Source organism: Eretmochelys imbricata, chromosome 2 (genome assembly GCF_965152235.1).
Source record: "Eretmochelys imbricata isolate rEreImb1 chromosome 2, rEreImb1.hap1, whole genome shotgun sequence".
Taxonomy (NCBI): Eukaryota; Metazoa; Chordata; order Testudines; family Cheloniidae; genus Eretmochelys; species Eretmochelys imbricata.
The window spans coordinates 38,177,014-38,249,102 of record NC_135573.1 but is presented as its reverse complement, the minus strand read 5'-3'; the positions used below and the strand labels follow the sequence as shown (position 1 = coordinate 38,249,102).

At 43.5% G+C, this 72,089-nt stretch overlaps 1 protein-coding gene across 2 annotated transcripts; it reads right to left on the bottom strand.

The window, feature by feature from the left end:
- Positions 1-16,872: 16,872 nt before the first annotated feature.
- YWHAZ (tyrosine 3-monooxygenase/tryptophan 5-monooxygenase activation protein zeta) lies at positions 16,873-51,754 on the bottom strand. Of its 2 annotated transcripts, none has more exons than XM_077809904.1 (6): positions 51,620-51,754; positions 48,633-48,936; positions 21,629-21,752; positions 19,916-20,079; positions 19,705-19,800; positions 16,873-17,935 (listed from the first exon to the last, which is right to left on the bottom strand). In XM_077809904.1, exons 2-6 carry the CDS (start codon positions 48,924-48,926, stop codon positions 17,876-17,878), a joined length of 738 nt encoding a protein of 245 aa, XP_077666030.1. In that variant the 5' UTR covers positions 48,927-48,936; positions 51,620-51,754; the 3' UTR covers positions 16,873-17,875. The 2 variants fall into 2 exon arrangements, with proteins under 2 accessions (XP_077666030.1, XP_077666031.1); XM_077809905.1 differs by lacking the exon at positions 51,620-51,754 and adding an exon at positions 50,782-50,977.
- Between the last annotated feature and the right edge of the window lie 20,335 nt (positions 51,755-72,089).

Below are 72,089 nucleotides of genomic sequence, written 5' to 3'. Positions count from 1 at the left end.
CTCATAACATGGACACAGACTGCGCAGATCAGCCTGTTTCTTTATATAGCTTAGGCCTTTGATCTCCAACCCTTGGATGATGGTTCTCTCCTCAGAGCATAGCTGCAAAAGGTGGGGTTTTTGAATAACTGAGGACAAGGAATTTGCCTTCACCTTCCCCTAGATATTCCCCCAGGAAATCCACTCCCACGCATTGATCCAAAAGATCATTCTTGCCTGCCACATTGTTCAATATAGTCTTAATACAGTGGACTCCAAAGATACTTAAACTTAATTCAGGAAGGTTTTTTTCCAGGGTATTGCGGGAAATTGCCACAAGCCAGCTACTGGAGATGTGGATACAAGCCCAGTGGGAGCTGAACTGAGACCATCCAGCTCCTTTCATACAGGCAACCAAATAGTAAACATTCACAGTCACTACCAACCTGGACTGGACGTGAACCTGCAACCTAGGAGTAAAAGGCTCTCTCCTATCACCAATCCTCCAAATCCCTCCCATTCCCCTTAATGCATTTTTGCTTTCAGTCATATAACGTTCCCTTACAAAAACAAAATGTAGGTGTGTGGGGCAGAGAGGACCACCACACCAGCAGAGAAGGAGTTAAGGAGAGCATATGGGCCCAGCTGACCCTGCCCTGCTATATCTCCACAATGCCAAGCTGGAGATGGAACAAGAGGAGAGAGCCTAGCTCAGTTGAGGGGTGATTAGCCAGGAAGGAGGATGGAGCTGTGCCTCTCTGCCTGAAGGGAGCTCCGGTTGCAGAGTTGCAGAGGGATGGGCTGCCTAGCCACTGTAGCCATTAAAGCCCAGAAGGGAGCAATGCTCAAGTAAGAGACTATTTTGGAGACAAATCTGAAAGGAAGGATGGGGAGCCCCACTGGAAGGCTGGGGGACAGCCCAGTATTCAGTTGTGTTTTCTTCGTGTTTTGGAACTTTTGGGGGCTGAGCCCCTCTGCCTCCCTGAGAGGGGCATAAGAGTTGAAGGGACAGTTATCTGGTGGGCCAGAGCCACACTACAGTGGGCCCTGGAGGTGGAACGCCCTCCCCACCCTAGGCAGGGAAGCCTGGGAGGACCACAAGGCCACTTACTACAGATTTGGTGGGTAACAACTTAGTCCCTGTGGAAAGGAACCAGTCAATCCTTAAAATAAAGGGGGGAAAAAAGAGGAACCCTACAGGAAATAGTCTACTCCCCATCCCCCACCCCGCTGTCAGATGGGTATGGATCAACTGCTGAAGTAGATGACAGAGCAGAATGCTCCACATCAACAACATCTCTTCTAGCAAGTGGCCTAACAGTGGCAGCAGTTAATCTGTGATCTAGTGGCCCAAAAGCAGCAGCTGATATAACAGGTGGTCACAGTACTATGACCACTTGCTATAGCAGGACCAGCAGGCCCATCTGGCAGCGGCCCCAACCCCAACCCCGTCAGGCTTACAAAGATGAAGCCCGACAAGAACCCCAAGGTCTTCCTCAAAACCTTCAAGGAGGTGGCCACAGCAGCCTGGTAGCCTCTCAAACAATGGGCAGTGATGCTGGCCCTGTATTTAAGCAGGACGGTGCACACAGCTTATCATGCTTTGGACTTGGTTATTTCCTGAAATGATGGCAGGTCAAAGCAGCTATGCTTGATGCTCTAGACATCTCCAAAGAGATGTTCCAGCAATGTTTTCAGGAGGAGCAGTATCCTCTGGGAGTGCAGCCTTGCCTGGTCACCCAAAAGCTACAACATTCATGTTGGAGATGTCAGACCTGAGACAAAGACAGAAGCCCAGGAGACAGAGATAACTTTACTTGAACAGTTAACCCAGATACTTCTCCTTGGTGGAAAGGACTGGTCCTATGGCATCAACCCAAGACAATGGCCAATGTCACTTGCCTCATGGAGAACTATCTGGTGGCCAAGATTGCCGTGATGATACTCCATGAGGGGCCCACTGGGGCCAAAGGACCAGTGCAGGAAAATGAGAAAGCTGGCCATGGGGGCTCACATCTTGTGGGGCTCCACTCTGCTCCCCCCTCACCAGCACTCAGGAGGTCCCATAAGTCACAGGGACCTTCAATAGCTTGGACCAAGGTCTGGAGCCATTGACTCAGACCCCAGTTCAAGAAACCACTAACCTACCTGGTCTTAAGAAGGTAACAACCATGAAAACCAAGTAGGGAGCCCCCATGCAATGGGACCTCCCAGGGACCCGGGGAAGCTCCCAAGACAATGGCAAAGCCTGAGATTTTTGCTTTTCATGTGGCTGTCCTGGGCATGGGTTTTTGAGTTCCCATTCATGGAACGCAGTTTTGAGCAAATTGGGATGGTCGAACCCAAGCTCAAAGATCACAGCCTGCTAAGTTGACCACTCCCATAAAGGTGAGTGGGGCAGAAGTGGTAGGTCTTGTGGACTCAGGATGTGCCCAAACCCTGGTGCAGAATTTGATGGTCCCAAATCCTGCATCACCTTGGAGCACCATCCTTCTACGATGTGTACATGGGGATGTGAAACCCTATCCTCATGTCCAAGTTAATCTAACTGTGGGGGGAGCATATTAAGTCCCTGATGGTCAGCTTGGTCCCGTCCCTTGCCTATCCCTTTATTATTGGCCATGTCAGGGAATACATTGGGAATCTATTGAAGGAGTTCTCAGGACCTTTCCCAAACAATGAGGCTGACCTGCTGGAATCCCTGCCCCCAATTTGAACTGTATCAAACAACAGCATTCAGTAATCTCTAGAATCCACCTGTCTTATGTTATTAGTTCCCATTGATGGTAAAAATGGGACAGGTGGTCCCCAAACAGAGAGACAACAGAATCTAACAAGACAGGTTTGAAGCTCTGTGTCCTTATGTCAAATATGTAATCTTGGACGAGTAGCAGCAGAAGATGAAATTGAAGATTTTCCAATTATTGTGAGGTTTAAACGACCTCTTCTTTTGCTGCTGCTGTTGTTGTTAAGAGGAATGATTTTTTTGGTAATATTATTGGTAATAATAATTCCTTCTCTAATAGGAGTATGGTGCTGATGACAAAAAAGATGGGTATGGTCTCTGGTATCGGAAAAATAGAACAGAGGATGATCTTATTGTATTAAACATCCCTAAAGATTTAGCTGTAGAGTGACATTCTTCATTTTCTCTAGCACATTGTCTGCCTGTATACTAAATGAACCATTTCCCTCAAAGGGAAGATCCTCAGTTCTCATCCTTATCTCCTGAGGAAGACCCACTGATTTCAGCCAAGCATGTCTTCTTAATACAATAGGTGAAGCTACTGCTCTAGTTGATACATATGAAGACTCAAATGCTGCTCTCAACTGGTATTTAGCAACAATTTTCCCTTCCACTGGAAGAGCAGGTTTATGCTTCTCCAGGAGAGCATTCAGGAACATTACAATTTACCCTCCTAAATAATATTGCTATCTAGCCACGACAGCTTTGTAATTTGCTATTTGCGTACCTAAAGAATCTGAAGAAAATATTTTCCTCCCAAACACATCCAGTCTTCTTCTTTCTTTAACAGAAGGAGGAGAGTGAACTTGTATACCCTTTGACCTGTGTAGTGCAACCTCTACTACTAACAGTTTAGACGAGGGATGAATATGGAACATAGCATGACCTTCCTGAAGGAATTGGCACGATTTGTCAGTGTTTTTGGACATAGGCTGAACAGATGAGGTGCATTCCAGATTGTTTTAGGCAGTTAAGACAATCCTTCCACTAAAGGGAGCCTGACCCTCTGTCTAGGAGCTGCCCTCAAAATATCGAAAACAGGGTGAGAAGATTCTACAACAGAAACAGAGGGACTTACCAATGTTTTTACCATGAGATCCATGAGCTCATGAGATAATACCACATTCTCTGATGGCCACAAGGCTGGTGTGAATCCCACATTCTCCACCAGTCATTCCTTAAGAGTCTGGATCCCATTCTTGTATGTCTGCTAATTCTTCCTCTTCTGACAGTATATCTCTTACCACTGGAGGAGATCTATCCTGACTTCGGGACATTGTCGGATCTATGTCTTTCAGATCAGGCACTTGAACGTCCTCTTGGTACCACATCAGTGAATGTCCATTCCAATACATAGGGACATCTTGATGCGGAGCTGGAGATGGCAAAATGAGATCATTGTACCCAAGGAGGGACTTTCTGTTAAGGCCAAAAGCCCATACTCTGCTGGGAATAAGGCACTGCAGCTGCACCTGCTCAGTCTCCTGGTGGCCTTGACCCACAAATGGGTCACATCAGCGAGGCCGCCTGAGGGATTGCCCTGCCTTATTGACTGAGGAAGCTAGCAGACCTGTTCTTAATCCCAGCTGCAGTAAGTAGCTCACTGGCTGCTCAATGCACATGCCCACAGATTCTCTGTCTCTCTGTGTTTGCCTTGCTTCTGCTCCAGCTTAGACCCTTCTTGGCATCCAGACTTGTCCAAGTCCTGTCCCAGCATTGCTCCTGCCTTGAAACCACCCCTGCTCCTTCCTTTTCTGACTCCATGTAATCCAGTTCTGACCTTTGGTTCCAATTCCTGACGCTGATTCTTATTCTGACCTTTCCCCCTCCCCCCTCACTACACCTGACTCCTGCTCCAACCACTAGGCCAAACCACTCAGGAGCCAGTCTCTTGACAGCTGGAAATATCTTTGTCCGTATGGATCTAAAGGAAATGCATGTAATTGCTGTAATGGTCTTTTTTCCAAATGCAACCTCTAATCTGTACCCATTCTGCCATCTGAGCCCATTCTTAGTTTGGATGGAAATGGAGATATCATTCTTCTAGGTTGAATAAAGGAGAGTGGAGAAAAACTTTTTCTGGAGATCCAGAAGGAGGTTTAGGTAATGGAAGTAATGGAGAAATCCTGACATCCTCAACTCTACTTCTCTTCACGGGGGAAGCATCCAGTTGAACCAGTGCCAAGAAAATGTCTGATTCCTGCTGAGTCGCAACACATGGGTTAATCTCTGATGGAATCGGAGAAGCATCTGATTTATATTCTGCACTATAACTATTTTTTGCAGTGCTGTGTCAGTACTGGTTAGCAGATCCTTATATTTCCCTCAAACCATTGGTTCCTGAGTTTTAATTTTTGGAATTGGCTCAGCTGGATTCGACAGGACTGGATCCAAAGAAGCAAGTCTCCTGGTTCTACCATGAGAATCTGTACTCTTGGTAGATTCCTTGAAGATCCTCTGGTCGGGTGCCTCCTCTCACGGATTGGGTTTTTTCAAAGAGGTTGCAACTGGCAAGGATAGAGCATTTGTACTCACCAATGGATTGGCTCTAGAAACAGAAGCTGCCGTCATGGTGAGAGAGGCTTTTGTCTTTGGATCCTTCCTGCTTCTGGATCCTTTAGCGCTGAGTACTGAGGAGGAGGCTTTAGCTTTCTTCCTTACTGGTTCACTCAGAGCCAAAGCCAGTCTCTAAGATGTGTTTGAACCTTGCACTCACTCAGTTCCAGATAGTTTTGCTGACAAGAACTTATCGTAAAATCGCTTGAAGCACTGTCTGCCTCTTTTGTTTTGCTCACATTGTAAAGGTTGAGCAACTTGAGCATTTTGACAGTGAGTGTGCCTCACCCAAACATCCCAGGAACCTGGCACATGTGTCAGATGCTGGGAACACAGCCAGGCATGAAATGCACCTTTTAAATCTGGGCTTTTCAGTCTTCAGTTCCACCATCTTTGCAGCAAAGAACTTATAAGTAACTTGATCAAAATCTAAAACTATGAATGAACTACCAAAATATTAACTAAGATCAAACTAGCTGTGGATCTGGGAATACCCCAGAGTGGTTCCTAATCCATTCAGCTGGTTATGGCTGGAAGGAACAGAGATAGCTGGGACACCATGCCTGTTATACCCTCACCCTGGAACAGCTGATGTTCACTGAAGGGAGGGGAGAAGGAGGTGCACGAGTGCTCCAACAGCTACTACTAGCTAGGGTTTTTTGACACCTTGCTCAGGTCACCGCAAACTGAGTTACCGTGTACTGCTCTGCCTCAGCACAAGTGAGCTTTGCTGCTGCTAAGTTGTGTGTCACTGCCCTGACACACCAGCTCATCTGCCTTGCCAGCAAACTCTACAGCCCAGGTTCTCAACCTTTTTCTTTCTGAGGACCCCCCAAAGTGCTATGAAAACTCCACGGCCTGCCTGTGCCACAACAACTGTTTTTCTGCATATAAAAGCCAGAGCACACGTTAGTGGGTAGGAAGCAGGGCAGTTGTCCAGTGTCCCATGCCACAGGGGGATCCACACAGCTAAGTTGCTTAGGTTTTGGCTTCAGCCCTGGATGGCGGGGCTCAGGGCCCTGGGCTTCAGCCCCATGTGGTGGGGCTTCAGCTTTCTGCCCTGGGCCCCAGGAAGTCTAATTACGGCCCTTCTTGGCAGACCCCCTGAAACCTGCTCGCAGCCCCATGGGGGGCCCCAGACCCCTGGTTGAGAACCACTGCTCTACAGGACTCTGCCATTCCAAACCTTGTCTTGCACGTAACAATCAGTGAACCCCAGTTCCTGAGTTCACCAGAGATGTCTCTCTGCAGTGTCCAGTCCCTCCCACTGGACACTTAGGCCAGGTCTACACTACAGACCTCCACTGGTATAACTACGTTGCTCGGGGATGTGAAAAATCCATACCCCTGAGTGGCATAGTTATACCGACCTAACTGCCTGTTTAGACAGTGCTATGACTATGGGAGAACTTCTCCCATTGACATAATCCACCTCCCTGAGAGGCGGGAGCTAACTACACTGATGGAAGAAGCTCTCCCATCGGGGTAGTAGCGTCTTCACTAAAACACTCCAGCAGTGCAACTGCACCACTATAGTGCTGTACGTGAAAGCAAGCCCTTGCTGAAGTTATTAAGTTTGCTGCCTCCAAAGAGGCAGAGTACATACCAGCCTGTTAGGTTAGCTGAAGACACACTTCAAACCAATATGACAGCACTGAGATGGTTTTGTAATAAAACAAGAATACATTTATTAACATAGAACATTGGATTAAGGGATTTCAAGTAAGAAATATGAAATGTTACAAACAAAACACACTTTCTAGTGACTAACACTTAACTTCCAGCAAGTTACAATCCTTGTCTAAGCAGGTTTCTCACCTATAGTCAGTTCTGAGAGACTTCAACTCCTTGGTTGAAGGATCCATCTATAAAGTTGCCTGCAGTGACTCAAGAGCCTGAGTACCACCCTCAGGGCAGACGGTTAAGAACCAGGGCACAAATCCCAAACTGGCTGTGAGTTCTGTACTTAGATTTCACCAACCGCCAAGTGTAAACTCGTCAGGCACTCTAACAGACTAAATGTGGCCTCACAGACAGTCCTTCTGTGTTCTTCGCTATATCTTGCCATCCAGGTGACAATACCTTTGTGACAGTCACTTACACCAAGAATCACAGCAATATTTAGCTTACTCCATGTCCCAAAGGACTAGTCACTTTCCCCAGGTCAATTGCACGTTAGATCTTATAACAAGGACAATGATTGGAGCTAATCCTATAATAAACTATATACAGATTTATTAGTAGGAAATGAAACAAGAGAGTTATTTACAAGGCTAAAGCAGGTAAATATATACACAGAAATTAGTTATAATCTTATAGAGCTTGCTTATTCTGAAATGTATGTCCTTTAGGGCTATCCCTGGCTAAGTACTGGGGATCTCTTGTTTATGCCTAGTTAACCTTGCCCTCCAGAATCCAAGCAGCACAGAGATCCAGTTCCTTCTTATTAGGGGTTTTTATTCCACTCCTCTCTTTGTGCTCTGTGCTGCAAACTCAGCTGATGGGAGGAATCCACTTGCATGACTCATATTCATGTGGGGGAGGGCAGAAAAACAAAGTATTTTGCCCTCTTTAATGTCCCACAATAGTCTGACTGGTGTGGATGGACCTTTCTTTTTGGGCAGGACACAACACCTTTTGTTGAAGATCAGCACTTCACAGTAGTTAATGTCTTTCTCCTGTCTGGTGATTTACAAAGTCACAGAGGCTCACAATACAACCATTCACATATTACCTTGCAGTATGGGATACAGAAGTTATAACTGAGATTAATGCATGCAACAACACACAAGCATTCAATAAAGACTAAACACTAAACACATTCATATAATTCTAATACTATTTTAGCAATATCAACACATAGGTGAGCCAGATTGCTTCCAGCTACGGATTTGTCAGTGTTCAGTTGAGATTGGGCATGCACTGATCCCTGGTCTGCCAGCATCACACCACCCTTCTCGGATTTCAAGACCTCTGGCCTCTTGTGTCCCTCAAGTGACAGATACCAAAATGGTTTTCTGTTTCTGCATAAGTCCATTGTCTGTTTCAAGAGCCAGGGAGGTTTTCTGCAAGTGCAGCCTCCATCTCCCGGCATGATTACTAAGTGGTCATCTCCGACCCTTGATAGTTTGATGGCTTTGTTTACCATCTATGTAAATATACTTCAATTGGAGACACAGTCAAGCAGCTGAAACAACATTCCTTTGTCTAGGACAGGCTAGACTTATGCACCGCTTGTCAAACACATACCTTTTAAGAAGATATTTCCATCACACATCTATAATTGTTTATACTCCACTCATACATGCATCACACAATAATATTAATGACCAGCATGTTACCAGTTTGTATATGATATCTTATATGACACCTTTAGATATGGATTATGACAACAGTGAGGTGGGACAATGAGTGTGTCAGGCCTGATGTGGGTTATGGCATAGTGTGCCCTCAGATGAGCAGCTCCCTGGGTCACAAATTCTACCGTTCAGGCATCACCAGCTGGAGCAACCCAAGAATGGACAAGGCCACCTTTAAAGATCCCACACCACTCTTTGTAATGAAAAAGTGGAAATTGAGCAGGAAACTTGCATTCTTCCTGATTAAAATCCCCATGAAGTTTCAAATAGATATATTCTTTTTTCATTTCATTTCATAGCCCCCATCATATAGTGTTGCTTAGGCACTTTTTAGCAGCTGCTAAACCCCAGAGGTGGATGCATTTCAATGGGGGATGAACCTATTCCCACTTTGGTATAGTTTGTGAAGTACTTTTGGGCTCTCCAAGATAACAGGGGCTTGGATAAATATATTATTACAGTTACCCTAATTAAAATGTTCAGAATGGTTGTTTTAGAAGGAGGATGGTGTAATCTACTGTGTGCTTTGAGGTTTCACACTGGCTGCCTAACTTCCCTATCATTCTCAGCATGTTTGCTTAATTCCTTCTTGTTATATTCTTGGTTGTAACCCTTCCCTTGCTCACCTCTTCCGCTATATCACGGAGTATGTGTTTTAGTGTATTTATTGTCAAAGAATGCATCTTCCAGCATGCATAGTTCTACACACTCATTCTCTAACCCTTAAAAATAAACTTTGTTTCCACATCATACACACTTAAATCATGTTGTAATCGCTTGACCCACTGCTAAATCTTCCATTCTGTCTAGAATGCAATTCCAAGTCTGTCAAGCTAGCACAGCAAAAAATTGATCTTACACAAAATTCTTTACACAAAAATAATATTTTTCTGGCTTGAAGTTCATTGGAGGCCATAGTGCACCAAAACCTTTCACTTAGGGTAGATCAGGACTCAAGTGCCAGCAATGCTAGAATTATAGACTTGCCACCAGACAGTTAGATCACTCATTGCCAATATTAGCTGCTGTAGATAATACTCCCACCCTTTTGTCCTCCTATAATGAACATGGGGACCACTGTCTTTCTCTCAAGTGTGAGATCCTCTCACCCTCTAGTGGCTGTAACCTAGAGGACATATAGCTCTAATATGGTTTTCTGTGAATTTTTTAGAGTGCTCAGATGCATCTCTCTTAAGTAAAGTCACACTCAAACTATAACAAGAGTTGAATCCTTAGTGCTCAAGTGCTCACATTAGTACAAATGCACTTTACATTATCTTTTAGTGCTGGTGAAATTTTGCCTCCAGACACCAAGGGGTTAAGTTTTCTTTTCATTCAGAAACGGGGTAGGCCAACCACAGACTGTACAACTGAATTTTAACACATTTCAACAATTACAGGAGCACTCTTCGGTCTGAAACAGAGTTTCTATAAGTATCTTCCAAGTTTTAGTTCTCCTTCCCTTAGCTCTGCTGGTTGGTATGTATGGGTTTGTGAAGATACCTGCACTCAGTTACCTTTCGACAGTACCATAATGAAAGCAGGGGAATTATTAAAAGAATCATCTGTGAAATATATTGAATCGGGAGTTTTCCATTTTTTCCCCTCCTTTCTCACCAATTCTATTTGCATTTTACTATTGAAGAAAAGTCTGTTTCTCCCTCATTGTGAATGTCATTTTATAAGCCTGCCTCTCCCAATGTGTGAAATCTGAAGTCATACACTGAGAAGGGTCCCGGCTGTTTGAAAAGCTGACTCAGCATCAGGTACACGAAGCAGAATACACTGAGAAACAGAAAATGAAAATGGCCAATAAAGGAAACAAAAAGAAGAGAGGTTTCAGAGTAACAGCCGTGTTAGTCTGTATTCGCAAAAAGAAAAGGAGTACTTGTGGCACCTTAGAGACTAACCAATTTATTTGAGCATAAGCTTTCGTAAGCAACAGCTCACTTCATGCATCCGATGAAGTGAGCTGTAGCTCATGAAAGCTTATGCTCAAATAAAAAGAAGAGAGCACAAGGTGAGATGACATGGGGAGGAGGAAGGGGTAGTAGAATGGGAAAGAAAGAGGCAGAGAGAAGCAGCAGAAGGGCAATGGGACAAGGATATATAGTACAGCTTAACTGCAATCTGGGCCAATGATGCGTCAAAGCCTTTAAGTGGAACAAGTCTCATTTATGAAAAGGGGCTGCTGGAACTTTATGGGCAATGCTACCTATCTACTTAGACAAGATTCTCCAGTTCCTGTTGGCAGTGGGAGCTGGAATTAAACATGTAAGGCTAAATGGTTTAGCATTAGTAGCAAGGCAGCTTAACTACCCAGTCCCAGAAGGTTAAACTTTAATGAGTCTCTTAAAAAATAGTGACAGTTGAGTTTTGCTGTGAGGTTAGGCCAGGGGGCAGTTCCTCCTTTTCTCTCTCAAGGGTCTCATTGGGGGTATCTCCAATACAGCCAGAAACCATGACTCCAGCTCAGAACATGTTTAAATAGTAAAACTGACATTCAGAGGAGAACTTAACCAAGTGGAATTTGACACTAAACTATGAATAGTATCATTTCAATGTGATAATTATTTATGTTTACATATTGCACCCCCACCCAAGGATCCCAAAGCACTTGGCAAACTTGGAACCTGATTTTGCAACTTCTTGTATGCAAACAGCTGCAGTTGCACTGAAGTTATGCAGGGCTCTCCAGTCTGCCTATGAGCACGAAGTTGCAGGACTGGGGCCCTGGTGTTGGAAGGGGTGGACTAATGACTCTCAGAGGTCTGTTCCAGTTTGGATTTCTGTGATTTTATGTAACCGGTGCCTGGATTCTACAGCATACCTCCCAACATTTAAAGTAGCTAAAGCAGGAAGGGTCCTGCCTCTGTGCAGGAATGGGGGGAAGTCTGGGGAGGATGTTGCAGAGTGAACCTACCCCATACTTTCCTTGCAGAGGCAGCTCTTATGGCTCCTGTCCCGTGGGGCTGGCTGAGAGTGGCTGCCTGCTCTAGGTGTTGCAACCTGGGGTCACAGCGCTGCTCAGGATTGGCCCATCCACCTGTGGCCACAATGGGAAGCCAAGCCCAGCCAGACCCACATGACAGAGTTTTTTGTGGATCAAAGCAGGACAGTCGTGTGAAACTCTTGGGAGTTCTGCTATACTGATAGATGCCTTATAAACAAATGCTTTCAATGTACAGAAATCACTTTGTCCACCACTAAAACATAGCCCCTTCTGGGGCAAAATGCTGCAACTTTTGCAGAGCTGTGTAGGGTTACAGGACATGAAACAGATTAGAAGGGGGAAGAATGGAGCAGGGAAACAGTGGAAAAAGAGGAAAACCAAGATGAAAACAGAACGAGGCATGAAGAATGAATGAAAGTCCCTCCCACAGAAACATCATTTCCTCCCAGGAAGCATTGTGTAGATTGTTAGGCTGTTTCAGGGGGACATGACTCCACGTAGGCAGGAAATACATAAAAGAAAAGGTGATCATAGACACAGAAGGGGCAATAGAAGGGAAGACACCTTCCCTGGTATTAAAACGCTTCCAGTGGGACTAGTTTTCAAACATTTTTTGGCAGGGCTGTAAGGGATTCCTCCCTCGGACAGGGGATTCAGAGTGTAGCATATTCAACTCTGCTCTTGGAATCTCTGTATCTCCCTCCCTTTCTTCTGTGACTCACAGAGAGCAATAGGGTCTGTGACAGACTACAGCAGCTCTCCATCACTGTTCTAACAGAGGACTTCAGTATGGGTCCTCAGTGGTTGCCAGCTCCCACTCTCTCCAGGAAAGGCTACTTTCACCCACTACAGGACTGCAATAACTGTAGGTTTCCCTGACAAGCTTGGCTGCTTCTCTTGGGAACGTAATCTGTGAAAACCACGATTTGAGGACTTCAATAGCTCAGACATAGGTTTGAGGTTTGTTACAGGAGTGGGTAGGTGCGATTCTGTGGCCTGTGTTGTGCAGGAGGTCAGACTAGATGATCATAATGGTCCTTCTGACCTTAAAGTCTGTGATCCTGAGTTGCCAGTTTCGCTTTAGTTTTAAGTTAGCTATGTAGGCGCCTAATATAATGAGTCAAACTTACATCGTGTCTCATCAGTTGTCAGAGGGACACTAGACCATGCAGCTGCTGTGACCATTCTTGTCAGTGCAGACCTTCATAGTCAACCACAGTGTTGTCACCTACAGTCTAGACTACTATAGTGCTTTCTACTTTGGGCAAACTCTGAAGACCAACAGGCTTCAACTGATGAAAAACGTAGTAGTCTAACGAGTAGGGTAGATTGCTCTGTGCACATAACACTAGCGGGTGCAATTCAAAGTATTGATGACAATGTAAAATGTTGGTGAGAGTCTTGCTTACCTGACATAAGACCTCTTACTTTAGATCTCATTATAGCAAAAGCATCCTTCCCAGCTGGTGTGCTTTCAGCTCTGAGGACTGAAGTTTTCAGGACTGGAGACAGGGTTTCCAGCAGATTCTTCTGACTTTTGGGACTCTGCCCCTTTGATAGCCTGCTAGAAGCAGAGTTTGGAGGCCTTCAAGTACAGTGCAAGGCATATCTGGTTTAGTTTAGATTTCTGATTTTGTTTTCCAGTGATGTAGCAATATGTAATTTGTGCTCCTAAAATACTTCAATAGCACTTAGTTGCTATGGTGATTGGCACTCAGCCTATTCACTGTATGGTTCATGACTGGTGGAGCACCTACTTAAGTTTTACTCATCAAAATCAGCAGTTGCACCTGAGACTTCTTACTACTTTGCATCTGAGCAGAGGGATAGGAAGAAAGGGTAGGGCAGATGAAAGGTATTTCTTCAATCTCACCTAGTAGAAGGCAAATTTGAAGCCTTTGAGCACTTGCTCAAACACTACTGCTCTATACAGTTTCTACTACTGTTCAAAATATTTTACACTTCCAGCAACTTCCAAACAAGAATCTCAAAGTATTTTGCAAAATTTGTGTCACATTGAGTGTGGTAGGTGAAAACCTCTTTTTAGAGAGAACAGATTAAATGACCAGATTTTCAAAGGCGTAGGGCACCCACACCTCTCACTGGTATCAGTTAAAGCTGAGTGCTGAGCACTTCTGAAAAATTCAGGCCAACTAAGGTCACAGAAAAAAATCTGGAAGAGAGCGGGGAAGAGAGCACAGGTCTCCTGATTTCTAATCCTTTGCCATACTAGAAGAACACCTTCCCTACTATTCAGAGGTTGGTCACGTTAACCTGAAGGAAATTTGTCACAAGGGACTAAGAATTATTGCAAACAGGGAGATGCACCCAACCAAGAGGTGTCAGCTCTCAGAAGTCATTTTCTCTCACAGTAGCCACATCTTACCACTTGGGAGGAGCTGAAATCCAAGGCAAAAGGAGCTATGGGGAGATGCCACTGGCTAGCTTACAGATGAGCTTCTGATAAGCAGGTACTGAGAGCTGCTACAGAAAGGGGACTTAACCAGATTCTTTTTCTAGAAGAGAGCATGTGCCTATTGCCATTGTAGGAATCTTTCTCCAGCCCCCTACAGTCAGTCCCAAACTGTTGCTGATGAATGGCCAGTCCAGCCTGTACTATCTTCATTGCAATGATTCAACTTCATTTAAGCACCTTGTTCCATGATTACCTTTATATAATTAGTTTATTTAAATTGAGCTGTCCCATCTGTAGTTTAAGCCTATTAGTTGTAGGGCCCTTGCCATAACATGTAGTTAACACACCTCTCTTTGTAGACAATTCTCCCCTTCCACTGTCTTCTCCATGCCCAAATGTTTAAGGAGCTTTCACCACCATGTCCCTCTGCTTACACAACAGAACATTCAGCTGATGGGATTCTGGATGATGTAGCTGCATGGGTTCTGCTTGTAATACAAGCACTCTTGCAAATTACTTTTCTAATTAGGCAATATGCAGTGCAAATAAAGAATTAAATAGCTAAATAAGAAAAGAGCCTTAGATTGGTGTTAGAATTTACTTGCACTAACAGGCAGGAGACTCATTCCATAGAAGCAATTACATTTTTAATCAAGTGCTGTGGAAAATTCTAGCATCAAGAGTTGGGGTGGGGATCAAGACTCCAGGATGAGCACTCTGTGCTAAAGATATTTAGAAAATAGTTTCACATCTAAAAACATTGGATACAATTTCCTATGGATAATGACGTTTTATAAAGCTCTTTGAGATCTATTGATGAAATGCATTATATAAAACCAGGAATTATATTTATAGCGTATTCCTAGATGATAAAATGGTCTCATTCTAACTTACTTGTAACTAGAACATTAAACAAAGAACTGCAGGACTTACTAGTTTAGCATCCTACTTACGTTTAACAGGAGTTGGCAAACTCTCCTTTGAAAGTTTGATGCAGGGTTAGACCAAAAAAACTTCAGCTGAAACTATTGCAAAGTCTAAATTAATTCTATTCGTAGAATGGGGGGGAAAAACAACCCATGCAACTCTGATGTTAAATTCTACCGCTTTCACACAGTGAAGCTGTGTCTTCATCAAAAGTGGTTTTCTGCTCAGAAATAGAGCCATCACATACTGCAGATACCTATCCTTGGTTCATTGTTAAGAAAGTGGCTTTGAAAATCCTCTTAATGTATTAGCCACCTTCTGACAGACAACTCAGTTTACACTTAGATTTCAGGATAGAACTGGGCCCTTTATTTAGTCATGGCAGGAAGCTTAACCAATTACTGCCTTTTCCTTTAGACAGGTATTTGGTTTTTATACAGTTAGTCATAATGCTAGAGAAAAGAATGGAACTGTAAGAAGTGATCTTGGGTGATTTGTCAGCTTTTCCTTTTAATAAGGGAACTTGTTCACACTTACTTTCCCCTGTAATCTATTTGTTCTTATTTGCATTCTCCCACCTTTGAAGTCATCATAGATTTGTATGATTTTGTTGTGAACCCTAATTAGAAAAAGTAGATTCTTAACACGTGAGCCTACTCATAACATTCATACATTTAACATGGAGATTATCCTCCCCACCCTCTTCCATCAGTTTTGTTATACTGTTTGTTTGGTGTGGGTCTCAGCTGTTTTTAGAGATTTTTCAGGCCACTTTGAATTTGCTATTCAGTTGACTAGGATGTAAGACAGCAGAGTAATTGTAAAAGGAGGGAAAGACAACTGTGCAGGGGAGGCACTGTTTGGTAAAATCCAGTGTATTCTAGAAAGTCAGCTGGGCTGGAAAGCAGACATCCAATCTAGCAACTCAGTTCACTTCATCCTTCAAGAGTTCCCTGTTTCTACCACAGTGAAGCATCCATTATTTGGTGTAAAAAATGCTACAAAAAGTGGATGTAAATAGCACGTTAAGCTGTGCTTACAGATACAGTACTGTTGAGTTTTCTGTGTAGTGTACTTTTCATCCCCATTTATTTTAGTTTTTACCCAGCTTCATTCTAAAATATTTTCATTTATTCTATAATTCCACAGAATGTTAGAAATGAAATTAATGTTGTTTCTGCCATCAGTGGAACACCAAATGAGGATCAAGAAGTGCTCCGCCCGTCTCGATTATGTCAAGTTCACACTGACATCCCTGAAGGTAATGAAGATACTTGTCAGAGGTTTGCTGTCAATGCAGCTCTTACAGGGGGCCTATGCTAGGGGAAGGAAGAGAAAGAATTAGACTCCAGATCCTTTCCCAGAATCAAATAGTAAAGTGCTCTGAGGGTTCAGAGAAATTGTCAAGACTCTCCAACGCTCCATTTAAGAACAAGAACACAAAAGCAAATGGAGAGATTCAATGTGATGGTCAGATTCTGGATCTGCTCCAAAGATTAGTTCTGGTCATGCCCTGGTGCACATGGAATTTTTGGGTCTTGAAGGTAGTCCCCCCATTCCCCCAGGTCTTTTCTGTATTGGTTGCACTTTTGTAATATTCTCTTCTGTGGCTTTAAATGCCTTTATGGGTGTACCATCTGGACACTCAAAAGCCTCCTGCAGCTCTAGCCCCTTCAAGTATGTATTACATACTTTAGCAGGACAATGTAGTTTCAGCTTTCAAGATAGTTAAGACAAGCTCTTAATCTTGCTACTTCATTTCCTGCGGAAAGTGAACCAAAATCTGGATGCAGAGAATCATTTAATCAGGGGAAAACTGACATTCGAATAGTCAAGATATTTCGCCATGCCTCTTGTTTTAGTGAAGTTTCTCTAGAATCCCTGTAAAAAAAATTCAGAACAGGAAGACAGATTTACATGAAAGCTACAGAGAAGGTAGTTGAAAAGTCCATTCATAAAACTTTTATTCCACTTACATCAACTTAATACACATGTTCTTAACAGTTATGCTTGGATTGTTCATGAAAATTTCATAAGACATTAAACAAAGCTAGCCATCATCTCAAGTTATTTCCCTGTTAACTATTTTTACAGCACATGCATGTTAGGCAAGTATCAAAAAAATCACAAAAGCAAAAAAAAACCTAAAAAAGTTAAATACATGGGTTTTTGTTTTACTGCTGTGCTCAATATACAGTGTAGTTATGGATATCAAGCATTTCATTTTTACTGCATCTTTACTTGTACATTTGTTCTTAGGTTGCCTAAACCATTTAAATACAAATAAAATGTGTAGCAAAAATAATGAAAGCAACAGCAGGTAACTTTACAAATAATGGAATGTGAACCGTTTCTGCCTTTCTCTAGAGAAAGTTGACTGGGTGATCAAAACTGTCTTAAGGAACGCTTTTCAGCTGCAATCAAAGATGTACACTTGATTGTATATTCCATAGGATTTCACATGCTTGACATGCAATATCCATGGGACATCTGTTCCCCCGCAGCCATGGTATGCTTCAGCTTTGAAGTACTCACACTAACTACACCTGTGGCTGCAACTGATTATCCCCTTTTTCCATCATGACAGACCAATATGCAAGCAGTTTTCTTTGCTCAACATAGGAAGCTGTTTAACCCTGGCCACCTTGTGGGAAGCCACAGTATACCAAAAGTACTATGCCAAACATGTAAAACTCGTATAAAAATTTCACAACCCTATATTGGCCACCTCAGATGAAAACAGATAAATTCCCCAAATGTTAACTGGCTCTATTCCCCTAATATTAAACATAAAACCACATGGGAAATATAGAAATCCAAATAGAAGTAACATAAACCTGTCATAAATCGTAAACAAAAACTATTTGTGGGACAGCATGAGTGACAAATGGTCTACTGTGTAAATTTTAGAATGAGGCAGACAAAAGTTGGAAGGCTGGTTAATTCTCCCCTCCTTCTCCTGCTTCAGCTTCATCTCCTTGGGTATCTGATGTCCACAACTGTTTGAGAGAAAAAGCAGTAAAGTGTTTGCATTTGCAAGAATGCTGAAAACCCATCCCATTCCAGATTCTTGCTAAATATTATGAGTAGACGAGGATATCAGTAATATTTCTACTTTTCTTCAAGGGGGAAGCTCTTCCTACCTTGAATGGTATTATTGCTTAAAGGCTTTGTCACTGGGAGTTTGTTGCTCCTCTGGGAGTTTAACTATCAGCTGGTCAGCAAACCCTCAGCTGGTCTTTCGGTCATTGCTATCACACTATGATTTGGAGCATCCCTCTGCTTCAAAAGGTGGTGCTCCAATTGGATCCCTTAGCTGCCAAGGCCCTCACAAGTAGAAAGACCTTAAAGGGTTTAATTCTTCACTGCCTTGCACATATCTTAAATCAACATTCACTCTTGTGCAAAGATAGTATAAAATACTACGAATTCAGAATAGTAGACATTTACACACACTTTGCATATGTGCAAGTGATGCAAGGCAGTGGAGAATACTGTGCAAGATCTGCAGCCTTGTTCCTGGCCTGAATGCAGTGCAGATGCCACATGGCAAATGCTCCTTGCTTAAACCTGAAGCAGCATGAAAATACCTAAAAATTGGCCAGAAAATAAATGACAGATGTGCTGAGACATGGTATCTACCAGGAAACAATTTCAGAAAACATGCAGGCCAATCTAGATTCATGCTGTGGATAGTAGTCAGTTTGAGTAACAATGAATTAAAAGGTTTCAGAGTGGTAGCCATGTTAGTCTGTATCAGCAAAAACAGCGAGGAGTCCTTGTGGCACCTTAGAGACTAACACATTTATTTGGGCATAAGCTTTCGTGGGCTAGAACCCACTTCTAGCCCACAAAAGCTTATGCCCAAATAAATTTGTTAAGTCTCTAAGGTGCCATGAGGACTCCTTGTTGTTTTTAACAAATTAAAAGTTACTGTTCTGTGGCTCACTTGTAAGACTTCTGAATAACACTGATTCTAGAGAAGTTTCAAATAAAAAAACATGACCAAAAAAGGAAACAAGCTTGTTTATATTGGTCTTAGTACTAAGTTCAAGTATATCTACCTCACAAAATATTTGTTTGCATAAATATCAAGTAAGCCTGGAAAAAAAAAAATCCTCTGGAACATGAGCAAGAACGAACCATTTGGGGGACGAAGAAAAGGGAGGAAAAAAAAACCCACCTTACTGCTGAGGCAACTGACATCTCACTGGATGATATTTAGCCATTTAGAACTACACTAGGGCCCATGCCTTATGCATATGATCAGGCTGGACCCATTACACAAAGGTGAAGAATAGCTCTAAAAACAAAACAAAAAACCCCACCAAAAAAAAAAAATTCCAAGAGGATGTAAAGATTGCACTGTCAGTCAAAGCTTTCAAAACCGTTTTTAGGGGATAACACTAAAAATAAGTAAGTGAAAGTTAACCTACATTGCAGCTTGTTTTTAAAAATGCTAGATTCCTTACATAAGCCAGAAAGTGTAGTTATTCAACGATGTATTGGATTTGCCAATTATGGGATCATAGAAACTGAAAGTTGTCAACTTACCATGGGAGGCAAAAGTGTGAACAAAATTTCAGTTCAGGAATATAACAACTTGCTGCTAACAAACATTATTTACCTACATGTTAGGCATAAAATAGTAGCCCCCAGTTAACTGCTCTTATGCTTTAGTTAGAGTCAAGCAATGAACAAAATGCTTGATTAATGACGACATGTAATAAAATTCCTTGCTTAACAAGCAAGTTTTAATGGTACTTACTGTCAAGTTGTCTCTCAGTAATTGCATTATTAGTGTGCTGTCTTTGTATGACTCTTCACTTAACGTATCAAGTTCAGCAATGGCTTCATCAAAAGCCTAGAGGGTTTTTTTTTTTTTTTTTTTAAAAAATAAATTTTAAAAAAATGTTATTGCCCATATAATATAGGTTACATACAACATTTAAGCTTTTGATTCTTTTTTAAAAACTTACAGTCTTTGCAAGGGAACAGGCTTTCTCCGGGGAATTCAGAATCTCATAGTAAAACACAGAGAAGTTCAGAGCCAGACCTAATCTGATTGGATGTGTTGGTTGCATCTCCTTTTTACTGATTTCAAAAGCTTCTTGATACGCCTGTTGTGACTGCTCCACTATCCCTTCAAGAAAAACATGTAAATAATTTAGATGCATTTACACAGCTGTGTTCAAGACCTATGTTTTTATCATGTAACAAACATGAGTAATAGGTTTGGGTTTAGTTTCCTCATTAATAAGGAGCTCTTAGCTTTACAAATATTTTCATAGCATAATACTGTTTTAAAAACAGTTTTGCGGAATTAGCCAGTTAAAGCAACATGTCCAAATTAGCTTTGGCCCACAATAAGCATTAAGGCTGGATGGAGATAGCTGGTCAATATGTAAAGCTGAATTTGCCACCTAAGCATTGCAGCATTTTTATAGCATTTAGTAAAGAATGAAGAGGCAAGGAACAAAAAATTTAGCATAAGTTTCAGAATTCTAGTATCTAATCTATATGTATAAGACTACAATTTCATCTGACAGTGTCTCTTTAATGCTGCAAAGTATTCCAAATCTACTTTTTATTACAGACAGGGTTGGCAGCATTGCAGATTAATGTTGCTCCCACATTTACCATTATAAGCCCCCGTTTGCAATTGCTTATAAAACTTTGTGAAACTATTTCTCCTACACAAATAACTGTCGGGTACAAATATGTAACTCTTCTCTTTGTTGAAGGAAGACAGAGATAGTCTCTGGGTATAATTTTGGTGCCACTGCAGTGGCCCCATACACCATTCAGTTCGGGTTCAATGCAAAGTCAGTTCTGAACAGCTTGCAAACAAAGCAGAAGAGACTTACCATGAACTGTTCGGGTACAAGTTTAGAATTAGAAAGACAAACCTTTTTTTGGCTAGACTTGCTACAATTCTACAGTATTTTAAAAAATAGACAAACTAGGTGTTTGGACCCTCAAGGACTAAGAGACTAAGCTATAGGGGTACTGCTTACCCTTGCTAATCTGTCTACTAGGTTGTTACAAGTTTGTATCTATGTAGATACAGCAGGCAGGTAACATTTTTTTCTAAAACAATAAGCAAACCAATTTATGGGATGGCAATACAATTCCTAGATTCCAGTACATCATGAGTTTGGGTCATTAGCCACTTCCCTTCCAAGGTGGGTTCCAGCCTCATTGAGGGTCAACACCTAGTTTTGTCAGCTATTTTTAAAAATATTGTAGAAGTGTAGCAAGTCTAGCAAAAAAGCTAAATATTAAGCCTTGTGGAGAAAGGGTAGGGTACTGACCCCGCACCCAAAGGCAGAAATATGAATGGAGATGGCTGGGGCAAAGGGAATTCACGTCTCTGTTCTGAAACTAGGGATATACACATACACAAGCATAATGGTTGACTGCTTCAGGAGTGTTGCATGACCAACCACACGTTTGCTACAGTGGGGATCTGCAAAGCACACTTGTAAGAGAGAATTCCTGGGGACTCTTGTTTGAGAGCTATTGACCTACCACGTTTAGGCAATAAACTTGGAATTTCTATAACCACAGAGCTAAACCACCTTTTAATTCTATTTAACATTAATCATCTCCCAGAATCAGAGAAAGAGCACTGTCCCATTTAAAGCAAGCCCATTTTCTGACAAATTTAACAAGAAGCTGACATACTGTACCTTTCTTGTCATCCCCAGCAGCAACCTCAGCCAAGTAACGGTAGTAGTCTCCTTTCATTTTCAAATAGAAAACTTTACTTTCTGCTTGAGAAGCGTTAGGAATCAAGAACTTTTCCAACAGAGACTAAAATCAAAACAAAGAGTACTATGTTTTACACAACCATACCTTTCAATAGTATTGTAGATCCATCAAATTAGTTATATTGCAGGTTTTTCAAAAAGTCAAGAAAACTTGGTTCTGATAACAAGCTTTAGTCAGCCTAGTTTTTATCCACTTCTTTGCTGAATGTGCTATGTTGCGAACTACAGTAGGAATTGTTTTAGGTACAGAACGTTCAGCAGAACAAAACACCTAAATAACCGAAATGTAGGTTAACTGCCTATGAAACTCCACTTTATGAAAGAAGCAGCATTGTAAACTGGGAGATTTTTTTTCAGCTACAGTAGTATCAGCATTAGTGCTTACATAGCAACAATGTGGAATCTATCACCCAGGCTACAAAGCAATTTTCATTTGTTTGAAGTCACTTATTAGAGAGTACCTAAAACCTATTTGTGTAACGTGCCATACGTAATTCTTGACTGTTTTTCTAGCATATTCTTCCTTAACTCTGATTTAAAATGGGTTATCTGGAGGAGAAATGAGTAACAGTACCTTGAAAAGGAGCAATATATTTATACTTCACATAAGACAGTGATTACAAAAAATTCTAGTTAATGTTTGGTTTTATAACCTCTCTACCCAATCTGAATATAATTCCATTTTGCTAGTTGTAAATTCTAATAAATTCTAATAATGGAGTCTTAAACTGAGGACAGTATGCCTGCATACACTGACTAAAATTTTAACAGATAGAAACAATATTACAAACATTGGTTCTCAAATGTTGTTTCAGACATCACTACTAAAAGTTTAAAGTAAATCAGATTCTGATCAAGAGTGGAATAGAAGCACTGTTTAAAAACACTACAGTACTTGGCTCAATGCAACTATTCACCTTGACACTTTTGTACCTACTAGCATTAACTGTATGTTACACTGGGACATTATCATCCTATCAATATTCTATATCTTACATCATTTAATGGTGCATGTTTATAATTATGTTAATAAAACACTGTAGCATGTTTTTAGCTGAAGTGTAGCCACATTGCTTTTGCACCACACAGAATCACAGAATATCAGGGTTGGAAGGGACCCCTGAAGGTCATCTAGTCCAACCCCCTGCTCGAAGCAGGACCAATTCCCAGTTAAATCATCCCAGCCAGGGCTTTGTCAAGCCTGACCTTAAAAACCTCTAAGGAAGGAGATTCTACCACCTCCCTAGGTAACGCATTCCAGTGTTTCACCACCCTCTTAGTGAAAAAGTTTTTCCTAATATCCAATCTAAACCTCCCCCACTGCAACTTGAGACCATTACTCCTCGTTCTGTCATCTGCTACCATTGAGAACAGTCTAGAGCCATCCTCTTTGGAACCCCCTTTCAGGTAGTTGAAAGCAGCTATCAAATCCCCCCTCATTCTTCTCTTCTGCAGGCTAAACAATCCCAGCTCCCTCAGCCTCTCCTCATAAGTCATGTGTTCTAGACCCCTAATCATTTTTGTTGCCCTTCGCTGGACTCTCTCCAATTTATCCACATCCTTCTTGTAGTGTGGGGCCCAAAACTGGACACAGTACTCCAGATGAGGCCTCACCAATGTCGAATAGAGGGGAACGATCACGTCCCTCGATCTGCTCGCTATGCCCCTACTTATACATCCCAAAATGCCATTGGCCTTCTTGGCAACAAGGGCACACTGCTGACTCATATCCAGCTTCTCGTCCACTGTCACCCCTAGGTCCTTTTCCGCAGAACTGCTGCCTAGCCATTCGGTCCCTAGTCTGTAGCGGTGCATTGGATTCTTCCATCCTAAGTGCAGGACCCTGCACTTATCCTTATTGAACCTCATGAGATTTCTTTTGGCCCAATCCTCCAATTTGTCTAGGTCCTTCTGTATCCTATCCCTCCCCTCCAGCGTATCTACCACTCCTCCCAGTTTAGTATCATCTGCAAATTTGCTGAGAGTGCAATCCACACCATCCTCCAGATCATTTATGAAGATATTGAACAAAACCGGCCCCAGGACTGACCCTTGGGGCACTCCACTTGATACCGGCTGCCAACTAGACATGGAGCCATTGATCACTACCCGTTGAGCCCGACAATCTAGCCAGCTTTCTACCCACCTTATAGTGCATTCATCCAGCCCATACTTCCTTAACTTGCTGACAAGAATACTGTGGGAGACCGTGTCAAAAGCTTTGCTAAAGTCAAGAAACAATACATCCACTGCTGTCCCTTCATCCACAGAACCAGTAATCTCATCATAAAAGGCACCACAATAGAACTGGATAAGACTAGTCATCGCTAGTACTTGTTTCTTTTGACTTTTCAGGACATTTCAGATTTAGCATGGTAGTCAAGTTTCCTCCCCCAACTTAGGTGCTTAAAGTTAGGCACCTATATAAATGACTCAGTTTTCTTCTAAGAGTGGAGGCCACTTCTTTAGGTGTCTAACACCCACGTTGACAAAGTTGGGCATAGCATTCATCTAAAGTTGAGTGAGATTTTAGAGGCAGTTACACATGTTATAATTTAAAGATATCTGGGGTATGTAATGTTAAAGTTTGATAAGAGACTATTGATTAACGATAACTTTTCTGCTATTTAACTTCTACAAATAAACCCCTAACATTTCAACTTTTATCTCACACTGTTCTTAGTTTATCCTTTCAAACTCATGATAGAATTGGGGGGTGTTCAAGACTCCAGAACTATGGAGAGTTTTGCAGCACTTACTACTACATGACTGAACTAGGAAATCAGTTGGAGCAGAAGCAACATGCATGTTTCCTTCTTGGGAAGGGACGCTATCCCCATATTCAGAACACACTTGTACTGAATTCTTATACCGGCACCTTTGGTACCAGATTTGGCACCAGATTTGGCAAACAGCATGTGAAGTAGCAGGAAAAACCATGTGTCTCATTGAGTAAAGTGATATGGGAGGAGTGAACCAATTAAAGGATGTAGCAATACTCTTAAAAAGGGTCGCTGTTAATTTTCGTGAGTTGTGAAATTTAATACGACTTGAAGACCAACTCCACCCACATTCAAGATGAAAAACTACTTTAAGCCAAATGTCTCTCCATACCCCTGCAGATAGGGGTAGCCAGGATGTTGGGTGGGTGGAAGCAAGAGTCAGACCAGAAGGAATGTCTATTGTCTATACTCTATGAAGGTTAGAGAAAGCCCACTAGTGTAGTTTTAGTACTGCATACTTCTAGCATCTTTCATCAGATTAGTGATTCTCACAGCATCTTCTCAGCTCCTGTGAAGTAGGTATCAACTCCTACAGATGCGTAATGAGACATGAGAACTGACTGGTGGGTTCTTGCTTCTGGCATGAATGGTCGCAGCAGGGCCAATCCTTGGGCAGAGATCTTACCCAAAAGCAAGTTAGTATCACAGCGAGGGAGAACACCCTAATCTTTGTTCTAACCAGGCACCCTTCAAAATTTTAGTCTTATGACCTGCTTTTCACAAGTGCCAAGAATTTGCAGCTTTCATTAAATTCAGTGGTGATTCCAGGTATTCCAAGAACTAAAAAGAAAAAAAGCCAGTACACTCATTCTTAATTATAGCCCTGAAAAGAATGTTTACCAGATTGGTTAGTATGCACATAACCCTTTGGTACGAGTCCCCCCACCCTCAGATAAGCCATATCTATACATTCTCAGTTACAAAATGTCAAGAAATTGGAATTACCCCCAGAAGTTTTCTGCAACATGATTCCAGCTATGCAGAAGAATAACTAGCTTCTTTAATGAAGTCTGGCAGTTAGCAATCAGTAGCATGCATATCCCTTTATTATTAACTCCCCACTGCCACAGTTCCAGGTGAAATTCTAAATCCATAAAAATAACCGTTGCTTAATAGTTTTGTTTGCTTACTACCAAGTGAAGGGACATATTTGCACTGGTGGTAGAAAGGATTACTAATTAGGAAAGCCTCTTGTACAGCTGAGACGTTAACAGTGCAGCCAGCTGCTCGGAAAAAGAAGGTGTAATAATTTCCTCAACACACCCTGAACATAGGAGTTATGCATTGCTCCCCAATCCCTGGTGGTTAATGGGGGAGCACGTACTGAAGCAAGGTTTATTCCTTCCTTATCAGTCTCCTTTATTAAGGAGACAACCTAATCTTTCCAATTTCTCATATGACTGGGTTTTGTTTCTGCTGCATCTTTGAGATTATACAATCCTAACTACAAGCAAGGACTATTTAGACAAGATGCTTAAAAATACTGACTATTCCATTCTCTACATATCCACTGTCTGCAGCTTTTTGGGACCAGTGCCATGCATTAAGCGATTCACGATTATAGCTGAGCCTTTCTGGAATGGTTACTGTCCACATATAACCCAAAAAACGTATTAGTTCGAGTTATTCCTTTCACCATGCATTAACTTGAATGTCTGTTAGTGCGCTCAGCACTGTACAATCCACAAGTCTATGTATCAACATTTAGTTTTGTCTACCACTGTTTGCTGTGCAACCACTAGCTTTGTAAATTGCTCAATTGTCTTCTCTAATGTGATTAGAGAAGTATTATCTATGTTGCTATATACCACAGCAAAGTACATAAAATACAAATTCAAGAAATGGCAGTTACTTACTGTAACTGGAAGTTCTTTGACATGTGCGGCCCCTATATGTATTCTACACATGGGGAATGCATGTACAACATGCACTAGAGTCTGGAGATTTTAGCAAGCAGTGTCCATTGGCCCACACATGTGCAATAGATCTCCTTGTGCTCCCAAGAGAGGGTATAAGAGACAGTGCAGGTCGATAGCTCCTCAGGTTCCTCTTCTTATGGCAAATCCAATCCAGAACCGAAGCATAGGAGATGGAAGGCAGGTAGTGGAATACAGATAGGGACCACACATCTTGAAGAACTCCCAGTCACAGTAAGTAACGTCTATTTCTTCTTCGAGCACAGGTCACAGAATCACAGAATATCAGGGTTGGAAGGGACCTCAGGAGATCGTCTAGTCCAACCCAGTCCAACTCAAAGCAGGGCCAATCCAGATCAACTAAAAGGCCCCCTCAAGGACTGAACTCACAACCCTGGGTTTAGCAGGCCAATGCTCAAACCACTGAGCTATCCCACCACCCCCCTTTCACATATGGGTGACTGACAAGCAGTACTCTGACTGCTACAGCAGAGGCCTGGACTTGAGCATAATGCCTACCAAATGTGCATATGGAACTCCAGGTAGTTCTGCATATGTCCTACACTGGGACTTCCTGTAGGGATTATACCATGGCAGCCTGTGCTCTTGTGGAGTGGGCCGTTATTTTGCCATGGAGGTGAGCCAGTTTGTAGCATCTGATAATGCAGCCAGAAACCCACTTAGAAATCCTCTAAGATGATACAGCTTGACCACAGGACACCTCTATGATCACAATGAGTCTTAGAGACTGCCTGATAGGCTTGGTTCTTTTCAGGTAAAAGACCAGTGCTTGCCTGACATTGAGGGAATGAAGTCTCTTCTCTTCAGAAGAAGGGTGGGATTTTGGAAAAAGAACAGGCAAATGAATACACTGGTTAAGGTGGAATTCAGAAATGACCTTGGGTAGAAGCGTAGGGTGAAGGCAAAGGGATATGTTGTCCTTGGGAAATACCATGAAGGGCAGTCCGCCATGAGGGCTCCCATTTCATTGACCCTCTTGGCCAAAGCGATGGCCACTAGAAACTCCAGTTTCATGGATAGGTGGGACATGGAACATGTTGCTACAGGTTCAAATGAAGGACCAGAACTTTGACAGCACGAGGTTATGATTCCATAGTGGTTGGTGTTGGTTTAATGACTGATGTGAAGGCCTTGATGAGGTCCTTCATGAACCGTGTTGTAGTTGGGTAAATAAAGAGAGCACCCTGGAGGGAGGGAGGCACTAATGGCTGATTAAGAAACTAGGAGGTTTTTTTTTTGTTTGTTTGTTTTTAAGAGACAGGAGGTAATCTAAAACTATAGGGATGCTTGGCAAGACTGAGTGAGATTGATTCTGTTGCATTCAGGCAAAGAAGTGTTTCCATTTAGCCAAACAGGTATTGATTCTTTTTTTATTCTGGGTAAGTATCACCTGACAGGGGACTAACTAGACTGCTCTATTTCCGACACCGATCCAAACACGAGGCCGTGAGGTGAAGAGTCTGGACTGTGGGGTTGACTCAGGACAAGGGCAGGGTTAAAGGGTTCTGGGACGGTGTAAATTTTGATTGGAGGACAAGTTGACATTGACAGCTCCTGGAACCAAAAAAGCGTCCTGGCCAGTAGAATGCTCTGAGAGTGACACTGGCCTCTTCCACGAGTGCTTTGAAAGAGATGTTGTGAAGTAGGCGGATGGGATGAAAGGCATATCCGAGACTACTTTTCCTTGCCAGCAGGAGAGTGCCGCCATTGGAGTCATGGCTTATGGCTCCTCTGGAACAAAGAGTAAGATTTTTGTTCACTTGAGACACAGAGGTCTCCTAGCGGAGGGTGAATATGTCTGACAAAATGCAGTCACGGATTTCCAACTCATGGTCCGCTGAGAAGTGCCTGCTGAGGTTTTCTGCTAAGGCCTCAATGTGAACTCCTGGGAGGTATGCCACCTGGATGGTAGTGTTGCACCTGATGCCCCAGTTCCAAAGCCTGACTGTCTCCAAACAAAGCAGGAGCAATCTTGCATCTTCCTGATATAGTTCGACATCATTTGAATGTGAAGGAAGTGAATGAGTGGGAGGAAGGTCTTGCATGCAAGGTGGACTGCCCACAGCTCCAGAATATTGAATGTCCAAGCAGTGGGCTGGGAATGGGTTGTGGTCACAGTGGTAGAAGGGGATGAAAAAGTGGGACTTCTATGTCTGCTATCACTTACGGGGAGGTTCGGCAGGACACTGGTAGTAGAGTGCATGAGGAGGTGGTGAAGGTGGTCTTGGGTTATAGATTTGCCTTTGCTGCTTCCTCCTGGGGACTGGTAGATGGATCCCCAGGGAGTAAAGGGTACACCGTGAGAGTCCTTTAACGATTGGAGGGAGTTATCTCCTTATTAAAGGGAAGGTCTTGGATGGTATTTTGTACCTCCCTGGGGAAGCCTGAGGATTGCAACCACAAATCCCTCCACATAACAATACCAGTAGCTAAAGCTCTGAACACTGTATCTGCTACATTAACTGCATCCAGAAGGGCCGTTTTTGCCACCAGCCTGCCCGCCTCTAAAAGAGGAACTATGCTCTTTCCTAAGAGGAAAGTTTGTCCAGAAAGGCTTCCAGTCTAGAATAGTTATTAAAGGTCATACTTGACTAACAGGGCCCGGTAATTGGCAATGCAGAATTGCAAGTCAGCAGTGAAGACCTTTCTGCCCAGGAGGTCATCTCTTGGAACCCTTGCCTGATGGAATGGGATCCTTAGGTATTGTGACCTATTTCATTCTGTAGCAGCCTGCACCAACAGAGTTGGGAAATTCTTAGGTGTGGGAGCACAGGACGCTTGGGTATGCCAGACTAATCTCACAAGTTCCAATATGGTTTCATTAACTGGAAGGACTACCTTACTCGGGACCTGAGGCTGCAGAACGTCCAATAGTTGGTGGTGTGGGTCTTAGACTTCCTCCGGAGATAACTGGAGATTGTCAGCCACTATTCGTAATAAGTCCTGGTATTGCTTATGGTCTACTGGTCGGGATGGGGAAGAAGAAGAAGAAGAAACTGCCTCATCTGGAGAAGAGGTGGAGACTCCCATCGGAACTCGTCAGTATCTGCAGTTCCAGTTTAACAACCCTCCTCCTCCTCATACACCGATGGAACTGGTTGGGAGAAGAGCGGAAAGACTCCTGGGTGGGTCCTGGACATCTGGTATAGAGATCCCACAGCCCACAGTAAGGCCAAAAAGAAGGACCAACCACTGGGGGTAAGGGGGCATGGAATGGGAAACCACTGTCCCCTATGGTGGTTGTGTACATAAGAGTAGTGACTGTCTGCGTGTGGCTCTCTCTGTGGGGATGAAAGAGGGACCAGCCCATCAGATTCATTCTGAATCTTGGGGGGGGAGATCACTCCTGCTGGAATGGCGGAGCTGTCAGTACCAGGGCAATCCTGCCTGATGGTTCAGAGACTGTTCCTGGATATCACAGTAGTATCTTCCAGTTTAGTAATGTCATTCAGGAGGGCTGGGACAGAAAAGGGGATACTGGAGATAGGGGGAGTAAGATATCCTCCAGTGCTGTGTAGATCTCTGCACTCCAGTGTGCATGGGTCTTGGTGGTCAGCATTGATGGTACAGGAGCATCTTTAGACGAGGTGTGTTCTTTGTGCAGATGAGTTGGTACTGCAGATTCTGGAGCTGCACTCATTGACAGGACCACTGGATGATGGTCCTTACGCTTTGTTACCTGCTTCATCTTCCAGTCTCAGGGTTTTTTTGCGGAATCAGTTCCTCATGGTCTGCAAGTAGGGGGTCACTCAACCTTGGTGGGCTCAGGGAAGGAGCACTTCTCTTATGGATGGTCTTCAATGGGGTTTGTTCTTGTGCCCATGAAAGTGTCCCTTGCTCTCATGGAAATCCCTAGAGAAAGATGTCTTTATGCTTAGAAACTGAGGGCTCCACTCTTAAGCATGTGCTCGGAGGGGAGCTGCTCGTTTGGTGAGGCCGATGTACCAAATCTCCCTTGCCAAATCAGAGACACACCTCATGGCCTTCTCCACTAAGTGTTTTCTAAGGTATAGCTCATGGACTTTGAGAGTTCTCAGTGGAAACAAGCAACAAATGCTGCACTTCGTCGAAATATGCATCAGGCAGCGTTGATGTTAGTCACTGATGGAGAGATACACACGGCAGGACAGACAGTTTTTGAAGCCCAGGACTCTGGATTGCCTCCCCACAGTCAGGGACTATACCTGGTCTGGGGAAACAAGCTATACTAAAAACTAAATATACTATGCTAAAAGAATAACTATTTAAAATCTTATTTACAGGATTTTCTGAAAGACTGGAGCAGGAGAGGACACTGGATTCACAGTCAGGCCATATGATGGTAAGAAGCAACTGAGTGGGCCATTGACCCACACTGCCTCTTATGCCCTTACTTAGGGGTGCAGGGAGATCTACCATGCATGTGGGACCAATGGACACTGCTTGCCCAAACCTTGAGACTTGGGCACATGGTACATGTGGGTACCTCACGTATGGAATACACATATGGACCAGCACTTAAAGAGGAAACTTGGCACATTTCTATCCCAACCCAAGGGAATTTCAGTACTACCAAAAAAAAATTTTTTAAAACAGAATAAAAAAGATACAATATAGACAGCTTCAGCACAAGCTTCACTAATCTGCCAGTGAATCTCAGTCCTGATCTACTTCTAGGCTTATGATGAAACAGCCAAGAACACTTGTTATAGTTAAAGAGTAATGTCCAGTAATCTGCAGTGGCACACTGTCATTGCATCTTTTTTGCATATTAGCTTAGGCTAGATTGGAACTAGTGATCTTAGCTAAGGATATTTACTGTTCCACTCTGAGAAATGACCAAAGCAAGAGATTTATTTTTCCACTGTTCCAGCTGTTGAGAAACCACCAGCTAGTTAGAAAATCAAGGCAAATATACATATTCAGTATGCACCACTAAAACATCTGTACATTGTAAATTTACATGGTGATTTACAAATGTAGCAGATTGTTCTTTCGGGACTAGTCATTTAACGTCATTTGTTCCTGTGGTCCAGCAAAATGAGGTTTATCCCAGAGATGCTTACTGTTTGTACATTTTAAATAAATAAAAAATAAAACAAAACTTTTTGCAACGTAAGTGCTTTTCCTTCATGTAGGTAGTGTACATACTGGAGTTATGAAGTTGTGCTCTGGACTTCAAACAAAGACTGGAACGCAACCCATGGCGATTAAAATAGCCCTTTACTGGCATCTGGGGCCTGAACTACCTTTGTAGAAAAGTGTTCATTCATTTCTTTTGGTGAAACTAACCTGGCAGGAACAGGTTCCTTAATCGAACAGAAGATGTTAAACCAATGTCCTACTTTAGTCCTACTGCTTCTAGTTCTGAGTGTACACACTGATGAAATTGTTGATGAAGCTGTCAGTAAAAATGAATGTTGCCACCTGGGGATTCTGAATAATTAATATTGTACCTGAGGAAGGTTTCTGCAATACAGTGTTCTATTTAAAGTATTTCCCTTCTGACAAACAAGGGCAGGCCATTAGGAGTGGGCTCACTTGTCCTAAAGATATCAGCTACTCATTAACAGCAATATACCTAATTTAAGAGAAAGAATACATAAGAACTTAGGGTGGATAAAAATCAAATGGATTTTGATAAAATGCTTTTTGAGGAAAAAAATTATCTAAAGATAAAGATACATCATCACTCAAAGATATCTAAACAAGGAATAGGGATTATACATTCTAATTCTATAGTATGAGACAATATATTCATGTACTATTTAAGAAAAATTTTGTAAATTAGTTCCAATAGTTTATGGATTAGGGACCCAATCTTATGGGATTCCAGGGGTTTCTCTATAGATTATTTAGGTTAATCTTTCTATCTACCAATGGGACTCGGTGCTCAGTCCAGAAGATACTATCAGAGATGCAGTTCTCAAACTGTGGATTTGTGTCTCCAGAGATAACATGCTTGTTAAGGGCAAAAATGTTTTAAAATAAATACATACATAATTAGAGGTGAGAAATAACAGACCTCAACCCTATTGTCCCCTCTGCAAATTTGCGTACAGAGTCAATCCCTTACCTCTCTCTAAAAGTGCAAAGTTTCAAAAAGTTCAATGACTAGAAGATTGTTGGGGGCAGAATAGATCTGGACAAGGAGGAAAAGTCTGGAAATAAATGTGAGAAGGGAGGGACAGGCAGGAGAAACAAAAAAGTGAAACTGTTTAAGCAGCATATTCCAGAAGTCCTGAGGTCTTTCTGAGTGTAGCCTTCACTGATTTGAGATCTACCATACCATTCTAACACTAGAAGGGAAAACCTATAACGGCAGCAGGCCATAAAAGAGACCCAGTTTGGGAATATTTTAATGAAGTTCCTCTACCTGTGGGAAAGACAGGCATGCGTGCAAACACAGAGTGCAATAAAGAAATGCAAGGCCTGGTTGCCCGAATGAAACATCATGAGAAGTGTTCCTTCTCAGGAGCAAGATGCGTTGAAGATGATGAAAGGAACATATCTGAACATGCAGGATCTTCGGGTTAGTAAAATTTTATATTTCATACTTCTTTCTTAAGGATTGCCTGTCTTCCTTCTGGACTATTCTTGAATTCTCATGTTTGAGCAAAAAAATATAGTTGTTACTCTATGGTACTATCATTTTAGATACAGTTGTGATAAAAAATAAAAAGCTGAAATAGGCAGATCTTCCTTTTACAATTTCACCTTTAAAGTGGTACTGAGTGTCAGTGAATGCAATGAGAATACTAAATGAGCAGTATGGTAATAATAATTAAATAACTGCTTTGACTTATTTTGTTTAGGAGAATCTACCCTCAACATACAGGATTCTGAAGATTATCCACCTTCGAGATCACCATCATTTTCTATAGTTTCAGAGTTATCTGCCAATGATAGTGTTTCAGTCACATCATGTATGTCACATAGCCACAGTATATCACCTGTAGCAAAAAGGAAAAAAAAACAACTCCATCATCCAGAACCAAACCATAGATAAGTTTGTCATAAGAACAAGCAGATTACAAAAAGAGGTAATTGACAAAAAAAAAATTAAAAAAAAATCTTTTAGCTTGGGAAAAGAGTCCCAAGCTAATAAGACGGTTGCAGTGCTCATTTGATGTACCTCCTAGCCAAAGACTTCAGTGTTCCAGAAATAAAGGCCAATGTTGTTGAAATTGCAAAACACTTCTTTAACAAGCACTTTGCAGCAGCTGCTCTGAAAAAAGTGGGAGGAACCAAGCTAACTCTCCCACAAGATGTGCGATGGAACTCAGTAGTGGCCTGTTTTGAGCACTATATCAAGAACTGGCCTAATCTGATGACAGTTTATGAACAAAATCATTAAAAAAAATAGATGGCACTGTAACAGCAAAAGTTCTCAACATTGGGCCTAAGAGAAATGTTGAACACATGTTGCGTACTCTGAAGCCTATTTCTGTAGCCTTGAACAAAATGCAGGGAAATAGCTGTTTTATTGCTGATGTTGTTGAAATCTGGAAGGAACTGAATGAGATCTTAAAAAGAGAAATATGCAATGACAGAGTTTTAAATTACAAGCATTAAAAAAACAAATGGGACAAGCAATATCTCCAGCTCATTTTCTTGCAAATATTCTCAATACTTGGTACCAAGGTCAAGCCTTAAACTGCTGAAGAAGAGGAGTTGGCTATGACATGGACATCCAGCAGTCATCCCTCCATAATGCCAACTATAATAAACTTCAGAGCTAAGGGTGAACCATTCAAGAAATATGTTTGCTGGTGATGTTTTAAAGAAAGTCACACCAGTGAACTGGTGGAAGTCACTTAAGCACTTGGATTCAGAGACTAGTGAAGTGATCATCTCACTTTTAAGAGCAGTAGCTTCTTCTGCCGGTGTAGAAATAATATTTTCTTCCTTTAGACTAATTCACTCCAAATTGAGAAATCGTTTGGGACCTGAAAAAGCAGGAAAGCTTGTTTTTCTTTTCCAGATTATGAACAAACAGGAAAATGAAGGTGAAGATGACTGAGTTAGCAGCAGAAGCCAATATTTTAAAGTTTCTCACGTTGACCTGGCTGACACAGTGATTTTTTTTTAAAAATATTTCATTAAACTATTTTAAACAATTTTAACAAAAACAAACCTGATTTTAAAAAAATTGAATGTTTAACTAAATTCAAAAATTCATATGCTTGTTTTGTTAAAATATATGTTTGCTGTTGAAGAAAAAAATCCAGAATACATAACGTTGTTGTTTTATTTAACTAAAACAATTAAAATGTATCTGGTGATGTTCTCCTCCTAATACAGCATGACAAGAAAATCCTCCACATATTAATGATTAACCTGTTGAATGGAGATCGTTCACCTCCCAATGACTTCATAAATATCTGCTTTGGTAAATGAAATAACGAAATAATTCATTTTCAGATAGCTGGAAAACTAATCTGAAAAGTTTTCAAAATAAATCACTTTAAAAATATATAGGGTGTACCTTCTAAAAATGAAACCGACATCTATCTCCAACTTGTGAAGAATACGTATTAAGGTTATAACAACCAACAAGAATGCACTTTTATGTAGAAATCCATGATTAAATCCAGTTTTCCTGACTAGTGATTTAAATCAATTTGATTTAAATTATATCTACCCTGTAAGAACTTATCCATACCTTATGAAAGCTTTCCTTCCTAGGACACTAAAGCCATTGATTACTGTTAAGATATCCAATGAAAGAAAAGCCTAGAAGTACTAATATAAAACTCAGACCTTATGCTGGAAAGACATCAAACTTTAGAAGGACCAAAAATTTGAAGGCCTGCATTTGTAAATGTGTTGGACTGATAAAACAATTACGCTAGTTTAAGAACTCAAATGAGTGTCATGTTAGTTTATAGCAAAACCAATGCCATTTTTTAACATTAATACCAAAACTTGTTTATTTTACAATGTTATATTCAAAATTAATTTTACTAGGGAATGAAAGGGATTAAAAGTACTGGAGGATATTTTACCGCGTTTTACTGATTAAGTCTTACCACGCTTGTTTTTCTCAGTCTAAGCCTTCTTTTATGCAACCTATTTCTGACATGGACCTCCCTGTCCCAGGACACTGGAGTCTCATCTTCTATTAAATCCCTCTTGAAAACCCATTTCTATGAGGCTTCCGACAATTCCACACTTTTCCTTTTTTATATAAAGGGCTCTATTACCACCTTCTGAGTCTTATTTGATTCTGTATTATAAATTCCTGCAGGCAGGCAATCAGATCTATGTCTTGTACAGCATCAAAAATTGGTACTTAAATCTGGCTATATTTTGTAGAAACTACCAAGATTATTTCAGTATTATCTAAATTGCAGTAGTACGTAAGCCCAAATCAGGATCATGGCCCTGTTATGAGAGGTACTGTAACAGGAAGAGTGCCTGCCAAAAATGCTTTTAGTCTAAAAGGGGATACAAGTAAAACTACCACACTTGATGGTAGACCCTTGTCATCATATTAATTCCATATGCAAGATATCGTCTATTACAAAGAAGTTTTGTGTTTCTTTAAGAAGGAATAGTAGGGACTGGAGTAAGAAAGGAATATAAAGAGACAGGAAAAAGAGCAAGAAACATAACAGAGAAAAAATAAGGGTGACCGGTTGATGGGTGATTAGTGGCTCTCCATTTGCCCTTCTACACTGCAAATCAGTGACAGTCCATCAAATCTTTTATAAGTTGTAGCACATTTTGGTCATTTAAATTTACTCATGTAGTTTTGAGAGATTACAGTGCAGAGCTGTAAGATACTTCTGCAATTTCCAGTGTTATTTATTAAAAAGCTATATTTTGCACGTTCCTTCCCTTCATGTAGGCCGTGTACATCAATAACTGGCCATGCATAAGATCAAGTGCAACATTATCCAAACTGCCTGAGATCTGGACTCCTTTGAAAGCAAAAGGAACTAGGCATTCTACAATAGGCAAGGGTGCCACTAACTGCCTTAGTGTAAGTTATATTTTACAGCATTATGTATGTGATGTTTCAAATGAACAGCTTAAGAGGTTTTTCTCCCTACCAATGAAGTAGGAAAAGAACATACGTTAGACAATCTAAGTTGAGTTATTTTTCAGTGCACACACAGCACAAGGAGAAAAGATCGTGATCTAGTCTGTGTTCCAAATGGAATTTTATATTAAATCTAAACTTATGAGCATGCCAACAGTGCAGGACCATAGTTGTCCCAGTGATATTCCATTTTAGGACTGTACATCTACTTTTACAGGATCTCATCTTGATCAGATTTTATGATAAACTTAGATATTTTCTTCTGCAATACACACTGGATTTGTAGTTATGACTGTTTGCCATCCAGCAACTATTAAACGTCAGTTACGTCTATGGAGTACGAGAGCCATCACTTACAAAATACAAGTTTTCTGGCTTCTTTCCATACATTTGTCTTTCTCCCTGTGCAGCAGGAGAAAGAGAAAAAAATTCACACTGAGTATAATTTGATAAATGCTAATCAGTAGCAGCATTAAATGATTTTATCAAGCTATCTCAAAAGTTGAAACTATTGCCAATAAAAAGGAATCTTTAAGATGTCCATTTTCTCCTAGTTTGAGGATCACATGGATACTATGTACTTAGCATTCCCTTGCTACAGGCAACTTCTAGGGAGAAGCCTCTTCAGATGCTCTGGATTACAAGAGTTCTGTCAAGAGCTTTAGGCTACCCTGTCCTTTACTAGTAGAGTAAAACACTTCCACCCCTTTCAGACTAGTAATTATAACAAGTTAGCCAAACATCTGTTTTTATCAGGACTTACTCACAGATGGGAGTTTCACCAATGGAAAAAAACCATGAATGAATATGGTTCAGTCCAGACTAAGCCAGACACAAACATGTGTGGCAAGTAAAGGGATCTAGTTCTGAGGCACACCTACGCCCTGGTCTACACTAGGACTTTAGGTCGAATTTAGCAGCGTTAATTCGATGTAAACCTGCACCCGTCCACACGATGAAGCCCTTTATTTCAACTTAAAGGGGTCTTAAAATCAATTTCCGTACTCCACCCCGACAACTGGATTAGCGCTTAAATTGGCCTTGCCGGGTCAAATTTGGGGTACTGTGGACACAATTCGACGGTATTGGCCTCCGGGAGCTACCCCAAAGAGCTCCATTGTGACCGCTCTGGACAGCACTCTCAACTCAGATGCACTGGCCAGGTAGACAGGAAAAGAACTGCGAACTTTTGAATCTCATTTCCTGTTTGGCCAGGGTGGCAAGCTGCAGGTGACCATACAGAGCTCATCAGCAGAGGTGACCATGATGGAGTCCCAGAATCGCAAAAGAGCTCCAGCATGGACCGAACGGGAGATACGGGATCTGATCGCTGTATGGGGAGAGGAATCTGTGCTATCAGAACTCCGTTCCAGTTTTCGAAATGCCAAAACCTTTGTCAAAATCTCCCAGGGCATGAAGGACAGAGACCATAACAGGGATCCGAAGCAGTGCCGCATGAAACTTAAGGAGCTGAGGCAAGCCTACCAGAAAACCAGAGGGGTGAACAGCCGCTCCGGGTCAGAGGCCCAAACATGCCGCTTCTATGATGAGCTGCATGCCATTTTAGGGGGTTCAGCCACCACTACCCTAGCCATGTTGTTTGACTCCTTCAATGAAGATGGAGGCAACATGGAAGCAGGTTTTGGGGACGAAGAAGAAGATGATGATAGCTCACAGCAAGCAAGCAGAGAAACCGGTTTTCCCGACAGCCAGGAACTGTTTTTCACCCTGGACCTGGAGCCAGTACCCCCGAACCCACCCAAGGCTACCTCCTAGACCCAGCAGGCGGAGAAGGGACCTCCGGTGAGTGTACCTTTTAAAATACTATACATGGTTTAAAAGCAAGCATGTGAAAGGATTAATTTGCCCTGGCATTCGCGGCTCTCCTGGATGTACTCCCAAAGCCTTTGCAAAAGGTTTCTGCGGAGGGCAGCCTTATTGCGTCCTTCATGGTAGGACACTTTACCACTCCAGGCCAGTAACACGTACTCAGGAATCATTGTGCAATGCTTTGTTGTAGTGTATGTTTGCTGGTGTTCAAACAACATCTGTTCTTTATCTCTCTGTGTTATCCTCAGGAGAGTGAGATATCATTCATGGTCTCCTGGTTGAAATAGGGTGCTTTTCTTCAGGGGACATTCAGAGGAGCCCGTTCCTGCTGAGCTGTTTGCCTGTGGCTGAACAGAAATGTTCCCCGCTGTTTGCCACGGGGAGGGGGAGGGTTGAGAGGGTAGCCATGCAGTGGGGGGAGGCAAAATGCGACCTTGTAACGAAAGCACATGTGCTATGTATGTAATGTTAACAGCAAGGTTAACTGAAAGACTGTAGCCACTGTTTTATAAAATGTGTCTTTTTAAACACCACTGTCCCTTTTTTTTCCCTCCATCAGCTGCATGTGTTTCAATGATCACAGGATCTTCTCCTTCCCAGAGGCTAGTGAAGATTAGAAAGAAAAAAAAAAACGCACTCGTGATGAAATGTTCTCCGAGCTCATGCTGTCCTCCCACACTGACAGAGCACAGATGAATGCGTGGAGGCAAATAATGTCAGAGTGCAGGAAAGCACAAAATGACCAGGAGGAGAGGTGGCGGGCTGAAGAGAGGGCTGAAGCTCAAATGTGGCGGCAGCGTGATGAGAGGAGGCAGGATTCAATGCTGAGGCTGCTGGAGGACCAAACCAGTATGCTCCAGTGTATGGCTGAGCTGCAGCAAAGGCAGCTGGAGAACAGACTGCCACTACAGCCCCTGTGTAACCAACCGCCCTCCTCCCCAAGTTCCATAGCCTCCACACCCAGACGCCCAAGAACGCGGTGTGGGGGCCACCGGCCAACCAGCCACTCCACCACAGAGGACTGCCCAAAAAGAAGGCGGCTGGCATTCAATAAATTTTAAAGTTGTAAACTTTTAAAGTGCTGTGTGGCATTTTCCTTCCCTCCTCCACCACCCCTCCTAGGCTACCTTGGTAGTCATCCCCCTATTTGTGTGATGAATGAATAAAGAATGCATGAGGCAACAATGACTTTATTGCCTCTGCAAGCAATGATTAAAGGGAGGAGGGGAGGGTGGTTAGCTTTCAGGGAAGTAGAGTGAACAAAGGGGAGGGGGGTTTCATCAAGGAGAAACAAAGAGAACTTTCACACCGTAGCCTGGCAAGTCATGAAACTGATTTTCAAAGCTTCTCTGATGCACACCGCGCCCTCCTGTGCTCTTCTAACCGCCCTGGTGTCTGGCTGTGCGTAACCAGCAGCCAGGCGATTTGCCTCAACCTCCCACCCCGCCATAAACGTCTCCCTCTTACTCTCACAGATATTGTGGAGCACACAGCAAGCAGTAATAACAGTAGGAATATTGGTTTCGCTGAGGTCTAAGCGAGTCAGTAAACTGCACCAGCGCGCCTTTAAACGTCCAAATGCACATTCTACCACCATTCTGCACTTGCTCAGCCTGTAGTTGAACAGCTCCTGACTACTGTCCAGGCTGCCTGTGTATGGCTTCATGAGCCATGGCATTAAGGGGTAGGCTGGGTCCCCAAGGATACATATAGGCATTTCAACATCCCCAACAGTTATTTTCTGGTCTGGGAATAAAGTCCCTTCCTGCAGCTTTTGAAACAGACCAGAGTTCCTGAAGATGTGAGCATCATGTACCTTTCCCGGCCATCCCACGTTGATGTTGGTGAAACGTCCCTTGTGATCCACCAGGGCTTGCAGCACTATTGAAAAGTACCCCTTGCGGTTTATGTACTCGCCGGCTTGATGCTCTGGTGCCAAGATAGGGATATGGGTTCCGTCTATGGCCCCACCACAGTTAGGAAATCCCATTGCAGCAAAGCCATCCACTATGACCTGCACATTTCCCAGGGTCACTACCCTTGATATCAGCAGATCTTTGATTCCGCGGGCTACTTGCATCACAGCAGCCCCAACAGTAGACTTGCCCACTCCAAACTGATTCCCAACTGACTGGTAGCTGTCTGGCATTGCAAGCTTCCACAGGGCTATCGCCACTCGCTTCTCAACTGTGAGGGCTGCTCTCATCTTGGTATTCATGCGCTTCAGGGCAGGGGAAAGCAAGTCACAAAGTTCCATGGAAGTGCCCTTACGCATGCGAAAGTTTTGCAGCCACTGGGAATCGTCCCAGACCTGCAACGCTATGCGGTCCCACCAGTCTGTGCTTGTTTCCTCAGCCCAGAATCGGCGTTCCACAGCATGAACCTGCCCCATTAGCACCATGATGCATGCATTGGCAGGGCCCATGCTTTCATAGAAATCTGTGTCCATGTCCTGATCACTCACGTGACCGCGCTGACGTCGCCTCCTCGCCCGGTATCGCTCTGCCAGGTTCTGGTGCTGCATATACTGTTGGATAATGCGAGTGGTGTTTAATGTGCTCCTAATTGCCAAAGCAAGCTGAGCGGCCTCCATGCTTGCCTTGGTATGGCGTCTGCACAGAAAAAAGGCGCGGAACGATTGTCTGCCATTGCTCTGACGGAGGGAGGGGCAACTGACAACATGGCTTACAGGGTTGGCTTCAGGGAGCTAAAATCAACGAAGGGGGTGGCTTTACATCAAGGAGTATTTCAGGCAGGACTTCACGGAGGGTTCCAATAAGAAATGGTGCACCTAAGTTATTGTTCTTATTGGAACAAGGAGGTTAGTCTGGCCTCTGATTGATACATGGCTAGATTTACCTTGCTGTACCTTCTCTGTGAGTGACTGCAGTGTGACCTAGAGGAATGAGTCCCCTAGACGGGGGGCGGGGGGGAGCGCAAATGAGTACAAAACAAATCTGGTCTTTTCTTGTTTTGATCCACTCCATCTATCTTTTACATCTTTGGCTGGCAGCAGACGGTGCAGAAGGACTGCATGCCATCCACATCTCATGGCTGCTCGGCAGAAGATGGTGCAATACGACTGCTAGCCATCCTCATCTCTTGCCTGCCCGGCAGAAGATGGTACAGTACGACTGCTAGCAATCCGTATCGCCTGCCTGCTCACCATAAGACGGTTCAATAGGACTGTCTGCAGGACTGAAGAGAATGACCTGGTCAAGTCACTCCAAATTTAGTCCCTGCGCCCATGTCTGCCCAGGCGCTCCTGGCTGACGTGGCCAGGAGCACCTCGGACATGACGATGACGGCTACCAGTCATATTGCACCGTCTGCTGCCAGAAGGCAATGGGTTGCTGCTACTGTGTAGCAATGCAGTACCGCGTCTGCCAACACCCAGGAGACATAGGGTGACGGTTACCTGAGCGGGCTCCATGCTTGCCGTGGTATGGCGTCTGCACAGGTAACTCAGGAAAAAAGGCGCAAAACGATTGAAAGCAGCAGCAGACACGGAGGGAGGGAGGGAACGGGGGCCTGACGATATGTACCCAGAACCACCCGTGACAATGTTTTAGCCCCATCAGGCATTGGGATCTCAACCCAGAATTCCAATGGGCAGTGGAGACTGCAGGAACTGTGGGATAGCTACCCACAGTGCAACACTCCGGAAGTCGACGCTTGCCTTGGTACTGTGGAAGCACTCCGCCGAGTTAATGCACTTAGAGCATTTTCTGTGGGGACACACACACGCGAATATATAAAACAGATTTCTAAAAAACCGACTTCTATAAATTTGACCTTATTCTGTAGTGTAGACATACCCTAAGAGATGCTGTTCAAATAGAAATTTATCTGAGCTTAAGCAAAACTGGTTTACTAGAAGCAGTGTGGCCTGGAGGAATGGATTATTAGTAAGGCAACTTTATTACAATAATTTCATCAACAATCAGTAGAAAGCTACAAGGAACAGCAGGGGGTCAGAGGGAAAAAGACAGTCATAGTATTAGGCAACTGACCAAATATGTGTCATTTTTATTTTGGTAGTGTCAGTTTCCTACTTGTTACTGGCAAGTTCATTTTTAAGTTCTTGCAAAAGTTAAAGAAAAGCTTTGTTCGGATGCCATCATATAGTACCAAGCACTGTGTGTAGTTCTTGGTATTCATGCTAGAAATTAAAGTCAGGTGGGAATTAATGAGGGAAAAACAAATGGCTATCAGAAAGATGTGTTCTCACTTCCAAATACTGACTGTTCCATGAAACTTGTACTGACTTTTTCCATGTTCCTGCTTGCACTTATTAAGGGGATCTCTCACACCTAGTCACTATGGTGATTGGTGCAACAAATACATCTAGCTAGAAGGCCAGAACACACAATATTGACAGCTGTCCTTTCCTTTGTCCATACAGCTTTATTGTTAAGAATGAACCACGTATCTTGACTGTGCTGGAATCCAGACACTTTGCTACCCTGTTAGTGAGCCAAAGTTTCATACCTTTGCAGAAAAATTAGTAGAATCAAATGTAGTCATTCTGATTTATATTACACCAAACTGATCAGGGAAGTTAACAGTCCATCTCAAACTCAAAGTTATTGATGACTGAGAGAGTTTCAGTTCTGCTTTGTGATTTTGGAGCTGTTAGCAGCATATTAGTAGTTTGACTAGAAACCTTTTGTTAGAGAATTAAAGGAAAACTATCTTGTTATTTTAGCAAGTTCCTACACCTTTGTGATGGGGAAAAGAGTTCAGATAGGTGCAGCTACAACCAGGAAGTAATTCTCACAAATTAACAGTGTGAAGTCAGAAGACTCAATGAGTTTGCACCGGCCTCCTATTCAATACTTTGGCAACTGTACACTGAAGCCTAATGGAAAGACTGATCATAGACAGTTAAATCAAGAGGAGACCTCATTTAGAGCCTTAATGGAAAACTAAAAATTGAAATATAGCTAGTAATCTCTCTGAAATATACCGGTTACCTTCAATGCATCACTTGTAAATCCAAAAGACTAACAATTTAATTCATGAATTTAGAATTTCTAACATTCTTTAGCATATAATAGTCTTAACTAATGGTTCTAAAACAGAAACACAGATATATTACAACTGCTAATGACTAAGATTTTTCAAGAGAGCCTAAGGGGACTAGGCATTCAACTCCCACTGAATTTTAATAATTGGAGCACATAACTCTCTTTAGATGCCTTTGAAAATTCAAATAAAGTTCTTGATACAAGTTCTGGCTAAACTTCTGCTGCATACTCCAAAAAGTTTTGAATACAGGACAAAAAACATGAATTGACATGGAGACTAAATATCAAGTCTACATTTAGAAAAGATGTTAAATGGCCATAGAATTACATGCAGCGATAGTACTTCCATGGAAGTACTGAATATCTTCTCTGGCAAGTTTGTTAAAATCTTTCACAGTATAGTGAATTATATTGTATCACAAGAGTTAAGCAATGCAGCTGCTGAAAAAAACCCACTGAACTCAACCAACTGATTCACTGTTATTACACCACTAGAGCCCACCAGCAACCCACCAGTCTACCTGCCAGAAAAATTACGGCGGTGTTCCTTAAAAATTAGTAGGCTGGAAGTAGGACACTATGTTAGATGCCACTTTTAAAGTAAAAATATAGTCATGTATGTCCATCTGCAAAAGCATTCAAAGGTAACTCAAACCCTAGACAAGCCAAGTGGGGGATGTTAATTTTGCTAGTACTACTCATTAACATCTGATGCAGAAATATGATTAAGTACAGATGGAATGTGGTAAATATGAATAGGTGATAGCATATTAACCTCTTACACCTATATATCTTTATCAATGGAATATGAAATAGTGTTTTAGAATGGCCAATTCCCAAAACTAAGGCAACAGACATCCCTGCTGCAGCACTTTGAGAACAAGCAGTCACTTGGGTCTGTTCTGACGCTACTTATGCTCCTTCACAAACACATAAAATTTGGGGGGTTTTATATATGCTCTTCAGAGAACTGTATACCAAAAAAATACAGGTGGATGATTAAATTCTGCCCTCTTCCTTCAGTTCTGCTACTACCCAGCTTCAGTTTACAGTGTGTACTTATAGCAAGTGTAAGTAGATGCACTTCCCTGAAGAAGTGCCACTGTAAACTTCTGACCCTGAAATTAGTATGAAGCAATTGTTTTACAGACACAATCTGAGGAAGAAGGCCTCATTACCTCATTCAAGGAGTCCCTGGACAGACCACTTGTCCCTGGATTTTTTGGCTGAGCAAAACAAGGCCCTAAACTCAACTGCATTTTTCTAACAATAACTTGGAACATCGCATTGATCAATTCCAAAATTTCAGGGAGTATTCTAGGCATCAAAAGACAACTCTATTAATTTTGATGTAAAAAGAAACACCAGAGACTCTGCATTCAGAGAATAATCAGGCTTCCTGGTACTGCCTACACATATATCAGTGGCAGCCATTTAACTTGCTGTGTGGAGAAGATATTTCTGTCAGAGGCCAGACAAAGAGAGAGTCTTACATGGTGGCTTTGTGGGAGACAACTCTAGCGAGTGGACAAAAGGAGAGACATACAAGGGAACAGAGGTGGAAGTGGTGATGAGGGAAATCAGGGACCCAGAAGAGGAAAAAAAGAGGTAGGGGGCATGGAAACAGTGACCTCCAGTCTGTGGAAGGACTGGGAAAGGGAAAATAGAGCCTGGGAAGGGAGGTGCAGGGGGGTAATGGAGGACACAGACTCAAGCACAGAAGAGTTGCAGGGACTCCCTGAAATAGAAAAGCAGGGAAGGTAGCACATAAGGAGCTTACGAGGGAGATGGAGGAATGCAAGGAGCCCCTGGTATGTGCAATGTGCCAGGACTATAGAATCTATGAATATATCTATATCTATCTATAGCTGTATCTTCCTACTGTATTTTCCACTGCATGCATCCGATGAAGTGGATTTTAGCCCACAAAATCTTATGCTCAAATAAATTTGTTAGTCTCTAAGGTGCCACAAGTACTCCTGTTCTTTTTGAGAATCTATGAAGTATGCGTTCCCCCAGTACTACTTTCCATTGTAAATTGTCAGCTACTGCTTGTGTTTTAAGTGAGCACCTAGCAACTGGCGTAGGCCAATGCTTGTCTGAAGCCCTGTGCTTCCTTTACAGCTGTTAAAGTGTTTTGGAAAAGCCAGTACCTGTATACATACTATGAAGTGCCACATCCTTTAGAAAGTATTCCTTGACCAATTTCCCACGCTTCCATATCAGAATAATTCCAGTTTAAGTGGAAGATTGGTAATACCAGGGTCACAGCAGGTCAGCAGCAGAGCTGGGAACAGAACCCAGATCTCCCAAATCCCAATCCACTGCCCCAACAAATGGATTGTGTTCATGCTATTTATTTTAATCTACCACTTTTATACGTTCCCAGCAAATTACGAACGCAGCATCATAAAGCTCCAGCACAACCAACTGCCGCCACATTCTGGTAATGTCACAAACAGTAGACTAAAGGGCTTCCCCCCACCACTTTCCTAATCTATCAATTTAGCGATTAGGATATCTATTACTTCCAAGTGAATTGTGGTACAATATTTCATACTTTGCAGTGTTTCCTGAATGACCCTGCAAATACCGAGGGAGAGCAGCAGCTTAAAAAAGTCATTTATTTAATGATCAAGTAGAGTGGGAAAGAAAAGCGAATACATTCATTTAAATGGAGCTTGTTAGGGAAGCATAGGGAGCCTGAGTAGTTTTTGCATGAAACTTTGTAAAGGCCATGAACTGTGTATAACTGGAACTTTATTACCCACACTTAAGATCCAGTTGTCTATATAAAAGCAGAGTCAATAACTACGCTCTCTGTTCAGTCTCATTTCCCTCTGAAATTATTTAGTTTGCTATGTGGATAGTTGTAGGCTATTCTATAGAGTCCAACTACAAAAACTTGTAATTAAAGTAAGTCTCTTTTCATTTTCACTCAGATAGTAGTATCATGCAGATACCTATGTTGAATATGCAGCTAAAATATGCTGTTGTAGTTGATTCTCTCACTTAGTAACATGGGCTACAATGAATGTGGACTGGATTTTATCCCGTTTGCCCATCTCAAGTCATCGAATCTGGTACAGAAACTTCTTGGTACATACTAGTTTAATTAATGAGTCTATGTGGGACATCTTATCCATCAAGAAAGAAGAGTCAGTTTAGCTATAAATGTTAATTCTTTAACCAAAATTTTAACCTTGATAATTAGTGCACCTTTGAAAGCATTTTTATAGCCAGTCACATGGATACATAAGATAGTAATAGTCTAACTTTTTTTTTTTTTTTTTTAAACCTAGCATTTAGAAGAGCAGTTTTCTTAAAAAAAAGTCACTGACCAGGGCATTGTTTCATCTGGATGGTGGCTTAGTCCAAACAGGTTTAGTTTTGATTAAGAATAACTGGACCGGCCACACCCAGATGAGTAAGATTTTAGCTGGCTGAAGTCAGTTAAGTATGCTGAGTAGTAATGATCTAAACAGATCATTTATATTTCTGATCACCAAATACAGCAAACAATTTAAAGTCCCTTCTGAAATCTGAAGGATACTGACAGGCTTTTTTTTTTTTTGGGCTTGTTTTTCCACACACAGATACCTTAGATTAAAACATGCTGAAATAGTTTAATATTTTAGTTTCCTGCTTTATTTTTTAAGCAGGAACAATGAAAACCTTGTTTCAGAATCTGTTTTTCATGCTCGAGAAAAAAATACTTCAGTTTGATTGCAAACACTGCTGTGTCCAATAAATCTTTTAGCAGAATTAAGAAATCTTTTATGAAGTTGTTGGCCTTAAAGCTTTATGAACCTAGTTTACAAGGCTGAGTTTTGTATTAAGTCTGCCCAAGCAGTGTCCTTTTCAAAAATTCTGTTCTCTCCCACCAATATGAGACCTACTGAAATAAAATTAGGAATTAGCAGCTTTGGGTAGTAGTCCTTAATTGGATTGAAGCACACTTCACATTGAGAAAGTTGTTTTAATAGTGTTACATCTGCGTAAGCTTGGCAGTCCCAGTTCCATAGGCACTTTAAAGTTACCCTTATATTAATGATAAGACACATTCTGCATGAGTACTTTTAGTGTGCCAATCTCCAAGGAAGATAGACCCTAAATAGAACTAGACACTCAGGATGATGCTGAAATTGCCATATTCTCTTCTACACCTTTGAAGAAGTTGTATTCCATACATTTCAGTTCATTCTAAGGAATGATCATATCGCATTTCATCTAGTGACTATCCACCAGCCAAGATTTAAGGTGAGTCAGTAACCTTAATAGAAGTTTAAAAGAAGGGTTCAGCTAAAACGTGCATACCATTTTAATCAACACTTGCATGTATCTTAGCTGATTTTACAACATATACATGTATAACTTCAATCCTTATATCACAAAATTTCAGTGAAGTTCTTGATTTACTGTCGCTGTTCTCACCAGCAATAGGATTTCTACCTCAGCACACATGCAAAAGGAAGACACTCACTAGCAATGAGTTCATTGTATACCAGTATGTGTGTATTATTGTAAAGTTCGAAAAATGTAGGTAACTAGATACTTCAAAGAGCGTTTTTGGCTCCTGAATCATCATAATTAGAAACTTAAACATTCAGCCTTCATGTTAACAAATCTTATTTTATACTGCAAGCCATAAAAGTAGGCTAACTCTAGAGATCACCTTCTTTGTTATAGCTTTTTATCACTCAAAGCTGTAACTTGAAGAGGGCATCAGTAGCTTTGCTACTGCCTCCTTGTGCAGACAGTTTTCTGCATGGCTGAGTCATAACTAACATTACATCATCTTACCCAGGGAGGGGCACAATTTCCATAGTGAGAATTACAACCTCATACAAGCAGCACAGTATACTGAAGATTCCAGATACAAAAGTCATCTGGGTTATGTGAAAAAAATATTTCTTTGAAAAGAAACCAGGTTCAATGTCCCTTAATTAGTTCATTCATAGGTAAGTATAGTGTCAATATTTTTGCTTATATACAAACAAGTGTATAATTAAGAAATCAATGGAATATAAAGTCTACGTACAATAAAGAGTTTCAACAAGTTTGCAAATATGTAAGAGTTGATGCCCATGAAGACTTTAATAGAAGTTTTGGAATTATGTATTCAAGGAAGAGAAGTCACTCGGTTATCTAATTTTGTTTTTCAGAAGTGGTGGTATGGGGGAGATTTTGGATGCTTTGCATAGAATGCCTCAGTTTTTAGCAAGGGTCTGAAAAATAGTAGTTTAACAGGGCCAAAACTATTTACCCTGCAATATTAAGCAAACACTAATTAAATACAGTTTTATTATCTCTCACCAGCACATCATTGCAGATGTCTCTTAGCTCTGTCTCAATTTTCTCTCTGTATTCTCGGGCCATCTGCTGTTTTTTCTCAGCACCTTCCGTCTTTTGTTCAATACTTGAGACGACTCTCCAAGATGACCTACGGGCTCCTACGACATTTTTGTAAGCAACAGAGAGAAGATTCCTCTCCTCATTGGACAACTCAGCTCCTTGCTCAGTCACAGACTTCATGCAGCCTGCCATGTCATCATATCTCTCAGCCTGCTCAGCCAGTTTGGCCTTTTGCACCAGCTCATTTTTATCCATGCTGATTTTTCTGAAGAAGGAAAATAGGAAGGCATTATTTAAACAATATTCATCAAGGGCAAATTAGCCTCATATGTAGAATGAGTCTTTTTTTAAAATTATATAATATTCTAGCTTGTCAGTTATGCAACTAAGGCTCTCAATGCTTGGATATTTATAAAACCAGTGACTTAAGTCTTCATGCCATGACATTTCTACAAATTCAGACCTTTAATTAACACTTCTAATCTTTCATTTCAGAGATCACATCACATTTGGAAGATTAAGGTGCACCATTTCTGTGCTTTCCCAAGTATGTAGACAATTCAAGTGCCTCTTGCCACTGCTCAGAGTTCTCTTCAGACTACTTCCAAGCAGCATCAGCATGATTAAGTTGGTCAGTTTCATTTTTCTGATGATTGGAGAACAAATTGGAAGCAGCATCAGTTGCTGACCCTTAAACAGTTCAGAGGAAGACCAGTCCAAAAAATAAATGAAAAACAGAATCTAAAAAAACCCTGAACAACTCCAGGCTGAACTAGCTGCACAAAACTCCCAACTCCCTCAAGAAGTTGAGGCTCTAGAATGAAGAAAAATAACTCTGCCACAGCCAGAAGGAGTTTTTAAACTTTCAGATACTTACTAGCCAGAGGTTGATATCACAGCTTGGGCCCTAATCATACACCCACATACACTTGTAGCCCTCCTAGAAAGGGAGGGGCTGAGCTTCTCACCTGGGCATTGCTCTTCCACCTTACTGGTTATGGCTTGATGGGCACATTGCCCAATTTGAGTAAAAACCCTCATTGAGATGCAAGTGTTAGCTGGGTGTGTTGTAGACCTTTTGGTCTGCATCTTAACAAGCCCTTTCAATCATACCGATCTAACTTGATTAAAATATACCCTTTTGCATGTCAGAATGGTTAGAGTCCACCACCCCCCACACTCATTTCACTAGTCTTTGGTTCATAATATTTGGTAATTATTTCAAGCCCTGCAATATTCACTAGCTATAAGATTCCTTGGAATCTTAACTGATGAGGCTAAAAAGTGTGTTTTTATATTACTTATTCCAACTGCCATCCCATTGCTCCCCAACAGTTTTGTTTGTCTTACATAAGTGTAATACTTCACATAAGACTATTGGAATTGAATTTCTTGTATTTAAACTCAATTTTAAAAAATTTAGATTTTTTTCAGAGATCAGGTCATCTCAAGGGTGAAAGACGTTTCAGTAGCTGTTTCAACCAACACTGGTCAAGAACAGTTGCTCCATTTCTCTGTAATATTTTCTAGGGTGGATTAAGGCCTTGACCACACTGCAAACACTGTTAAGAAGCCATTTTACATAATGGTTGCAGCTACAGCAATGATACCACCCAGTATAGATTAGACAGGGCAGATATGGTTAAAACATTCTCTGAAAGCCACTTGATCAAACTGTGATTACTGGCCAGCTAACGCTAGCAGACTGGCACGGCAGGATCCTGGACAGCACTGCTGCACTTTAACAGAAGAGAAGCTACTTTCATGAAGCACAGCGATGGTGGAAAAATGCCAGTCAATTCCTCTGTACACTAGATCGCGTCTTGACAGCATAAAATGGTGCTGCTGGAGCTCTCCGCAGCGCCGGGCCACGGTGCGCGCTTGCAGCCGGCAAGGCTACACCGAGCGCGGGGCGGTGGGGCGGCTACACCATGAAATCGACGCGGCGTGGGCGAGGAGGGACAACCGGGCTAGACTCCTCCCGCCGCCCCTCCCGCGCTGCGGCCGCCGCATCCGCCCGGTTCCGAGACAGGCAGCGCCTCGGCTGGGCTCTTTGTCATGGCGGATCCGTGCCAGAGCCCAGCCCACTGTGCGCGCTAACCCCGCTCACCTCAGCCCAGCGGCGGGGGGAGGAGGCGGCCGCGCCCCCGCCCCCGCCCCGACACAGAGCGACAGTGGGGAAAGCCGCAGCCCGGCGCAGTCGCCACACGGGCGAGAGAGGGGGCGCGGAACCCGCCCCGCGGCGCCAGCGCAGTCGCCGCCCTACAGGAGCTGCCGTGGCCGCTCGGGAGCCCGGGCAAAGCGCCCATTACACGCCCCACGGCCCGGGTCCCCAGCGACACCCCGGCTCCCTCCGCGCCGGGATCCGGGGCGGGGCCACCGCACCAAGGCGCTCCAGGAACCCCGCTCGACCAGGCGGAGGCAGCGCTGCCGGCGGGAGACCACACCCAACCAGCGAGCCGCCTGCGCCCCACAAGCTACGCGCCCGACCCCAGGCAGGCGGCACCCCTGCCGGCGGGGCCCCGCGCGCCCAGGTGGGGCGGCCCGCACCGGCCCCGGAGGGACTGCGCCCCCTGCCCCGCTGCCTGCCCGGCCCGAAGGAGCCCCCGCCCAGCAGCCCCACCTGCCAGAGGAGCTGACCCCCTGCCCCGGCTCACACGCTGCTGCCCCCGCCTCCCCCAACGGCTCCATCTTCCCCCTCTCCGAGGCAGCAACCTGGCAGGGAGCACAGGGAGGGGCGGACCCAGCCCCACCTGTGCAGCGCAGGCCACGTCCGCAGCGGCGGAATAGTTACCTGGGGGCCAGCGCCCCCGCGCCCTGCCCGCGGAGCCCGGCGCGGGGAGCCGCCCTGCTGCCTGCGAAAGGACGGGGGGAGCGCCGCTATCCCGCCAGCTCCTTCCCCCCTTGCGGACGCCCCGCAGGGCTGGCTGTGCCGTGGGCCCCGTTACCTGTGTAAGGAGGAAGCGGCGGCGCGAGTGTCTCGGGGCGGGTAGCCGGCACGGACTGTAGCTCTCTAGCCCTGCTGCTCTCTCCGCTGCAGCCTCTCTCCCAGCGCCGCACACGGGGTCTCCGCCAATCACTGCGCCGCAACGCACGGGCACCACACTGCCCGTGACGTCAAACGGGGCCATGGCAACCGCGAGCGAGCGAGCGAGCGCCTGCGCCCGCGCCTTCCCCGCCGCCCCACAGGGCGGGGGCCGCACCAACTGCCGCTGGCGTCGGCGCGCGCAGCACCGCGGGGGACACGCCTTGCCCCGCCACAGCCTGTGCCGCGGGCGCGCGCCTTTGCTTCCAACTGCAGCGTGTGAGTGAGCAAGCGCTTGCGGGGTCCGCGCCGCTCCCCTGGCGGCAGGGCTGGGAGAGGCTGCGCACCGATTCTCCCTTCCCCCACACAGACCTGCCACAATGCCGTCTTCCGTCGGGGAGGGGCTCCCTCCTGCTGACTTGTGCGAGGTGCCCTCGGTGAGGCGGCGTCTCTCAGTTCAAATAGCCCCAAATGGGGCTGGCTGAAGCCCCGGCTCCCATGTGACACACGACATTTCAAAGCAGTCTGAGTAACCCTGCAGCAGCTCTTTAGAGCAGTGGGTTCCAAACATTTTTTCTGGGGACCCAGTTGAAGAAAATTGTTGATGCCCGTGGCCCAACGGCGCTTGGGTTTGGGGTGCGGGAGGGGCTCAGGGCTGGGGCAGTGGGGTGGGGGGTGAGGGCTGCAGGGTGGGGCTGGGAATGAGCAGTTCAGGGTGCAGGAGGGTGTCTGGGCTGGGGGTGGGGATGGGGGGTTTGGGGTGCAGGAAGGGGTTCCAGGTTTAGGGGGCTCAGGGCTGGGGCACAGGCTTACCTCTGGTGGCTCCTGGTCAGCGGCACAACCAGGGTTCAGAAGCAGGCTTCCCGCCTGGCCTGGCACCGCGCACCGCACTGCGCCATGTAAGCAGCCAGCAGCAGGTCTGGTTACTAGGTGGAGGCACGCAAGCGGCTTCGCATGACTCTCGCCCGCATGCATGTCCCCCCTCCCCCCAGCACTACTTGGGATGGGGGCAGCACGCGGAGCCCCGTGGCCCCCCTGCCTAGAAGCCAGACCCGTTGCTGGGGTGCAGCGTGGTATTGGAACAGATAGGCACTAGCCTGGGCAGCACCGCTGATGGGACTTTTAATGTCCTGGTTGGCGGTGCTGACCAGAGCGACTCAGTGCCTGACATGCCGAAAAAGGCTGCTTTAGAGCACCTAGGAGAGTTGAGCTTGAAGCAGAAAGCTGGTTTTACCCTTCACTCTAGCAAAGCTGGTGCTCTGCTGTCATCCATCGATCTGAGTTTTATGCCATTGCCCATCACTGGAGGATCTGAGTTCCTTAAACAGAAAATCAATAGCAATAGCAGAGTCCCTAGTGGCCTTCCTGGAGTCTCTGGCACTTCTCCCTTTATGCGGTCAGATCTCTGCTGGGGATAGGGCCGGGGGTTTCAGGAGGGGTGGGGGAGGGTTGAGAAGGGTATTGAGTATAAAAGAGGTGTTTGAATTGTGAGCATTACTTATGATGGAAAGGGTTCCTCTGACAGAAAATGGCAACATTATCTAAAAATGGTCAGACTGCATCCACCCGATCAATTGGTCTACAGCCAGATCATCTTGCCAGAGAATGCTTTGTCTTCCACTTCGCACATTTGTCATCCTGGGTTATGAGGAAAGGTTAAAAGAATTGGGCATGTTTAACCTAGAGAAAAGAATATTGGGGGCAACATGATAACAGTCTTCAAATATGTCAAAGGTTATAACACTTCTGAGGGAATTCTGCACCAAAAGAAATTTCTGTGCATAATATTTTAAAATTCTGCACATTTTATTTGTTAATAAATAAACTTGGAGGCTCCAGACTGGCAGCGGGGAGCACAGGCCACTGGCTGCATGGAGGTGGGAGATCACCCTGCAGCCCCTCTCTGCCCCCCCGGGACACAGACTCAGAGGTGAGACTGCACCAAACTTTGACACAGTGGAAGGGCAGAGCCTACCCCAGAAACGCCTGGGGCCCTGCCCCTCCGCACCAGGTGTGCCCGGGCAGGCTCAGCCCAGCAGGATCCAAGTGGGGGGTGGGGGATCCAGGTTTGGGGTGAAAGAGTTCTATGTGGGGCAATCTGAGTGCAGGTGGCTCAGGGGGGGATCTGGGTATGTGGGGGATCTGGATGCACAGGGTTAATTTGGGGTTTCCAGGTCGGGACAATGGGACTCTGCAGGGGAGTCCAGGTGAAGATGGTTGGGGCTCAGAGGGAGAATCTGGTTGAGGAGGGATAGAGCTCAGCAGGGGGGTCTGGGTGCTGGGGGAATGGGGCTTGGTGGGTTGGGGATCCGGGTGCATGGACCTCGTCAGGGCGGGTGTTGGGGTGCAGAGGGATCACTGGGAGGGTGGTCTGGATGAAGGGGATGGGGTTCAGTGGGGAGGGTCTGATTGCAGGAGGTGAGGCTCAGCAGGGTTGGGGTTTGGATGCGGGGGCTCAATGTGTCCCTTTCTCTGTCTTGTTGATCCATGCACTCCCTAGACAACTTCTAGGCATGTCCTCTCCTTCTATTTCTTGTCTGGACTGCGGAAATGGCTGTAGACTTGTAAATATAATAAAATGACAGAAGTGAGGATGTTGTCTCTGGATTGTTTAGCTCTTCAAAAGTATACTCATACTAAGGAACATCGTTTGTTCATTTTTAGGTGGTGACATTTCTGCAGTAGTTTTGACTTTTTCTGATATGACACAGCCCCTTCTTTATCACATGCCCTAAGAACTGTAGTCAGGTTTATCAGAGGCTATTGTACATTTTGTTCTATTCTGACCACCCCAATTGCCTTCAGACCTTGTTTTAAATTTACATGATACTCTTTCTTGGATTTCCCACAAATTAAAATGTCATCCATTTAAACTTTCACTTCCCCCAGGACTTACAAAACCTCATTCTTTTTCCTTTGGAAGATTTCTGGAGCACTTGTGAGACCAAATGGGAGGTAACAAAAGTAAGGTGTTCAGAATGGTGGGGCAGAACTCACCAGAATTCACTAGTTACATGTGGTGAGGAAAAATTATTGCTCAAGATAAATTTGAAGAATATACCTTTTCCTCTTTACTGCTTCATTGAACCTCTGTAGGACTGTGCAGATACAGAGGTCTCCATTTTTTTTGCAATATACATCATAAAGGCACATCACTTTGTAGGTTCTGTTACACTATTCTTCTCTATCATATCTAGTTCTTGTTTCAATTTTAGAAGCAATGGGATTATTACCCTTGCAGCTGTGATGATCCAAGGAGATATACATTGCTCACCTTTGTTTGTGCTGCCTCTCTGATTCATTTGCTTCAACAAGATATATTCCCACCACCATCCTTTATTATTACATTTCCTGCATGCTTCCACTGGCTTGGAAAACCTCATCTATCCTGTGTTCTACTTTATCATGCTTGTTACATTTCTGTCCAGGGAACTTGGTATTCTTGACAGACTTATGTTAGGGGGTGTGATGGGGTATACCTGGCCTTCGAGGCCCCTCTGTCCTACTACACCCCACCTGAGAAAAGGAGCAGTGAAGATGCGTCCTCCAGGCTTTCCTAGAGAGGCTGCATGGAGCAGCCAATCAGAACCCACAGGGCTCAGATAAAAGTTGCAGCAAGGCCTTAGTAAGTCAGTTCCTGGCTGGGACTGGAGGGCCTTCTCTGCCTAAGGAAGTCTGAGCTGGTAGCCAGTCTACTTCTGGCTGCATTTTGCTTAGCTGGGTTTCTAGAGAGTTATATCTATATCTTAAGACCCTTAACCGAGAGGTACAGGTGGAGCAGGTAGGAAGAATCCCAGGGAAGAAGCAGCAATGAACTGAAGTGAGTGGTACATGGCTGCTGATAAGAGGGACCCTGGGTTGGAACCTAGGGTAGTGGGTGGGCCTGGGTTCCCCTGCTGTTCACAGAAAATGGTGTAAACCCCATTAAGGGGCAGGACTGAGTTGGGAGCCTAAACAAAGGGCTGCATTTAAAGGGGCCCAGAGCTAGGACTGAAAACCCTACCAAAGGGGAATAAATTATTTATCAGAGTTTATAACACCTTGGAAGGGGTTCATTTGGGCTTTGTGACTTGACTGGAGGGCTGAGCCATAAAGAGCTGCAAAGTGAGTTTCACAACCTACAAGGGGTGCCAGGAGCAGGAAAAGGACTGCAGTACTGCATGCAGCAGCAGGAGGTGCTTAAGAAGTGTGTATCCCCTGTTACAGGGGGCTTCTTTTTCCCTCAAGAGAATTTTTTTCTTTGCTGCTTTTTTGCACTATGCTTCTACAGTTTTCTTGCTGGATGACTTGTGTTTTTACTATCTCAGACTGTCAGGCATACTTGTCAACATCCGGGAAGGAAAAACCAATAGATCATGAATTTCTAAAATTATAGAAACTTGCATACACTTATAGATTTGCATAAAAGTACATTAAAAACAGAGCAGGTGGGAGGAAGAGGAGGTGGACAGAGAATGACCCCAAAATATCCTTCTCTTTCCCTCACAGAAGATTAGGGTTGGAAGAGATCTGAGAAGGTCATCTAGTCCAACCCCTTGCTCAAAGCAGGACCAACCCCAACTAAATCATCCCAGCCAGGGCTTTGTCAAGCTAGGCCTTAAAAACCTCTAAGGATGAAGATTCCACCACCCTCCCTCCACAACACATAATTATTTCTCCTGTAATATTATTATCCCTCCCTCCAACTGTAACCTTTTAGAAGGTGGATGGGGGAAGCAGAGCAAGGCTATTCACCTCCGAGGCCTCCGGAGGTGGCAGCAGGGCAGTTTTTTTCCAATCCCTCTCTCCCTTGGGGAAGGAGGGATACAGCAGGGAGAAGGCCTTGTACTGGGGTTGACAGCACAAGAAGCCAGTGGGAGCAGCTGCTTGCCAGCTGGCTCTTGAAACAGGGGTCCCACCACATCAACTGGGAGATAAAAGCATTGCTTTCTCCCTGTGCTAAGGGAGTAAAGAATGCATCAGTCTATAGAGCAGTTTTGATTGACTGCCTTTCTCCAGGGGGAAGGAATGTGAGGAATAGCTTATAGCAGCCAAATGGAGGGAATTTCCCCATAGGCTAGGGGTTTTCCCAGCAGCCCCCCAGAAATATCTGCAAATCTCTAGTGTTTGTGAGAATCCTGTAGATTCAGCAGGTCTGTCATGCTTTTGTAAAGCTTTTGATACTGTTTCACATGACCGTCTCATAAACAAACTAGGGAAATGCAACCTAGATTAAGTTACTATAAGGTGGGTGAAAATTGGTTGGAAAACCATTTCCAGAGAGTAGTTATCAGTGGATCACAATCATGCTGGAAGGGCATAGTGGGTGGGTTCCCGCAAGGATCAGTTCTGCGTCTGGTTCTGTTCAATATCTTCATCGGTGATTTAGACAATGGTATACAGAGCACACTGATAAAGTTTGCGGATGATACCAAGCTGGGAGGGGTTGCAAGGAGGATAGGATTATAATTCAAAATGATCCGGACAAACTAGAGAAATGGTCTGAAGTAAATAGGATGAAATTCAATAAGAACAAATGCAAAGTACTCCACTAAGGAAGGAAAAATGAATTGCACACATACGAAATGGTAAATGACTGCCTAGGAAGGAGTACTGTGGAAAGGGATCTGGGGGTCATAGTGGACCACAAGCTAAATATGAGTCAACAGTGTAACACTGTTGCAAAAAAAGCAAACATCCTTCTGGGATGTATTAGCAGGGGTGTTGTAAGCAATACATGAGAAGTAATTCTTCCACTTTACTCTGCACTGATTAGGCCTCAACTGGAGTATTGTGTCCAGTTCTGGGAGCCACATTTCAAGAAAGATGTGCACAAACTGGAGAGAGTCCAGAGAAGAGCAACAAAAATGATGAAAGATTTAGAAAACATTACCTATGAGACAAGATTGAAAAAATTGGGTTTGTGTTGTCTGGAAAAGAGAAGACTGAGCGGGGACATGTTAATGGTTTTCAAGTATGTAAAAGGTTGTTACAAGGAGGAGGAAGAATTGTTTTTCGTAAGCTCTGAGGATAGGACAAGAAGCAATGGACTTAAATTACAGCAAGGGAGGTTTAGGTTGGACATTAGGAAAAAATTCCTAACTGTCAGGGTGGTTAAGCACTGGAATAAATTGGCTAGGGAAGTTGTGGCGTCTCCATCATTGGAGACTTTTAAGAGCAGGTTAGACAAACACCTGTCAGGGATGGTCTAGATCAGAGGTGGGCAAACTACGGCCTGCGGGACCCTCCTGCCCTGCCCCTGAGCTCCCGGCCGGGGAGGCTAGCCCCCAGCCCCTCCCCTGCTGTTCCCCCTCCCCCACGGCCTCAGCTCACTGTGCCTCCAGCGCAATGCTCTGTGCAGCGGGGCTGCGAGCTCTTGCCGGGCAGCGCAGCTGCAGCCTGACCTGGTGCTCTATGCTGCACGGTGGCATGGCTGGCTCCAGCCAGGTGGTGTGGCTGCCTGTCCTGGTGCTCTGGGCAGTGCGTCTGTAGCGCCGCCAGCCACCAGTGTTCCAAGCAGCGTGGTAAGGGGGCAGGGGTGTGTGGATGGGGCAGAGGTCCTGGGGGGGGGCATCAGGGAACAGGCGGGGTTGGATGGTGCAGGAGTCCCAGGGGGGCCATCAGGGGGCGAGAAGCTGGGGGGGGGGTCAGATAGGGGGTGGGGCCAGGTCACGCCTGACTGTCTGGGGAGGCACAGCCTCCCCTAACCGGCCCTCCATACAATTTTGGAAACCCCATGCGGCCCTCAGGCCAAAAAGTTTGCCTGTCCCTGGTCTAGATAATACTTAGTCCTGCCACAAGTGCAGGGGACTGGACTCTCGAGGTCCCTTCCAGTTCCATGATTCTGTGCTTATGGCGCTGCCTATTGTAGAGTTAAGTCAGACATTAACTGTAATTTTCTGACAGTTCCTTGCTTAAAATTCTAATTACTAGATGGTCTTTTATATGTTCTTTATTGAAATCAAAGTCACAAGGCTGTACTTGTACATTATAGTACCCTTACAAAGGCTTGCATGCATCCTTCAGTAACAGCGTGCCTGCTTGTGTATTACATTCCTTTTTGGAACTGAACATTCATACTTTTTAAGAAGGTGTCATAGTTATTCCAATCTCCTTCCTCAGCAAAGGCTAATGATTTATAAATATTTTCAGCCTCATTCCTCATGATGTAGATTAACGAGCAGACCTGTATTTCATCACTCTCTGTGGCAAGCTTGGCTGTGTTTTGGAATCTACTGACATGTTCCTTCCTCTCAGGATATTTGGTCAGCTGATCAAGCTAAAAAACTTCTGGGGCATTCAATTTTTGAATTTTCTCTTCCTTCTGTTTGTATTGGTCCAAAACTAATCAAATACAAACACCATGTCATGTGACAATGGGATAAAAAAAATCACAGAAAGAGCTCCTTCTTTACATTTTCCTTGTTCAGTGATAGATTAGGATAAGATGAGGAGTATTACCCCTAAAGCTATACACATTCTTGCTCTCTCTGCTTCACTGAAAAGCTTCTGCCTAGGACCCCTTGTGGGGGTCCGCAGACTAAGATTTCCAAAGGGATTCGCACCTTCATTTGAAATTTTTTAGGGGTCTGCAAACAAAAAAAGGTTGAAAACCACTGGCCTAGAACCTTCTCCAAAGCCCTCTTTCCTGCTTGGCTTCCTTCTGAAGTCTTAAATAAACAATACACATATCCTCCTCGGAAGACGCAAAGAACCAGTACAACCTGAAGTCCTGTTTAGGTAATCCTTCTAGTCATATCTTCAGATGACTTTGGATATGGAGTGATATATTAATGCAGATCTTGGTTGCAGATGTCCACATTGGGGATACTTCAGACATTATCTGATAGAGAAGTTTAATTTATTTGAACATAAGAACAGCCATACTGGGTCAGACCAAAGGTCCATCTAGCCCAGTATCCTGTCTTCTGACAGTGGTCAATGCCAGGTGCTCCAAAGGGCATGAACAGAACAGGTAATCATCAAGTGATCCATTCCCTGTCGCCCATTCCCAGCTTCTCGCAAACATAGGCTAGGGACAACATCCCTGCCCATCCTGGCTAATTGCCATTGATGTACCTATCCTCCATGAATTTATGTAGTTCTTTTTTGAACCCTGTTATAGTCTTAGCCTTCACAACATCCTCTGGCAAAGAGTTCCACAGACTGACTGTGCGTTGTGTGAAAAAAATACTTCCTTTTGTTTTAAGCCTGCTGCCTATTAATTTCATTTGGTGGCCCCTAGTTCTTGTGTTATGAGAAGGAGTAAATAACACTTCCTTATTTACTTTCTCCACACCAGTCACAATTTTATAGACTTCCGTCATATCCCCCCTTAGTCTGTTTTTTTTCAAGATGAAAAGTCCCAGTCTTATTAATCTCTCCTCATACGCAGACACTTCATACCGCTAATCATTTTTTTTTGCCCTTTTCTTAACCTTTTCGAATTCCAATATATATATATTTTTAGATGGGGCGACCACATCTGCACGTCATATTCAAGAGTGGGCGTACCATGGATTTATATAGAGGCAATATGATATTTTCTGTCTTATTATCTATCCCTTTCTTAATGATTGCCAAGATTCTGTTTGCTTTTTTGACTGCCACTGCACATTGAGTGGATGTTTTCAGAGAACTATCTACAATGACTTCAAGATCTCTTTCTTGAGTGGGAACAACTAATTTAGACCCCATCATTTTATATGTGTATTTGGGATTGTGTTTTCCAATGTGCATTACTTTGCATTTATCAAATTGAATTTCATCTGCCATTTTGTTGCCCAGTCACCCAGTTTGGAGAGATCCTTTTGTAACTCTTCACAATCTGCCTGGGACTTAACTATCTTGAGTAGTTTTGTATCATTTGCAAATTTTGCCACCTCACTGTTTTACTCCCTTTCCCAGATCATTTATGAATATGTTGAATAAGACTAGACCCACTACAGACCCCATGGGACACCACTATTTACCTCTCTCCATTCTGAAAACTTACCATTTATTCCTACCCTTTGTTTCCTATCTTTTAATCAGTTACCAGTCCATGAGAGGAAATATCTTACAAATGTTTGTTTGCAAACGATAGAAAGTGATAAAGAAAAATGATAGAATTTTAACATACCATTCACAATCAAAAACAACGAGGAGTCCGGTGGCACCTTAAAGGCTAACAGATTTATTTGGGCATAAGCTTTCGTGGGTAAAAAACCCCACTTCTTTAGATACACAACAAATATTTGCAAACAAATATCATAGAACCCATAAATTGTAACCTTAACATGCAGTTATTTTCTGAAAAGAAATGATGTAAAACAACTTCTTACTCAGCTTATCTAGTTGCCTGAGTGACAAAAGTAGGTGTATACTGCTTTTTACTCCTGTTAGAACTGCAGAGCTAACACAGCTGAGAGAGAAAGCTGGATTCTGTTTTTTCTTGTCTTGTGTGTGAAAAGTTCCAATTGGTTACACCTTTGCAAACCTACTGAAGGCAGTGGGTTTGCAAAGGTGTCACTAAGGGCTTAATTTGATCTGTAGAACCTTTGTTAGTGGTGATAAATATGTGAGATGAATAGAACCTCGCTTGAATCTGAGTCCAGGCTGAGTCTGAAGGGCTGCAGGCAAATTTGCAGACTCTGATGAGAAGGAAGAGGACTCTGTAAGTCTCTAATGGGTGTCACATGTGCACTATGTAAATCATGGATTGCTCTATTATGGCCTCCATTAGTGTGGTGTCTGAGCACCTGTTATATTAAGTTGGGAATTATGCAGCCCGGTGGGTTCTTGGATCCAGTGGAGCTTGGTTTGAAAACCAGGCAGCTTGATGTTGTTTGGGGGTTGTTAACATTCTTGGGGGAGAATCAGTTTATTCCTGTGTTTGGAGTTGGTGTGACAGCATTAAATGCAAACTGAGATACAAAATGGAAGAACAAAGTTCTCTCTCTAGAATTAGATTGACTAAACTAATTAGGCCACTTTGGGGTGTAAATGAAGAACTGGATTTGGGGTGGGTACTGTTACCATTGGAACCAACAAGAAGTCATATAATAGACCTACCAGTCATAAAGCAGGCTTCCAGTAATTTACTGGCGATCTAAGCTGTAATGTTTGAAAACATGGGTCTAGAATAGATCATATCCCTGTGTAGGAACCAGCATGAGGCCTACATATCACTTAAATCACAATATTTTATTCTTTTCTGGTTCTTACACCATGCCTATCACTGTGGTATATCTATGTATTCCAAAGATACATAAAACAAATACTAACATGTATCACATGAAATTCCTTCTCCATTTCTCTCCACAGGAGGAAACATATAGTCTTGTCACTGCTTTTGAAGATGACATACAATGTCCTATCACATATGAAGGTGTGATGGCCATCCTGGTAGCTGACTCCAACGTTTGAACCAGGGACCTCCAGAACTGAAGACATGAGTCCCTACAGCTTAAGTAAATAGTATACAGATCTGAGAACCTAATGATGCATCCATTCCATCCTCAGTTACACTCCAGTGAAATACCTCTGGATTTAGTAACTGAGGATGAACTCTTGCCTCTTGTTTCTAAGAAGAAAAAGCATTAGGAATTTGGAAGTTGGACTTGTTCAATGTTCATTGTTAATAAATACAAAGTAATGCACTTTGGAAGGAAAAAAGTAAATACTTGTACATCTTAGAGTTTTAAATGAACGTATCAGCTCAGGAAAGGATCCTAGGCATGACTGTCTATAGCTCAATGAAGACTCTGCTTAATATGCAACTATGCTCAAAAAAAAGCAAACAAGATGTTAGGATGCAAACAGAAGAGGATGAGAATAATATGGAGAATAGTATAATGCCATAATATAAAATTACTCTTTGGGAGTACTGTGTGTTGTACAAGTTACTGCATCTCCAAAATTATATTGTACAATTAGAGGGGGTGTAATGCTGCCTGCAGTCAGTTACTCAAGAGCCTCAGTAGCAGCCTCAGGGCAGAATGTTAAGAACCAGGGCACAAATCCTGGTTGTGAGATCTATACTTAGATTTCACCAACCAACCATCAACTGTAAATTCTTCAGGGTCTAAACATAGTCACAGATTATGTATGTTTGGGTACTCTGATCTATTTTACCACCCAGGTGAGTGTACCTTTGTGATAGCTGGTCCCTTACACCAAGAATCATAGCGATATTCTGGTTACTCTCAGTCCCAAAGAACCAGTCACTCCAGATCAATTGCACCTTAGATCTCATACCAAAGACAATGCTTGTAGCCAATCCTATAATAAACTATATAAAGATTTATTAAATAGGAAAAGGAAGCAAGTTATTTGCAAGGTTAAAGCAGGTAAACATATACACACATGAGTTACAATCTTAAATTTCAAAAGGCAATAGAAGTTTCTATAATAAGTAATCTGTACATGTCCATTGGGCTAGGCAGCTGGGGATCTCTTGCTTATACCTAGGAAACCTGCCCCCCACCCTCACCAAGTCAAAGCAGCACAGATATCCAGTTCCTTCTTGTTAGGAGTTTCCATCCCCCTCTTTCCTTGTGCTCTGAGCTGTAAACTCAACTGATGGGGAGGAATCCACTTGCATGACTCATCTTCACATGGAGGTCCTCTTCAACATCCCACTGTAGACCATCTGGTGTCAATGGACTTTTCCCATTGGGCAGGACATAACACCTTCTGTTGGAGATCTGCACTGCAGACTAGTTTATGTCTCTGTCCTGTCTGGTGACTTACACACCACAGATGCTCACAGTACAACCAATTAAATATTACCTTGCAGTATGGGATACAGATGTTATAAGTGAGATTAATGCATGCAGCAACTCACAAGCATTCAGTAAAGTCTAAACATGTTTGTATAATTCTAATATCTATTTTAACAATACTTAACACACGAGCCAGATTGCATCCAGCTATGTATTTCTCCATGTTCAATGGACACATAGGAACTTTGGCAAGAGTTGGCACCTGGTCTGCTAATATCACAGAGGGTTCAGAGAAGGGTGATGAGAATGAATAGGGAAATTGTCATATGAAGAGAAATGGAAAAGATTGGAATTGTTTACCTCAGAAAAGAAATGAATCAGAGGGAACATATTAAAAGTATATAAATTGAGTGGCCTAAAGAGGATATATTGGGTTCTCCCTGTCTCATAATATAAGAACGTAATTTCAATGAAAAGTTTCTGTGAAAACGTAGAGATTTCAAAACTGATAAACACTTTTTCATACAACACCTAATTAAATGTTGGAATTCATTGCCATGAAAGGCCTTGAGGTCTAGGATTTAGTAACATTCAAATAGGAATCAGACATTTACATGGATAACAAGAATATCCAAAGTTGTAATAGCTAATGATAATAAAAATTTTGGAAGGACTATTAAAGATCATGCTTCAGTGTTTAAAACAATCTTTAGCTATTCGAGATTAGGATGAAACCTAAAGTGGAGGGCAGCCGCCTAATGCAGGGCTCTTGGATCTTTCTCTGAAGCATCTGTTCCAGGCCACTGGCAGAGAGAAGATACTAGATTAGATGGACCTGAGGTCTGATCCAATCTGGCAGTTCTTATGCACTGACATCATATCTAAAGAACTCACTCAGAAATATTATTGTGGAAAATTACATTGATCCCAACTGTGCATCACTACTTGGTGCATGGGTGTGACATAATCAGAAACGACCATCTGGTCACTCAGAATATGCCTTCAAACAACCAGTGTCCATAGACACACTAATAGGACATCCACTCCATTTCCCTAACAATAAAGGATTATTCCCTACGGTACTTTTTCTAGGGTTTTGTTCAGTCACATTTAAAAAGTCCCTAGTGATGGGGCTTTCTCCACTTTTTTGGGGGGTCTGTTCCACAGCCAAATAGATCTGTCATGAAATGTATCCGAAATATATAACTTAATTTTTCCCTTTCTTAATTTCATTCCCCCTACTGTTGCAAAAATCCACAAGTTCTGCACTAGTGAGTGATTGGTGATCACCTTTGGCATAGCTTATTGCCATTTTACTTTTTTTTTTAAATCCTTCTTAAGCAGTTTTTGGAATGTATGTGGCATTCTTTATTACAACCTTTTTTCATCGTGTCAGTATAAGATAAACTGGTGGGGGTGGGAAACACTAAATACTACTTTTTTTTGAATATTTCTTGTTTAATTTTTTTTTTCAATCCCTTTCTCTCAGTCTCTATCTGTTTGTTTGTGGGTGTTTTTTATTTGTTTGTTTGCTCTGCTACTATACACCCTTACCTATTGAAGCTCAGCTGCTGTTTGATATCAGTTTGTAGGCCAGCAGCCAATTTGGACTTATATACAAATGAAATCTGGTCTAGCGAGCCATTCCCAATTTAGCTTATACAGCTGATTGTGAGTGGAACAACACTTTAAGGGCCACAAATTGCTGCTGAAATGTTAAAGAAGCTACAGGCTTGAAGGGCAGCAGAAATTTAAAACTATCATTCCTCCCCCCCCTTCTGCCCCTCATTCTTTCCTCTCACCCCAAACACCCTCTCTTCACCCCTTCCTCCCCACAGGGCATCTTATCCTTTGTTCTTCCCCTGCCAACATCTTCCAGCCCTGTACCAATCCATTGAACATAATGAGAGCAGGGATTTTGTTGGTGTGATTGTCAGGAGATCCCAGCAGTGCACTGTTAGGAGCCAGGGTTACAGCCATTCACTATCAGAATGGGTTCAACTGGCCAATTAGAATATGGTTTCGGATGATCAGTGTCCACAGCCCCAGCCCATTTCTAGTTGTTATAGCCCCCTGTCCCACCCTAAATCTCCTTCTTTGGTAGTTACACTCATCAAATATTTGTGGACTCTTAAAATGTCCCCCTTAGGCCTCTGGTATTTTAGCGATCTGGTTGGGAGTATCGGTGGCTCTAATTTGGGGGATTATAGGTATCAATGAGAATAATGGATTTGTTAATCTATATACAAATTTTAAAACTTAGTTTCACCACAAGATAAGGACATTTTCAGAATCTTATATGAAGTGGAGATTTAGAATTGTCTGGAAGTGTCATCTTTATTGCTTTTAAATAATATCTGAGTTTGTTTGTTTGTTTGCAAGTGAGTTTACTAGTGGAAGATACAAAAAGAAATTACTTCACTCCTTTTTTGTCTTTTGGCTGTGGGATCCTCAATAAGGTTGAACAGCTTTTCCTACAGTGGTGGTTCTTATGGGTGCCATCTCCAGGCCCTGAATTCAGGGGTAGGTCAGCTGGGAAGGGATGAAGTCAAAATAAGGAATACATACACCACGTGGTGGTGGTCGGGGACTCTCTACTCCGGGGGACTGAGTCATCTATCTGCCGCCCTGACCGGGAAAACCGAGAAGTCTGCTGCTTGCCGGGGGCTAAGACTCGCGATGTGACAGAGAGACTGCCGAGATTCATCAAGCCCTCGGATCGCTACCCCTTCCTGCTTCTCCACGTGGGCACCAATGATACTGCCAAGAATGACCTTGAGCGGATCACTGCGGACTACGTGGCTCTGGGAAGAAGGATAAAGGAGTTTGAGGCGCAAGTGGTGTTCTCGTCCATCCTCCCCGTGGAAGGAAAAGGCCTGGGTAGGGACCGTCAAATCGTGGAAGTCAACGAATGGCTACGCAGGTGGTGTCGGAGAGAAGGCTTTGGATTCTTTGACCATGGGATGGTGTTCCATGAAGGAGGAGTGCTAGGCAGAGACGGGCTCCACCTTACGAAGAGAGGGAAGAGCATCTTTGCGAGCAGGCTGGCTAACCTAGTGAGGAGGGCTTTAAACTAGGTTCACCGGGGGAAGGAGACCAAAGCCCTGAGGTAAGTGGGAAAGCGGGATACTGGGAGGAAGCACAGGCAGGAATGTCTGTGAGGGGAGGGCTCCTGCCTCATACTGAGAATGAGGGGCGATCAGCAGGTTATCTCAAGTGCTTATATACGAATGCACAAAGCCTTGGAAACAAGCAGGGAGAACTGGAGGTCCTGGTGATGTCAAGGAATTATGACGTGACTGGAATAACAGAGACTTGGTGGGATAACTCACATGACTGGAGTACTGTCATGGATGGTTATAAACTGTTCAGGAAGGACAGGCAGGGCAGAAAAGGTGGGGGAGCAGCACTGTATGTAAGGGAGCAGTATGACTGCTCAGAGCTCCGGTACGAAACTGCAGAAAAACCTGAGTGTCTCTGGATTAAGTTTAGAAGTGTGAGCAACAAGAGTGATGTAGTGGTGGGAGTCTGCTATAGACCACCGGACCAGGGGGATGAGGTGGATGAGGCTTTCTTCTGGCAGCTCGCGGAAGCTACTAGATTACACGCCCTGGTTCTCATGGGTGACTTTAATTTTCCTGATATCCGCTGGGAGAGCAATACAGCGGTGCATAGACAATCCAGGAAGTTTTTGGAAAGCGTAGGGGACAATTTCCTGGTGCAAGTGCTAGAGGAGCCAACTAGCGGGGGAGCTTTTCTTGACCTGCTGCTCACAAACCGGGAAGAATTAGTAGGGGAAGCAAAAGTGGATGGGAATCTGGGAGGCAGTGACCATGAGTTGGTTGAGTTCAGGATCCTTACACAGGGAAGAAAGGTAAGCAGCAGGATACGGACCCTGGACATCAGGAAAGCAGACTTCGACTCCCTCAGGGAACGGATGGGTAGGATCCCCTGGGGGACTAACATGAAGGGGAAAGGAGTCCAGGAGAGCTGGCTGTATTTCAAGGAATCCCTGTTGAGGTTACAGGGACAAACCATCCCGATGAGTCGAAAGAATAGTAAATATGGCAGGCGACCAGCTTGGCTTAACGGTGAAATCCTAGCGGATCTTAAACATAAAAAAGAAGCTTACAAGAAGTGGAAGGTTGGACATATGACCAGGGAAGAGTATAAAAATATTGCTCGGGCATGTAGGAATGAAATCAGGGGGGTCAAATCGCACCTGGAGTTGCAGCTAGCGAGAGATGTTAAGAGTAACAAGAAAGGTTTCTTCAGGTATGTTGGCAACAAGAAGAAAGCCAAGGAAAATGTGGGCCCCTTAATGAATGAGGGAGGCAACCTAGTGACAGAGGATGTGGAAAAAGCTAATGTACTCAATGCTTTTTTTGCCTCGGTCTTCACTAACAAGGTCAGCTCCCAGACTGCTGCGCTGGGCATCACAACATGGGGAATAGATGGCCAGCCCTCTGTGGAGAAAGAGGTGGTTAGGGACTATTTAGAAAAGCTGGAGGTGCACAAGTCTATGGGGCCGGACGAGTTGCATCCGAGAATGTTAAAGGAATTGGCAGCTGTGATTGCAGAGCCATTGGCCATTATCTTTGAAAACTCGTGGCGAACCGGGGAAGTCCCGGATGCCTGGAAAAAGGCTAATGTAGTGCCAATCTTTAAAAAAGGGAAGAAGGAAGATCCTGGGAACTACAGGCCAGTCAGCCTCACTTCAGTCCCCGGAAAAATCATGGAACAGGTCCTCAAAGAATCAATCCTGAAGCACTTACATGAGAGGAAAGTGATCAGGAACAGTCAGCATGGATTCACCAAGGGAAGGTCATGCCTGACTAATCTAATCGCCTTCTATGATGAGATTACTGGTTCTGTGGATGAAGGGAAAGCAGTGGATGTATTGTTTCTTGACTTTAGCAAAGCTTTTGACACTGTCTCCCACAGTATTCTTGTCAGCAAGTTAAAGAAGTACAGGCTGGATGAATGCACTATAAGGTGGGTAGAAAGTTGGCTAGATTGTCGGGCTCAATGGGTAGTGATCAATGGCTCCATGTCTAGTTGGCAGCCGGTGTCAAGTGGAGTGCCCCAGGGGTCAGTCCTGGGGCCGGTTTTGTTCAATATCTTCATAAATGATCTGGAGGATGGTGTGGATTGCACTCTCAGCAAATTTGCAGATGATACTAAACTGGGAGGAGTGATAGATACGCTGGAGGGCAGGGATAGGATACAGAGGGACCTGGACAAATTGGAGGATTGGGCCAAAAGAAATCTGATGAGGTTCAATAAGGATAAGTGCAAGGTCCTGCACTTAGGACGGAAGAACCCAATGCACAGCAACAGACTAGGGACCGAATGGCTAGGCAGCAGTTCTACGGAAAAGGACCTAGGGGTGACAGTGGACGAGAAGCTAGATATGAGTCAGCAGTGTGCCCTTGTTGCCAAGAACGCCAATGGCATTCTGGGATGTATAAGTAGGAGCATAGCGAGCAGATCGAGGGACGTGATCGTCCCCCTCTATTCGACATTGGTGAGGCCTCATCTGGAGTACTGTGTCCAGTTTTGGGCCCCACACTACAAGAAGGATGTGGATAAATTGGAAAGAGTCCAGCGAAGGCAACAAAAATGATTAGGGGTCTGGAACATATGAGTTATGAGGAGAGGCTGAGGGAACTGGGATTGTTTAGTCTGCAGAAGAGAAGAATGAGGGGGGATTTGATAGCTGCTTTCAACTACCTGAGAGGTGGTTCCAGAGAGGATGGTTCTAGACTGTTCTCAGTGGTGAAGAGGACAGGACAAGGAGTAATGGTCTCAGGTTGCAGTGGGGGAGGTTTAGGTTGGATATTAGGAAAAACTTTTTCACTAGGAGGGTGGTGAAACACTGGAATGCGTTGCCTAGGGAGGTGGTGGAATCTCCTTCCTTAGAAGTTTTTAAGGTCAGGCTTGACAAAGCCCTGGCTGGGATGATTTAATTGGGGATTGGTCCTGCTTTTGAGCAGGGGGTTGGACTAGATGACCTCCTGAGGTCCCTTCCAACCCTGAAATTCTATGATTCTGTGCATACCATTATGCCAACAAGGTCAAAATCTGGTCTCCCACACCTCTTCCCAGCCAGCTGAATATGACTCTGTATGATAAAGCCACTGGAAGTATGAAATTAGTGGGAATGGTTGCAGTGTCACCATGTTACAATTTGACTGTTTTTTAGAATTTGAAGTTCAGCAGCAGACTGACAGCTACACCTGTTCCCCTGTTCTTGGAGGGACAGGGCAGGAGAATCAAGCCGCACAGTAAACAAGATCAAAGTGACTTGCCCATGTCACACAGAAAATCTGTGACAGAGCCAGGAATTAACCATGATCCTGTAGGTTCCAGTCCAGTGCCTTAAACGCAAAAGCATCTTTACCATATGAACCCCTAGATAATACTTCTGGGACAGATTTTCAAGGCCCAGAGCTTAGTGGCAGATTTTTGGAGTAAAAACTCTAGGCTGCAATTCACTGGGCTCATGCTCTTTCTTTTCTAACTTCTGGCTTCTACTGGCAGTGCTTCATGGTTCAACCTGAAATAGCTTTAAAGGGGAAGAAAATTAAGCTATTGGAGGAGACTAACATGCTTATGGACACTATTACCTCTCAAATAGTTAATGTCTCACTTCTCAGTTAAACATTTATTTCTTTTCAAATAAGTTAAAGTTGTCAGACTTCTGGCTGGGCTAGTTGGAGCACAAATAGGTAGTAATCATAGGATCACTGCAACTGATAAGCAGTATGCAAGAGAAAATAAGAGCAGTAAATTATTTTCTGAGTGAAAAGTGTCTCTGTACTTCACAAGTAGAATTGTCAGTCAGTTGATCCATAGTGTTTATACAACACTGTCTTTAGCGTACCTCATCCACACAACACGATACGTAGCCAATTACAGTCCATATATGCAAATATGAACAATGTGTGCAGGTATCAATATAACATGCAGAAAGACATGATGGGGGCATGATTTTAAAATGAGTACAAAGGCCAAGGTTTAGGGATGATGTCTGAGCCCAGGAAAACTGGGAGCTTAAAGAGCAGGGATTAGTTGTTTAGCTAGAGACGGTTTGGAGTTACAGGCCAAAGAGAAGTGAAGTATTGGGACAGGATCTGAAGAGAAAAGCCATAGGTGTAGAGAATATTCTACCATTCACCGTGAAGAGACAGGAAAAGGTCAAAAAAAAGTCTGATGTTTGAGCAGCTGAGAACTGGGTTAGAGAAAAGGAAGCAACTGGATGGTGTGGTGCAAGTCCATGGATGGTCTTGAAGGAAGAGGAAGATTTTTGTACTGGATTCTGAAATGATTAGAAAGCCAGTGGACATTTCTGAGGATGGGGTTAATATTTTTATGTACACTTCAGATGACAAGGTGGAGACTTTTCAAATCTTCAACTAAACACATGCTTGATACTCAAGCAAAGAGTGCTTGTTAGAATGCACTGAAGGATGCATGTGGATATGCATGGAGAATACGTGCTTTAGAACTGAATGGTAATGTAGAGTCAAGCTCTCTTCTCAGTGCTATCCAGAATCATTGTTTTCTGATCCCCTCCATCCAGGCAGCAGTAATGAAAAGGCATGGCTAATCATTAGCTTTTTGTGGTGTGGTGTCTGCCCCACACAAGGCCTGAAGAGGTAAATTAAGTCAATTAACCTTAGGCTGCACCTGGAGGAAACGTAGGGCATGCTATGGCCTAATTACAGATGAAATGCAGCTTGGGGGAGGAGCTGGTCAGGATCTGTCAAGAGAGGAAGTTGGCAGGCTGGGGAAGGAGACCTGCAGTTGCACTCCTTGATACAAGGGGGAAGCGCAACAAGCGGTCCAGAGAAGGAACAGTAAGGGCTGGGAGAGTAAAAGCCTATAGCTTGTAGGTTGAGAGTCCCTAGAGTGGAATCAGGTGTAGAGGGTGGGCCTGGGTTTCTTCACTAGCCACTGGGGGAGTGGCACAGACCAGGCAATGGGGAGCAGACTGCCTGGGACAGTTTGCCTCAAAGGGCTTGCGATACCCTGGAAGTGGGGAGAACTTTAAAGTGGCTTGACCAGGGGGCTAAGCCATGAAGAGGACAGTGATGTTGCTAACAGTGCATTAGAGGCTACAGAGTTAGTGGGTGAAATGATGGATTGAGTAACCCCAGGAAGGAATGTTTGATCAGGTGGCAGAGCTAATTCCCCAGATAAGCCACAAGGAAGTGCTACAGAGCGGTGAGCGGACCACCCCATCACACTTCTCTGAAGCCTCTGAGTTTTAAACTTTAAATGCACATGCACTTGTTTAAAAACACAAAAGCTGCTCCTTACAACAGGTAGGAACAAAACTAGATTAGTTTGTCCCTCCTTTCAGATTTTCCAGAAACAAATTATATTAAACATTATCAGATAGAGAGGCTCTGATGTAACTAGGAAAAGCCTTTGTTGACACTTGTACAGTGTGCTGCTCCCAGGAAGAGTTGGGTGGTAGCTGGGCACACCCTACCTTCCTGCTCATGCAATTCATGACCTCTTTCCCAGCTCCCACAGAACCTTCTAGTTCCAAAATCCCAACGCTCTAAGGTGTGTCTACACAGCAAGTTAGTGCACAGCAAACCAGGGTATAAATCTACAGTGCACCAGCTTGCCATGTGCTATTGTAACCCACACACCTTCTGGGTGTGGTGTTCTGTCGTATCTAGTGGCACTGAGATC

Excerpts from the sequence above, each read along its gene's own strand:
- YWHAZ (XM_077809904.1), bottom strand. The coding sequence starts at position 48,926 with ATGGATAAAAATGAGCTGGTGCAAAAGGCCAAACTGGCTGAGCAGGCT. Across the intron at positions 21,753-48,632 it reads ACATCTGCAATGATGTGCTG|TCTCTGTTGGAAAAGTTCTT; the intron begins GTGAGAGATAAT and ends TTTTGATTTTAG. Across the intron at positions 19,801-19,915 it reads CCTGTTCCCTTGCAAAGACT|GCTTTTGATGAAGCCATTGC; the intron begins GTAAGTTTTTAA and ends AAAACCCTCTAG.